Source organism: Pseudochaenichthys georgianus, chromosome 8 (assembly GCF_902827115.2).
Source record: "Pseudochaenichthys georgianus chromosome 8, fPseGeo1.2, whole genome shotgun sequence".
Classification (NCBI taxonomy): domain Eukaryota; kingdom Metazoa; phylum Chordata; class Actinopteri; order Perciformes; family Channichthyidae; genus Pseudochaenichthys; species Pseudochaenichthys georgianus.
Window position 1 is genome coordinate 25,519,609 of NC_047510.2, and position 54,558 is coordinate 25,574,166.

The 54,558-nt window shown below is 39.4% G+C and overlaps 3 protein-coding genes and 2 long non-coding RNA genes across 9 annotated transcripts; 2 read left to right on the forward strand and 3 right to left on the reverse strand.

Moving 5' to 3' along the window:
- Positions 1-3,895: 3,895 nt before the first annotated feature.
- On the reverse strand, positions 3,896-4,867 carry LOC139434336 (uncharacterized). Its single transcript, XR_011643692.1, has 3 exons — positions 4,588-4,867; positions 4,140-4,200; positions 3,896-4,027 (listed from the first exon to the last, which is right to left on the reverse strand). It is a non-coding gene; the product is annotated as an uncharacterized lncRNA (long non-coding RNA).
- Positions 4,868-5,255: 388 nt separating this feature from the next.
- LOC117451586 (uncharacterized) lies at positions 5,256-19,233 on the forward strand. Its single transcript, XR_011643634.1, has 6 exons — positions 5,256-5,477; positions 10,780-10,884; positions 10,963-11,021; positions 11,224-11,276; positions 11,368-11,405; positions 13,548-19,233. It is a non-coding gene; the product is annotated as an uncharacterized lncRNA (long non-coding RNA).
- Positions 19,234-22,464: 3,231 nt separating this feature from the next.
- c8h17orf75 (chromosome 8 C17orf75 homolog) lies at positions 22,465-28,693 on the forward strand. 2 transcript variants are annotated; one of them, XM_034089719.2, is made up of 10 exons: positions 22,465-22,797; positions 23,704-23,778; positions 24,201-24,326; positions 25,025-25,153; positions 25,313-25,373; positions 25,471-25,590; positions 25,926-25,990; positions 26,137-26,276; positions 26,393-26,496; positions 26,949-28,693. In XM_034089719.2, exons 1-10 carry the CDS (start codon positions 22,655-22,657, stop codon positions 27,162-27,164), a joined length of 1,179 nt encoding a protein of 392 aa, XP_033945610.1. In that variant the 5' UTR covers positions 22,465-22,654; the 3' UTR covers positions 27,165-28,693. The 2 variants fall into 2 exon arrangements, with proteins under 2 accessions (XP_033945610.1, XP_033945611.1); XM_034089720.2 differs by lacking the exon at positions 23,704-23,778.
- On the reverse strand, positions 28,358-34,680 carry LOC117451643 (uncharacterized). 2 transcript variants are annotated; one of them, XM_034090046.2, is made up of 10 exons: positions 34,567-34,680; positions 34,394-34,471; positions 34,152-34,184; positions 33,443-33,529; positions 33,207-33,304; positions 32,895-33,130; positions 31,414-31,497; positions 31,255-31,329; positions 31,100-31,165; positions 28,358-29,061 (listed from the first exon to the last, which is right to left on the reverse strand). In XM_034090046.2, exons 1-10 carry the CDS (start codon positions 34,627-34,629, stop codon positions 29,018-29,020), a joined length of 864 nt encoding a protein of 287 aa, XP_033945937.1. In that variant the 5' UTR covers positions 34,630-34,680; the 3' UTR covers positions 28,358-29,017. The 2 variants fall into 2 exon arrangements, with proteins under 2 accessions (XP_033945937.1, XP_033945938.1); XM_034090047.2 differs by having other exon boundaries at positions 32,895-33,064; positions 34,567-34,679.
- Positions 34,681-34,883: 203 nt separating this feature from the next.
- Positions 34,884-52,980, reverse strand: rhot1a (ras homolog family member T1a). Of its 3 annotated transcripts, XM_034089025.2 has the most exons (21): positions 52,595-52,980; positions 50,281-50,339; positions 49,981-50,062; positions 49,313-49,356; positions 49,179-49,232; positions 48,963-49,015; positions 48,255-48,363; positions 46,880-46,981; positions 46,320-46,418; positions 46,095-46,203; positions 45,822-45,942; positions 45,156-45,240; positions 44,891-45,036; positions 44,566-44,666; positions 44,320-44,450; positions 43,561-43,644; positions 43,305-43,427; positions 43,011-43,213; positions 41,854-41,976; positions 41,137-41,232; positions 37,943-40,327 (listed from the first exon to the last, which is right to left on the reverse strand). In XM_034089025.2, the coding sequence occupies exons 1-21, from the start codon at positions 52,629-52,631 to the stop codon at positions 40,264-40,266; spliced, it is 2,025 nt and encodes a 674-aa protein (XP_033944916.1). In that variant the 5' UTR covers positions 52,632-52,980; the 3' UTR covers positions 37,943-40,263. The 3 variants fall into 3 exon arrangements, with proteins under 3 accessions (XP_033944914.1, XP_033944916.1, XP_033944913.2); XM_034089023.2 differs by lacking the exons at positions 37,943-40,327; positions 41,137-41,232; positions 41,854-41,976 and adding an exon at positions 34,884-36,007 and having other exon boundaries at positions 52,595-52,979; XM_034089022.2 differs by lacking the exons at positions 37,943-40,327; positions 41,854-41,976 and having other exon boundaries at positions 40,458-41,232.
- Between the last annotated feature and the right edge of the window lie 1,578 nt (positions 52,981-54,558).

Consider the following 54,558-nt stretch of genomic DNA (forward strand, 5'->3'; position numbering starts at 1 on the left):
AGGGCGTTCCATAACAGGCTGTCTCTCTCACGAGCGAGCGCAGAGCCACTCGCGGGCGCAGAGCCGCTCGCGGGGGTTTAATCTGCGCGCGAGGGTCATTTTATGCGCGTGTAAAAGCACATTTTCCGCTCTTGAGTAGCTTGTTTTACGCGCTAGAATATTGACCCAAATCTAACTCCATAAGCATATTGCTGTGCAAATCGGCGGACGATTGCGAACAGGGGTCGGGGGATTACTTTTCACAAGTAAGATTCAACATTATAATTGGTTGTATTTTGTAAATAGAATATTATTGTACTGTATTGATGTCCGCCAGCGAAATCGTAGCCAGCAAACATTATGTTCATGGCCAACTGAGACTTTATAAATCGCTGCTGTAACAAGTGAATGTCCCCGTTGTGGGATGAATACAGTAAAATCTAATCTAATCTATCTAGGAAGAAGAAGGAAGAAAATAAGCTTGACCTCCTTCTTAAAATGTTTTTGTGTTGACTCTCAAATCTCCCGTTTTTATTTTGAAGGTTTCCCAAAGACAAAGATATGAGAAATAAGTGGGAAGTTGCTTTGAGGAGGGAAGGGTTCACTGCAAGCGAGTCATCCGTGATTTGCAGTGAGTATTGTAAGCAGGACGAGTTTGACAGGACAGGACAGATTGTCCGACTCAGAGATGGTGTTATTCCCTCCATCTTCAGCTTCCCGGTTCACCTCCAAAGAGTAGGTGTATCATCATACGGTTATTAGCATTCATAAATGTAAATATTCTATTATCAATAACAGGGCAGTAGACTACGTCTACTTCCAGAAAAGCTGAAGAGAGCCTGTCTGTGGCCCCTCAGGACGACCCAGAAGCTTCAACCTCACACTCACAACCTCAGCCTAATGATGTGAGTATTTCTATTTTCAACATCATATCATAATGGTCCTAGACAAAGTCAAATCTCTCTTGTTTGCTGCCACTCATATTAAACACACTCACAAATAAACACATACACACACAATTGAAGACATGTTGAACATGCATTCCTGGCACACTCACACACACACACACACACACACACACACACACACACACACACACACACACACACACACACACACGCATGATGCTGGCAGTGGCTTTGACAGGTGATGACTATAAGAAAGAATGTGGGCCATACTCTAGTTGTGTCAAAGTGTTGTGTGTGAAGTGAAACATCACTCAAACCATGTTCATCCCTCTTTCTACTGGGATCATAGCTATGTCTCGCCTGCTTCTCCTACTGCTCTTAAGGCCAGACTCAATGAAGCTTTAGCAAGAGTGGAGAGTCTCGAGCGAGAGAGGAAGAATGCCATGGCTAGAGAAAAGAGGGCAGAGACCACAGTGAGGACTCTTTTGGGGGATTTGAGGGAAAAGAACCTCATTAATGAAGAACTCAAAGAGGCTTGATTTCTACTCAGGGAAGATGAAAGTAGCACTTTGAGATTCATGTACATCTTACTCTTACACTCTTTATTAAACTCCTTTGTTATTATATGAAGGGGACTTATTAATTTTTTCTCATACAATTTCAGATCTTCAAATAGACTTGAAGGCAAAGCAGGGCCATGAGTACTCCAAGGACCACAGAGAATGTGCCCTCACACTCCATCTACATGGTCCAAAGGCATACAAATACCTCAGAGAGACTACAACAAAAAGGTAGTCTTAATGTTGTTCAATTTCATTTTTGGAAATTACGGTTGCAAGTACGTTAAATAGCTACTTCTCAATTTTTTTACAGGTGGCTGTGTTCGGTGGATGGCAAGCCTGGCCTGAACAAGATGATGCTGGATATGCTGGAGAGAAGATGCCAGGACGACCAGGCTAAATATGGATGTGTTTCACTCATGTTGGATGACATGGCCATCAGAAAACATGTGCAATATAATCCACATAACCAGTCAATGTCTGCTTTTGTAGACATGGGTGATGGAAACAATGAGACCGATGCTGCTACTGAGGCTCTTGTGTTCATGGTGGTTGGCCTACACGGACATTGGAAGGCTCCCATTGCATATTACCTGACGAAGTCTTTGTCACCTGAAACACAAAGGGTCCTAATCTAAATCTAAAATCTAATCTAATCTATCTAGGAAGAAGAAGGAAGAAAATAAGCTTGACCTCCTTCTTAAAATGTTTTTGTGTTGACTCTCAAATCTCCCGTTTTTATTTTGATGGTTTCCCAAAGACAAAGATATGAGAAAGAGGTTCTCAGTCATGCTTTGGAGGAGCCGCATGCACGGGGCATTCGGGTGTCATGAGCAACTTTGTGTAAATATGGTTTGGGCGGGGTGGTGTCATGTTCTTGTGTTTAACTTGAACATTTACATTTTTTATATAGATGTAGAAGTACATTTTCATTTTTTATGACATAGATATTCATTTTTACTGATATATAACTTCTGTCTATGTATAATGTATTAATGTTTCTTCATTTTTCAACTTATTAAAATAGCTGAGTATAGGCCTACACAATATGCTTCTCTATCATATATAGACCATTAGTGTTTTTTTATGTGTGTGTGTGTATATATTATATATCGTGTGTCTTTTGCAAAATACCTATCATACATAACATAGGCTATCAAATACCAGAATATTCTATTGCTGTTAAGCCTACTATGAATATTAAAATACGCCGAATCATGTGTCCGATATCATGCCTACATATATGACGTTTGCAGAAACCCCCCCCCCGTGAAAATCAGTTTTGAGGATCAATTCAGCGAGTTATGATTGATAAAATGCGCTGACACTTCATTGCGCCTGCCAGACAGATTACACTGAGTGGAGCGGGTGACCGGTCCAAGATGGCGGCCCCACGGCTCGTCAGCGCCAATAGGCAGCAGCGGTCGATGCGGCGTCTACTCTTTATATGTCTATGGTTGTGACCAGAGCTATTTAATAGAAGAGTTACGACACCGGAAGTCCAAAAACGGTTATCGTCACGTGGTTCATGTAGACGAGGGATCGTTCCCCGGAAGTTCATGGCGGGCAATGTGAATGCATTGATAACAGGAGATAGAACTACGATTTTTGTTAATTATTAGTGAATAAAGGTTTTGATTTGCAATATTTATACAACAAATCGATATGTGTATGTATTTACATCAATATGTTTTCAAAAATAAAATCGAATTTGCTAATATTAAGTGATAATACTAGGATTAGTGTGAACAACTAGTTTACATGTTACTAACAGTGCCTTGGTTAAAGAGCCTGTTGCTGTTTATTTATAGCTTTGAATTCTTTCAAACCAATATTATCTTCTTAAACTTGTATGGTAGTCAGGAGGATCACTTTCTAATGTTTATTGATACATTTAGAGGGAGGGGATCTAAAGTAATGCTTTAAAATTCAGATTAGATTAATTTCTACCATTTTCTTAAATTCATGGTAGTTTCAGTAATCCCCTGGTAATTGAGGACACAAGTTATCTAAATGACTAATGTCGTCTTTATGGCTTTCAGAAAGGACAGGAGACCGATATGATGATGATGATGTTAAATGTGTTGCTTTAGGAACTTCCATTGCAAATACATGGAATTCAATAAACATAGAAGAGCATATCATGCAGTTTGTCGGTGCCTTTTCCTCCGTGTTGTCCTGGTTTGCTGTGCTGCCTCCTAGTCGCCACCATGGTTTGCTGTGCTGCCTCCTAGTCGCCACCATGGTTTGATGTGCTGCCTGGGGATGCTCAAATCTCTCAGAGAAAGGAGTACGAATGTACGGCTTCCCCACTGACACAGAGCGGAGGAAAAAATGGCTGGCTCAAGTCAGCAGGAGCAATTTCACGACCAACAGCAACAAAATATGTGATTTATATACAAACACTGCATTTGCACTTTTTCACAAAACGAAAACCACACCATTGGGAAAGCTTAATGTTTTGTTTAATACAAAAAAACAGGGAAAGGCTTGAAAAACACAGAGTTGAGACTCAGGGTGCAGGGTGAGGGTCTCAGTGCAGGTATTCAGGCTCCATTGAACCCCCCTCTGGTTCTTGTGCTGAGAGAGGGAGCAACAGACAGGAGAAAGGGTTATACACACCTATATAGCACACCTATTGCCTTGGGGAGATAACGTGTTTACTTATATAAAACAGTAGTATTAAACGTACCTTGTGTTTTCACTCTCACTTAAGTCCCTCTCCCTTTGCCATCAATCCAGAATCAGCTGGGCTGCAACATTATACAGACAGGTAATAATCAACAGAATCACAAGGACACAATATGGCTCTGCTAAAAACACTCACTCTTACACGCACCAAAGTTATATTTATCTAATATTTAACTCCCTCCACCCCCGCATACAATCCCGTTTAGAAGCCCCTCTTCTCTAATTCAACATGTTGGACGAAATGACAGAGAGAACGGAATTTACAATTAAAAGGCTGTTCAACGTGTGTTGCTAACTTGCTTCGGTATGCTAGCTTAATCTGTTATCTGTAAACGTTCCCTAAATCTACTAATTTAGGGATAATCCACTGACATCCTTTAATACACATGTTCATTTGAATCAGATGTACTGATAATATCCGCAATATACATCTTTAAACTTCTTCTTACCTTTAAAAGTCCGTCACGGACGGTCTATTATGCTGAAACTCCACAGCTCTGCCAGCCTTGGCGCTAACTTCCGGGGAACGATTGACAGGATCCACGATCCGCCATTGCTGTAAAAAAGTGGTCCATTGGAGTGAACGGAGATGTCGTAACTCTTCTATTAAATGGCTCTGGTTGTGACTACCCGATCCGTCACCCTGCCCGATCGGTTCTGCGCATGTGCGAGAGGGTCCGCCATGTTGGACAACACCAGATGGACACTTGACACAGTGGCTTTTAGCAAAGCTCAAAAAGAAAAACCGAGAGAGATGAGTTATTGTTATTACAACGTGACTTCACTATTATTTAACAACTCTTTTTATTGGGTTCTTTTATTTGGGGTTAAGTACATTGTCAGAATAAGTGAGAAATAGATTTAACTTCTGTTAGACAGCTATCATACTGAATAAATATTTACTGTGAATGTATGCAAAAATGTATGGCATATGGCTGTCTAACAGAAGTTAAATTCATTCCTCACTTATTCTGCCAATGTACTTAACCCCAACTAAAAGAACCCAATAAAAAGAGTTGTTAAATAATAGTGAAGTCACGTTGTAATAACAATAACTCATCTCTCTCGGTTTTTCTTTTTGAGCTTTGCTAAAAGCCACTGTGTCAAGTGTCCATCTGGTGTTGCCGTCCGGAGTTGTCCAACATGGCGGACCCTCTCGCACATGCGCAGAACCGATCGGGCAGGGTGACGGATCGGGTAGTGACCATAGGTAGTGACACGTGTCTCAAACAAGCCTAGTAAGGTCCGATGGAGGTCCCCCGGAAAGGGAGGGACTTCGCCTTCTAGGGCTCTGTCAAATCCATGCTATCCCCTCACACTGAAGTGAGCACTGCTGAGGGTGAGTTGTGCTAGGAATTGTGTTGCAGTTTATTACAATTGTGTGTGGTAAACCGGCCTTTAATTTGATGAAAGTGATGTATGTTGTTTAGTGTCAATTTGGGTACATTATTAACCAGTTTTTCCTTACGTTTTCACCATAAGAAATAGCATTTTGGGTGATATTTATGGTGTGGTTTTTGCGCGAAATGTACGCGGTCTGCGCCACTTTGTTTGTTTACTTGGGTTCCGGTAAAATAGTTAATAAAAAAACAGCTGCTATGTCTATCGTCTATTCCTTGACCTCTGAGTGAAACGTCACGGGGTTAAAGAATAGTGGATAGGAGAATTTAAAAGGATTTAGGAGAAGAGACTGAGTGTGCGAAAAAGTACACCTCCCACCGTTCGGGACGTGTTATTTACAATATCGGACAAGTAGATCTTTCAATTGACTTGTCCGGCGGACAAGTGACGTTTTTCGCCTCGATTTATTGACAAATTATTGATACATTCAGTTTACAAAAGGCAGAAGTCATTCGCAAATTGTACGTGTCCGCCATTGTTCGTTTAGAAATGTTAGTTTCGATTCTGCTTGTCGATTCCTAAGGAAATGCATCTCGTCGCTTTCTGTACAGTTAGACGGGGGCGGGGCAATGTCAATCACAGAGAATAGTGCAGTATAATAGTGTAAAATCAGTAAAATGCTTTGGTAAAGAGAGGTTTTAAGCTGCCTTTTAAAAATGCCTAATGTATTGGCTTCCCTAATATTGTTGGGTAACGTGTTCCACAGTTTTGGGGCGTAGTTTACAAAGGCTGCATCACTGATCTTCTTATGACTCTTTCTGGTGACCTCTAATAGACCTGCATCTGATGATCGCAGTGTTCTGGGGGGGGTGTAGTTCATTAGAGTCAGCAATGTAGCTGAGTCTTTGTACATTCTCAAACTGCACCACTTAGAACTAACTAAACAATGCAGAGATTATTTTGTATTGTATTCAATAACCGTAAGAAATGCAACAGTATGAAGTGATTTGTAAATAGGAATACAGATTTGACTTAATGTTTTCATAAATATATTTTTCTCCCAGTTTGTCATGGGACTTATTTTTACCCTCTCAAAGAACCGGAATCGAGAACCAAAAATAACCGGAATCGAAAAGCAGAACCGGAAACGTTAAAATCCAAACGATACCCAACCCGATGTGTGATGCAGTAAAATCTTACCGCTCACTTACGTTAGCGGTGTTGTAAAAACCGTGGGAAAATGTAAAAAATACGATGATGAAGAAGAAGATTCCAGTGGCCCCAATTTTTGTCCATTCTGGACAAGTGAAAAATGTATTCGGACAAGTAAATTGCCAAACTCACTTGTCCATGGACAAGTACTCTCAAATCTTTTTCTCACACTTCGGCGACTGCACTTTCACTATTGTTTCACACACACATACAGGTATTGGGCCGAGGGCGACACCGTACTTCCGGTATCCGCCATTTCACGCGGAATATCATAGTCTATTGCCTTAATCAATATAGTCAACTCTAAAATACCACATATATGCATTGGCATGATAATATTATTGTGACAAGTGGGGTATTCACCTGGTGTTTCCAGAAGATAGACGTAGATGCTGCCAAAATCGACCAAAGGCCACTTTCGAGAGTCGTTTTTCCATACATCTGCAGGCAGTGTGTAAGGGCAATCCGACAACCCACATAGCTCTAGTTTACGCTGGTAACGACCTAGAGCACAGCACACCCCTCAAGTCCAGAGATGTAATCCGAAGACATGCAGCGATTTCTTCGGTCGTTAATTCAGAAAAAAAATCTAGTGCGCTCTGCCTGGCTACGTTAGCTAGCTGTTTGTATTAGCACCTCCAGGATATTTGCACCTCCAGGAAAATGGCGTATTTATATATATATATATATATATGGCGCGCGTTGCATTGTGGGTAGCTCGTGACGTCACTGTGTGAAAGAATCCGTATTATGATGTGCCAGCGGACGTCATAAATGTGCGTCTGCTGCTGTGGGGAAACTACAGTTTTATATACAGCGGACTACAACATGGATGTATAATAAGAACGAGAGACTACTGTAAACTCATCAAGAGACTCTGCACCGTGCTCTGATGCTGTTGTTTTATACGTTATGAACGTGGACAACAGAGAACCATATTCTTCATGACCGAAGTTCGAATTGAAATAAGAAAGGAAAGTTAAACTTATGCTCATCACCCTCTCCCTCCGGTCCACATTAATACAAATTTAATATTTTGCAACTGGCTTTAATGACTGATTTAGGATTTTATTTTTTACAGCAAACAATTATTAGTACATCACCAATTATTTGGCTGGTTGGTTTGACCTTAATTCTTCGTAAATAAATTCCTATAGACAACATTTATCATAATGTGTAAGTAATACTATTATGAAAACACTGATGCTGTGTGATAACACATCTTTTAAGGCAGTCAGAATTATATATTTAAAATATTGTATCACATTTAAATGACTGTGTGAATGTAAAACAGGCCTGCTCATCCTACAGAGAATAATTGCCTGAATCTGCTGCACTTCACAGCCCCAGTGTGGCTAAAACATTATTGCAGGCTTAAATATCATACTTAAGTTCTAAATCTGCAATACCTTGTCTATTAAAATATTCGCTGTCTTAACAGTCAAATAAGTACACTGTCAGGTAGGTGTTAAGGGTAAATGTGTATGGCTGGTGAGCATAAAATAGTCATTTGCAACCACAAAAGGGACACAAACCAACTGAATTAATATCTTAGCGGTAATAATATAACAACAACAAAAAGTCTTTGTTTAATTTGTTGCAAAAACAACCTGTGCTATGACATTTCCTACTGCTTACTTAAAAAAAGTAATATTATATAAGAAAAACACATAGAAACATAGAATTATGGAAAATAAAAGTAACTTTACACATATAAAATGAACCAAAATGCATACTACATTTGAATTACAATTGTTGGACACTTAACGGCCCGTCTACACTACAGGCATCGAAAAATGCTTTCAACGTTTCGCCCATTCATTTGAATGGGGTGACGTAGAAGATTTTTAAACTTCGCCAAACTGCATTGTGGGGAGCATGGCATGGCTTTGCAAGCATCACGAGCATCTATCGGCATCAAAAGTTGAACAATGTTCAACTTTTGAGGCTCGATGCTTGGCATCAGCCAATCAAATCCCGCGTATGCAAATCTGACGGTACAAGCGCTAGCCCAGGGGTGCCCAACCAGTCGATCGCGGGGAGATTCCCAGTCGATCGCGAGATGTGTCTAAAAATAGAACAACAATATTCTGTTTTATCGTTAATGTCCTATAACATAATCTTCCCGTGCCAGAATAATGCACTTGAACGCACCAAAGCTTTGTGATTGGCCGGCGTGACCCCATGTGTGGGGGCGTGGCTGGTGGGCAGTGGGCATCGCTGACGTTCTCCGTGTCAACAGGAGTGATAAGAGGCTTCTCAATACTCAAATTTCCCCTCCTCGACTCCCCTCCTCGATACTTAGACCCTCCCACAGGAGATGCGAGCGGAGGACCGAGGAGGGGAACCGAGGAGAGAGGAGGGGAAGCAGCAGACGTTTAAAGAAATGAGAACTCCTCTCCTCTGAGCGGTCATATTAAAGCGACGTCCGTTCATTATTACGTGGCAACAGCTGCATCATCTGTCGAGTGTTTTGTCATATTTTATAATCTCTGTTTGATCAGCTGAACATTGTTCCCCCACATATTTACTTTGAATTCATTGAGAGTGCGGTATAATGAGACAATAACAGGCTGCAGATGCGGACACACACACACAAATATATTTATATAAATATATGCAATTTAAAGTATGAGAGCACTCTCATAATAACGTAACACAATCAGAGACAATGAGAGCAGGTTCTAAAATAATATCCAGGGGATGCATGCAGAGCTGTCATTGGCTGAGATAAGTCCGGCCGTGCGTCACGCCTCCACCGTTCCCGGAAATGCATCCGCGGAGGAGCCGTGGAGGAACCATCAGTGTATCCTCGGTTATAGCTCCTCCAGAGAGCCTCCTCGACGCTCGATCCTCGGTCCTCGGTGTGCATTTAGAGAAATGAGATGTCCTTCAAAATGGCGCGCTGAAATTCATTTCCGGGTCACTACCAGAGGACCGAGGAGTCGAGGAGGGGAAATTTGAGTATTGAGAAGCCTCTATAGTCTGCACACAAACAAGACCGCAATTATGGCTGAAGCAAAAAAGCCCAAAATATATAATTTTCACTCCGAGTGGGAGGATGATCATTTTTGTATCTATTCCAATTCAAAGTCCATCTGTCTCATCTGCAATGCGAGCGTGGCTTTATCGAAGAAGGGTAATTTAGGAGCGGCATTTCAAAACGGTGCACAAACGCTAAGAGACGGAATTCCCTCCTAATTCTGCCCTACGCTCCCAAAAGGGGAGGGGCCTGAAAGGACAGCTAAATGCACAGCAGTCCATTTTCACCAGGCCCAACAACAAGAGCAAGGCTGCTACCAGAGCATCTTATCGTGTCAGTCACGTTCTTGCGAAACACATGAAGTCTTTCAAAGACGGCGAAGTTGTGAAAGAAGCATTGGAGGCTGCTGACGCGCTTTTTGGGGGACAGTAAAAATAACAGTAGCATTTCAACAGGTTTTTGATATAATAAAAACTCAAGTTAGATACCGTTATTAATCAGCTGTAAGTTTGAGTTTGTTTGAACTTATTCATTATAATTATTGTACAAAATGGTATAAGAATGCAAACTTAAATTGATTATAGTCTATTATCAATTCAGGTTAAGAAACTAGTGTTGCTTGCATCCTATTTTAAAAGGCATTTATTTTTATACTCGACTAAAATGCAACAAAAAAAGGGTTTGATTCTATTAATTTTGTCTTTTTATTGCACTTTGGCAGCAGATTCCTTTGTAGCTTCAGATCTGAGTTGTCTTATTAGTAAGCCTCATTTATACTTTTGTAGCAACACTATTTTTATATAATGGCAAAGAAAGGGTTCAGAGTCTTTTCTTTTTTCCCTGTGTCATATGTGGCAGCACTGTTCATTGTTTCTTGAAAACATTACCCACTGTAGTGTGACGTGTGCATAAACTCCAACTCTGTATCAACAACACTGTTGTGTAACTTCAGTTAAATACTTGTATGTGTGTAGATTAGAAAGAGGTAAAATAAAGGATCTGCAGTATTTTATGGAGTATTAAAGGTCAGTTTTATACAAGTAGTGTGTATTTACTTGGTAGTAGGCTGTCAGTAATGGCTACACCTCTCTATTTGGACTGGTAGATCTCGGCAGACTGGCAACTTTAAAAGTAGCTCTCGGTTCAAAAAAGGTTGGGCACCCCTGCGCTAGCCAATTAAACCGCGTGTGTGCTGGGAGAGACTACGCAGGTAATTTCCTCATATTCAAAAAAATGGAGCGGTAGTGAATGACCCGGTGCTGTATGATCAGTCTCTGTTCATCTACAGGGATACAAACCGGAGGAGCGAGGCATGGAGAGAGGTGGCAGAGACAGTGGATGAAACTGGTAGGTTTTCGCCTGTTTGGGGATTTTATATCCAGTTTACTTCGTTTTAACATTGCTATTGCTTTGTATGCCGGGGGCGGACGGGAGATTCCTGATTGGTTGTTGGTCGCGAGAAATCGCCAAGCCTCAGACACGCCCAGCTTCAAGATTTTTTTGATGCCTGTAGTGTAGACGGGCCGTAATGCTTCTTTGTCACCAACAGACTCACCCAAATAATGTTACATGATCTTCTACAATGAGTGCCCTCGTCTTGTGGTAAGAGTGTTCTTTGGTATAGTGTGCATGTCAATGATTCAATACACAAATTATGATATAACAATCTTAAACCTTCTTTCACTGTCTTTAGAAACAGCCCAAACATGGAAGGCAGTTCTTCAGAGATTGGTGAGTGTTAAATGTTGTATATTATTAGAGTTAAGCAAAATGGAGACCTTGATATTGGTAACAAGTGTAGACGTGAAGTCTTTCATCCAATAAGTCTAGTGCAATTATGAACCAGTGACTTTTCAAGGAGTAATAAGTCCAAGAGCTGTCAATTAATGGTCATTCAAAAACATTTACCCCTGCTATTGGGTCATTCCAGAATTTGAGGAACATTCAGACATCAAAGCTTTTGAATAAATGAACTCTTTCTTTTATAATTTTCTGTTATGGTTTTAAGGAAAACAGGTAATACAATTGTTCTATTACGTTTTATTAGTTTCTTTTCAGAAGCGCTCAATGGTGGGCTAGAACTGTAGAAATACATTTTTAGAAAGTGATATTAACCTTTTTTTAATCTTACTTTAATTCAAACACAGTTGTGTTCATTTTGTGATAATTGTTAAGAAACATTGTTAGTTGTTGCAACCTCAATATGCTTAGTCTACTTACCTGGTAGCAATACCAAAAAGGCAATTCATATTCTGGGAAAATACAGTAATAGATTTAAAACATGTAGATTATGCATAAACATTGAATTTAACTGAAGATAATACATTTATCCGCAGCAAATGCAACCCTGTAAGTGTAGTGCAACTATATTACTCCTATGATAGTAACAGGGTTGCAAATCAATGCTTGTTAGCGTTTACAATACAACTGAAAGAGCAACTTGCAGGTTTTTTTTTATAACTAGATTTATGCTTAACCTTACATGAAAATTACAATTAAAAAAAGTTAATGCAGGATTTGATATGTTTTACGAGACATAAGGGCAGGAATTCAGAGGGAAAGGAGCCGTTTTGAGCTCTGCTACTAAAAACTGCCTTTTTTAACGTCAAACGCGTCATATTGCATCACATGGGGGAGCAACTTTCTCGGACTCCTTCTCTGCCCAATCCGCGGTAGCAGTTTGTAGTTGGTTTGAGCGGTTACATTGCATTTCACCATTTTTAATCATGATGAGCTTGTGTTTGTGCAGGTTGCACAAACTCTAGCCTGTCAGGACATCGAGTCCACAGTTTCCCTAACAGGACAAGGACCGGAGCTAGCTTTCGTTTCTGGGTGCGTTGTGCGAGGTGCATCCACCTCCCTGCAGCACATACTCTCCACAGCTGAAGCCTATCAAACAAAACGTTTATCAGGAAACCGTATTACATCTCTCTCTCCCCCCCCCTTCGCTGCTCTCTCTCTCTCTCCCTTCGTTCCTTTCTCTCCCGGGGGGAACTGTGGTGTGAGGAGAATCAGTGGAGAACAGGGCAGATGTCTTCGTGAGTGACCGGCGTTAGCTACAGTTAATGTTAGCTAACGTCAGTCACATCACATCACTGTTGATACTGATCCATAACAGAAACGAATGTGTAGTATCAACAGTCCTGCCAGTAACGTTACTATATTATCAATACTACTTTAGTTATAGCCTGATATATGATTGCTAACTTTACAATGTTGTGATGTGACTGACGTTAGCTGTCTGTAGCTAACGCCGGTCACTCACCAAGACAGCTGCCCTGTTCTCCACTGATTCTCCTCACACCAAAGCTCCATTTGTCTCCGATGGCCGTTATTTCTTCTAATCCTTGGCTGCTCCTGGTCTCTTGGACGCATAGCAGGCTCATAATTATATGGTTGTGGTCCGTCATATGCATTCGAATATACATGTTCAACCTCTTCTGTGTCAAAACTAGCATTGTAATCCATGTTTATTAATACGTTAGACTGGCCGCTCTCCCCCATGTGACGTCACAGGCGGGAGGTCACATGGGGATTTTTTTTTTATGCGGAAGTAAAAATGTCTTACAAAAACGACGCCAGATGTCACTGTAGTGTATATTTATGTATATATATTTTTAAATCTAGTGTATACATCATTTTCCTGCACATTTATTCACTGGTGTCTCTAACCTGCAAGTTGCTCTTTAATACATCAGAATCCCGAAGACGTGTCACTCTATAAAAAACGCTTATGTGCACGGCCCCTCAAGTAGCTACTATAAGCCATGTAAATAAGCAGTTCTTCTTTTCAGTCTTTATTGGTACGCCAAGCTGGCTGAATATATTAAACGGTTTTTTTATGACACTATAAATGTACAATTTATTTTACAGGATGGCGCGATCTGTCCTGTGAAAAATGGACAGAATCTCAGATGAACTCCTGGTTGAAATGCATTGGAATAAAAGAAAATTACATAATTAAAATGCAAGAGGAGGAAGTAACAGGACCAGGTCTCGCAGCTCTACAGAGGGAGTTCCTCAGCACCACAATTGAAATGAAAAGTGGCCAAATTGAACTCCTACTGTACAAACGAGATGAACTTTTAAAATCTAAACCAAACAAATTCAAAAAAGGAACTGATTTAGGTGAAAAGGAGAGAGACATTGTAAAAGGAAAGCTAGTCAACCCTGGCCAACAACCAAACCCCCCTTCACAAAAACCTTGTGAAGGAGCAGAAGGGGACAGTAGCCCTACAGAGCTGGATGATAACTTAACTTCTACAGAAGTGTCATTCTGTGACTTTCGTAACTTTGACAAGAAGGACAAAAACTGCAGATATATCAAACACAATGTGCTACCTCCAGAAACAGGAATTGAAAGCATGATTGATCCATGTCATGAATATAAGTCCCTGGAGATTGCACACAAACTAGACTCAAAAAGACTACAATCAAAGGTAGCAAGTGAGGTGTTAAGATTTGCATGTGCGTGCATGAATATGCGAAGCAATGGGACCATTCATTTTGGGATTATGGATAAAATAAGAGGTAAACATCGGCATGGTGAAATCATTGGGGTTCCTGTCAGGAGTCAAGAGGATTTTTTCGATGCACTAGACTACATTGAAAGATGCTTTAGAGGGTCAGATCAACAATGCAACGCCAGGAGTTGCATAAGGAACCCCCAATTCATTGAGGTCCTTGACAAGGAAACTAGTGAGGAAACATGGGTCATTGAGTATGATGTTGTCCCAAAGGCAAGCATTGTGAAAGACAAGCTTTTCTATGTTGGTGTCCCAAAATTCTCTGAGAAGGACAACAAAATCAAACTTGAAGAGAAAGTTCCTTATCAGAGAGTCGGAGCTAACACACCACGCATACCAGATGATGACTTTGTTCTTTTCATTCAAAGACTCAGGGAGAAAGACCAAGAGAGAGAAGAGGCAGAATCTTCAAGCAATCAAACAACTGTTGAACGTGAAGAAGGTCAAGAGAGGAAACTCTCCATCCTCTTAACATGTGGGAACACTCATATGGACAACTCCGTGTTCTACATCATAGTGACCAACAAATGTCACACCGAGCATCTCAGCCACATTAGCTTCTTGCTAAACATGAATATCTTCTGTGTGTTTGATTTTGACCCTGATTCCAAAGAATCTGGTCTTTGTGGAAAATACAAGGAGCAGAAGGCGGTAAACCTTCACTTTCTTGATAACTACGCAAATAATGATCGATTAAAACCTGCAGACTTTGTTAATTCGTTGCAGCTTTTTGAGAGACCAAGCTGGATTTTTTGCAATGGAAGAAACAACTTTCCCAAAGGAGAGAAACCCTGTGATGAAAAGACGTGGATCAAAACAAGAAAGAAGAAACTGATAACGGCAGTATCTCTCATCTGCAATGACATCCTTCCCAGGCAGTCATTTGTAGTCCTCTTCCTGCTCATGTCTCATATTGAGCAGCCACTTGTTGAGACTTTCCATCAATTCTTTGCAGAGTTGAATGGAAAGGATAATTTGACAGTAATATCTGAGTCAAAGAAAAACTACGAAAAATGGGCAAGTCTTGCGCAGGTGTCTTGTGACATGTCTTCACTCAAAGAAATCAGCATTGTTGAAATGCCACTGAGTCATGTGGACGCCACAGTTCAAAGCATTCAGCTCTCAAAGAATCAACCCGAAAGGAAATTACCTGCCTCTAACGGAGCACTTTGCTTCTTAAAGTCAGTTGAAGAGGCTATGTTAGATTCTTTGGAAATCATCAGTGTTGACCAGTGTGATGATACAAATGTGGATATCATGATTGAGGAAGAAATCCAACAAATTGAGAGAAACTTCTATCATGGTGGAAAGATAAGGTGGATCAATTTCTGGCTGTCTGACAAACAAAAGTGTGGAAATATCATAAAGAGGGATGCCTATAATGAAACAAGCACAATACTGGACAGGATTAAACAGCGTCACAAGGCCGAACGTCCCATTGAGAGTGTGAACATATATCATCAACCTGGCAGTGGTGGAAGTACAGTGGCAAGACAGATCCTCTGGAGTTGGAAAAGGAAAGTGCGATGTGCAGTGGTTAAACAGAGTAAGGAAATCACAACTGTGTGTGAACATGCAGTGAGTCTGAGAGAACATGACGAGAGAGACAAAGACAACTGTTTGCCAGTGCTCTTGCTCTTGGAGGACCGCAATGCAGATTACATACATGATCTCAGGCGGGAACTTGGAAATGTCATTGCAACCCAAAAAATAAATCCTTCAGTGTTGTGCTTTATCCTCCTTATTTGCAACAGGTCAAACAGACCAGCAAACATGTGCAGAGAATCATCATCACAAACAGTGGCAGTCAGCCATCAGCTTACAAGTGAAGAGAAGCCTTTGTTCTCAGAAAAACTTAAGAAACTCAAGCTGGACTTTGAACCAAACTTCATCCTCACATTTGTGCTGTGGAACGAAGGGTTCAATAAAAGTTACATTGAAGATTTTGTAAAAAACCTTTTACTTAAAGTTGATCATTCATCACTCACCACTCGCCTCATCAGATTTGTGTCTCTCTTGAACTACTATGTTGAAGACTCTTACCTGACTGTATCTCACTGCGAGGCATCTCTTGGCATAGCTACCAATGTTGAGAGAACTAAGTATCATGAGAAAGTTAAGTACCGTGCCTTCGTGGATCAGCTCAGTGATGAAGCTCGGATGGTTTTCATCCACCTTAATGATGAATCATCAACACACATCTCATCAATAAGGATTATTCATCCAAAATTGGCGGAGGAACTTCTGACTCAGCTGTCTGCAATTGTTCCTCAGAGTGATATTGCCATGGATCTCATCACTGACAAAGTACTTATCAATCATAGGTTTGCCAGAGACGAGTTGCTGAAGTTCATCAGGGATCTTTTCATCAAACGCAGTAAAAAGAGCAGAGGTGATTCTGTAGACACAGCTTTTTCACCCCTTATTGAGCATATCAGCACCGAAAAAGGTGGTGTACAGAAAGCTGTTGATCTCATGAAAGCTGCTTACCTAGCTTTGGGTAACGATCCATACGTTGCACATCAGCTTGCCCGGCTGCTTTACACAGAGATCAGATTTGAAGAGGCCCTTGAATGGGCAGAGGAAGCAAAATCTCTTCTTCCACTTGATTCATTTGTCCTTGATACTTTAGGACAAGTTTACAAGAAGTGGTTTTACCACTTGGTTGATACTTGTAGGACACCATCCCCTGAAAGCGACATTAAAATCATAAGCACTGCCCTCAAAGGAATCTCTGCCTTCCGGGCCTCCGAGAAATCATTGACGAAAGAGGCTGTCAACTGTTGTTCGTACTACGGGGACGTAGACGTTTGCTGCAGGCTGCTAAAATTCCTGTCAGATGTCAATGTTTTTTCAAACAATACTGGAAAATCAGAGTTGATGCAGTACTTGTTAACAGACTACATACCAGAAGATGTAAAAAAAACCTGGCAGGGGTTTCATCCTCAGTTGAAAGGATTACAAAAGAGCTTATGCAACGCACTTGAGTGCATTTCAGAAGACCTCAGCTACTTTCAACCCGACATTAGCGAAGAAGATGAAAAGCTTGATGCGAGGGATCCAGAACAAGTGTACAATCCAAAAAAATGGCTGAGAAGGAAGAGTGCTGTATATGCTGAATTCTTTTGCATTTTAGCAGATGAGAGTGACCAAGAAGCTGAAAGCGACAGTACTGACATTGCCAGTCAGGCTGAAGGGCTTACTACATTCAAAAGACAGATTAGGACCTACAAGCTTGGTGGAGGAAATTTTACATCCATCCTCTCATTTCTTTTTGACAAGAACCCACAGAAGGCAGGAAAAAAACTTGAGACAATTATTGAAATGTACCCAGAAAACCTGAGCAGTAATAGCTTGGAACCAACAGAACTTGCAAACTATATTGTTTGCCAGATAGCTCTTAACTGTACTCTACCTGGGTCCTCGAAGCTACTGTCCCTTGACAAACTTCAATATCTCAGCAAGAGATTTATTACCAAAGGGAAAAACATGTCAGGTCCAAGTGCCCTCTTCCTTCTCTCCCTTCTGTTTTGGCCTGAATCTGGCAATGAACTCAGTTCTGCTCATGCTCATGCTCAGCTCCTTTTATCAGCCATTAATGCACTGCAGAGACTCTTTGAGCAAAAAAGCCTTAATACTCGTCGGAGGAAACTGTTGACCCACTTCTTTCTGGCAAAGCCAAAAGGTCTTAACAAGTTTGTACACAAAACGGCTATCGAAGCACTGGTCAAAGGCACTCTGAGTGAACGAAACCTGAAATGGCTTGGAGGAGAAGTGTGGAAAAACGAGGAAGTTATGAAGCTACTGCAACGTGTTGAAGGATGGACAGAAAATGGAAGGTTGTTTGTGAAAGGTGGAACCAGAGACGGCAAAATCAGGGTCCATCCTCGACATTCTGCTTCCTTGCCAAATGGAAATGAACAAGTTACCTTCTACTTGGGCTTTTCATTTGATGGAGTCGTTGCCTGTGACATCCAAGTAAAGGAATAATGCTCACAATGTTAATCTGTAAATATTGGTCAAGTCTTGTGACACATTGTTCTCTGGGGTATGATTCTCAAGAAAAAGAAGCTCTGAATACAGCGGTCAAAGGAAAAATGAAAATATAAAAGATTTTCTTTTTCCAATACGGAAAACAAGTGAAAGGTTGAGTCTTAAACCGATTTAATGGGAGTATTAAGTAGTATTTAGGATATTAGTATATCTTTTTTTTCATTAGTAATTATTTTGAACATTATGTTTTGATTTTGAATACGTTTTTTTCTTTTTATGATCTACAAAGGGAAAATGATTGTACCATAATGTCTGCCTTGTGTCTTTGTACAATAAAAAGCAGACAATCGCACGATAAGATGGCTTGCAAATGTGAGATTTTAAGATCAGGACAATACAGTTGTACATAACATGTAAACATATTTCATACTCAGAATTTATCAAGCATTTTTGTTCTCTAATACATTATTGTATTTTAGCACTTGCCCTATTTTAGCACTTGTCATAATGTTCATTATGTAATTTCATCTTGAAATATAAAAGTGCTTTTTACTTTTGTATGTCATGTTAAAGCATGAAAACACAGCCTTCTTATGTTCTCTGTATCTAATAATGGAAGGATTCAGGTTAAAAAGCAAATAAGAGATCAATGGGATGTATGATACATCTTTTCTTGACCTGCCTGAAGATGTGTAACACGAACCTAACCATAGCCTGTACTCATTGTTCTGCAAGTTGCTGGACACTGAGATCCAACAAGTAAGCTGTACACTCCCTTATGAATGAGAAGACTTCTTCAAGGCTGAAAAAGGGCTACAATATGAGTTATTTAACTTTTCACTGAAAATAACGTTTTTGTTTTTGCATTGACAATTGATAGATTGTTAATACTGTATGCACATACCTATAGGCAATGTTTCATATGCAATAATGCTTCCTGTGTCATGGCTAGGGTCTGATTGTCCAAATGTGACTTCAGACAATTATTGAGCTCATCAGTTGCTGCATGAAACAAGAAATAAAGTTGTTGTTCAAAACCATGATACTTCAGTCTTGATTTAAATTCTACTTCATCTATAGTTTTACAAACATTTCCTCGTTGAATAAATACCCTTATGATCAAAAGATTACATGCTTTACTACGGAAATATACATTCCACTAATATGCACCTTTATATTATTGCAAAAGTGATCTCTATCAGTCAAAATTCACAAAAATGCACTAAATTAACAACGGTAATTTACAGGAAGTTCCTATCAAGGAGTCCCATTAAGTGTTTTCACATACATAAAATAATATTAATAATAATAAAGGGGAGACAATAGAAAGACACATTATAGTTATGATGCTGTTTATTTAAAGAACAACAATTACTATTCAGACATTGGTGCAAATATAACAAATAATATGCAGTAGTGTTTTTTAAAGAGCATCCTAAAACAAATATTTCTGGGGAAGCTTCAGTTTTTGATTTAAAGAAAAACATCTGCTGCACTATTAATAATGTATTCAATATTTCCTTAAGAGTTTTTCATTGAGTAATGTTCAGTAGTACCTGGATTAGTATACGGTTTTTTGTCCAGACATGTTGGACTGGGTTGTCATTTATTTACTAATAGCATTTATTTACCATTTCTGTCTTCATGAATCACAACCATTTAAAATCCTAATACGGTAAATCTTAATATATGACATCAGTGGTACTTACAGCTTTAACTAACCTGGTACTGGTAGGGTTCTCCTTCATGTAAGTAGTTAAATTCAAATGATCAAGTGAGGACAGCTGATGAAACAAACAGGATTAAATGGAAAAGCCATTTTACAAGCATATTTTCATCATAAACTTCCCAACAAACATTCATTCATATATGGCTCTATGATTAGACATTTGACGAAGCCATACTTACTTACTAGTTCTTTAGCTTTTAAAAAATAAAACTGTTTTAATTGAATAACTCCTCACTTTCAGTATGAAGTTATTAAATGAAAACCAAGCTTACTGGTGCTCCCACCAATCAAGAATGGAGAATACAGATTCAATGACACATACTGTACAATCTATATTAGTATTCACATAAACTGACATGCCTGAATAAAATGATGCCTCAATGCAAAAACACAAACAAGGGCCTTCACCAAACTTGCTGCAAGTTTGGGGACCTTGAGATCCAACAGCGTTTAAGCTGTGAGGGCCCCTGGCAATGAATGAGAAGACAGAAAATGGTGGGACTTGCCTCCGGCTGAAACAGGGCTACACTGAGACTCGGCCTCAGCCGGTCCCCCATGGCACCGCTACAGGGAGAAGAGAAATCTGGGTTTAAGCATCGCAGCCACCCGAAGGTTATGCAACTGTCAAATGCACTCGGCAAGTACAGACTACCAATCATTTATTTATTTTGAACGGTAAATACTCAATTCAATGCATTAGGGACTCTATCAATGGTCTCTTTATGCACCTAAGATACAAGTGATACAGTGAGTGAAGTATATAAACAAAGGACTTTTTTGATTTTTCTATTATAAATGTCCTCACCTGCATACAGTGGATTGCAAGCCCAGGGCCAGTGTATAGCTTTTTGTGACAGATGTGACATTTGAAGTGTTTAGCCTTCTGATGCTGAATGAGAATCTTTTCATCATCAAAATCTCTGTTACAGTACCTGTCATTAACATTTAGGAAACCCCTAAATCATTGTAATGCTATGTTACATCATAAAGACGTTTGGTGCATTTGTTTACTCAAACCCCTAAGCAGACACAAATCACAGGGTATGAAAATCAGACATCTCACATTATATCCTGTGATATTTCATTCAACTAAAGCAACACGGACAACACGTAAACATGCATAATGTTAGTCTGCTAACTATGCTGCTAAAGCTACACAAGTGTTGTTGTGATCACAGATCAGTTGAGTTAGATGAGTAACATTACATGATAATAATGATATCTCTCTCAAACAGATACAGGTCTTTATAAGAGCAGGATAACGTAGTAACACTACATTTAAGCATTGGAAAAGGATACCAGCACCAAGGCTTCATTTGCTTTTTCTTCTTCCTTCCCATGGTTTCTGTACTGTCTGTAAAATAAAGCAGCTGACGGTAACACACGCACACACACAAACACACGCCTACCAAATGACAACAGGAAGTTCAATATGGCGACGTGTCTTCAGCTGTGGTCTACAGCGAGCTCTGCTGGTACAAACATGTTATTTGTTTAATAACAAATTAAAATAAATTGTTCTAGAAATACAATTTACATATGTAAACACTATTTAATGTACATCCACATCTCCCCGTTCAATTTAATATTGAAAATAGATTACATGTATTCTCAATTAATATAGGCCTAGAGTACATTCACAGAGCAGAGTTTTACGAATGTTATTTTTGTTATTTCCATTATTGTAAATGTTTTATTTATTTATTTATTATCATGACTTGCTTTTATCTGTAGCCTATTCAGTGATGTCATCTATTGTAAATGTGTACAATGGTATAACAATGTTGTGGTATTTTTATTATTGCTTTTAGGATGTCTATCACCATCTGGCAAAGGGACTATCGATGAAAACTAGCCTTTTGGCTAATTCGAGTACTTTTACATGTTTTTAATATGTTGATTAATGTACACTGTTTTAAATAAATCAATTCAATTCAACTGTAAGTGTATTCTTATTTAATTTGTAATTTGTACTTTTATCATTTTATTTGTATTCTACGAGGGGCTCCGTAGTATTCTTATTATACCTGTGTATATTATCATGTGTAGGCTACTATCTAGGTTTCTCTCTTATTCTGTTGCTGCTATAACACCTGACTTTTCACTTCGGGGATCACTAAAGGTCCATCTTATCTTATCTCAATTCATACCTCGAAGCAGGTTTCTAGATGTCTTTCATTAACAATTGTTTACTTCTCCAACCCATTTCGGACAGTTGTTATCAGTCTAATTTTTTTTAAAGAAAATAATTCCTTTTCCTCTTTCCATTTTTGAAGATGGAACCTATACTATGATCCATGAATCCAGATGATTTGGCCACACAATACATTCTATAATTGTACATGTAAAATGTTTTATTCACAAACAGAACATCTTTTTCCCATTTCAACAAGTTAAACCACTGTTATAAAACTGACATCATTAACAACATCATTTTTAAATGAACAGACGTTTATTTTGTAAATCCAGAGATGAAACAGGAACAGAGAAACATTTTTTAAATTCCAGTCGGACCTTATTGAGAACGTACCGAGATCACGCATGCGCACAAGCCACATTAACGATAACACAACAACCTTTAACACAGCTGTTTCATATGCGCTGTTACTATTTGTAATACAATTATCCCTCATCAATAATACTCGTCTATACACACATTGAATACTAGAAATACGTGCTTGTTTTCTGCAGTTTTATCCGGCTGATCGCTATCTCCCTGCAGCAGAGGGATCATGTTTACCTCCCAAACCTCGTCCTTCCAGGATTCAATTGACGTGGAAGAGAGGGATGATTTTGACAGCGAAGAAATTACTGGATACATCCAGAAAACTCAGCTGAACAGCTACTACACCATCTATCTCTATCAAGGCACAAGGTAAATGTCCGGGCTATTCCTCACATGTTATGACAGCTGTTCTCATTTTCTCTCACTTAACTATTGGGAATCTGCAGGAATCTTTACGTCTGTAATTTAACGCGTTAGGAACAATGATATTGTGTACAAAAAAAATCATATTATTTATTAATTTATATTGTTGGATTGTTATTATTGTGCACAGCAGTGGTTGAAAAAAGTGCCACACTGTAAACATTTCAATTAAATGGAATTCAAGTAAAAGTATCTAAGTACGATTAGGAAAATGTCCTTAAAGTATTGGAGTAAAAGTCCTCATTGCAGAAAAAATATTTTAAGGCAAAAGCAGCAAATCTTCACATTTCCGAAGGTGGAACTGGGAAATATGTTTACTCATGGTTTTAGTGACTTAAATATAATTTTGGACAGTTTAATTTATACGAAATTATCATATTATAAAAGTTTTTCCTAAATATTGAGTGTCAAAATCAGAAATGAAAAGTTACTATTAAATAAATGTCAAATAAATGTTGTACAAAATTGGCTTTCAAAATGTAGTAGAGTAGAAGTATTAAGTAGTATAAATATAAGTACCTCAAATGTGTTTAAGTATAGTACTTGAGTAAATGTACCTAGTTACTTTCCTCCACTGGTGCTCAGTAACTACCTTAATATTAATATTTTGAATCCTACAAGACGTAATTTAATTACTGTCCTTTTTTCCCTGAATACAACCAGCTCCCTGGTGTGTATTGAGTGTGACTGGCTGTATCACTGTGTTTATCATACAGTCAATGATTCTTACCTCCTCTAAAGCACTCTTATGTTTCTGTTGTCCTTTGTTACTGAAACTGCTGACACTGACACTTACAGGTCAAACCAGATTAAACACTAACAGGGTGATGAGTAAACTGTCAATTGTCTTAGATCTGAGGCTGCTGCGGAAAATGCGGCATGGAACCAGAGACGAGCAGACTCCACAACCAGTCTAGATGACTTTAGGTAACAAAGGAGACACCCACCCATCTTCTCGTTGCTTTCAGTGGTCGTTTCTCTCTTTGACCTTCACTGTTTCATTGGTGTATCCACGGGCTGCCACGGGACATCCAATCAACATGGAGTCAATGCTGCTTTCATTCGTGACTTTGTTCTGAATGGTCATTGCTATGTTGCTGAGTTACATATCTTAACTTCAATGTGTCAAGTGGAGTGTGCAAAATGTGAATGACTTTCATTTAAATATTGGTACAATGTCCACGGCACAGTTCTAGCCATGTGACTCAGTTGTGTGTTGTGTTGGTTTGTGTGGCTGATGCTCATCAGCTTTCTCCATCCGTCGTCCATTTGACTTGAGTGGCTTCCAAATTCTTCATTACCTTCCTCTTGTTGCTCGTATCCATGCTGACTCTCTGTCCTGCCTACAGCCTCACACTGATTGACAGCAGCCTGCCATCAGAGGCGGAGCCTGAGCTGCGGACTTACATTTCAAGGAGGCTGAGCAAAGGGGCCCTGCTGGGAGGCATGGGCAACATCGCCACTGTGGAACTCAGGTAACAATAAACATGTTTCAACACAACTGTTTTGCTTCGGTAATGCTACAACAAAAATAAAAATATCATGTTCACTCCTCTTTGAATGTTTCTTGGATGCATCACGTTCTATAACATTATATTATACATAGCCATTGTGGAAGAAGTCTGTTTGATACCGTCGTGGCTTCCTTCCTTGTTTTTGTATTAAAAGACTTAAACAGACATTTTTAACTAGTTTTCTTTCCTTTATATTACTTACAGTTGAAGAGTTGCTTGGTCTCCGATGGTTTGGATGATATTATGCGATGGGTTTGCTCAAAATAAAATAACAAACTTTTACACACGCAACAAAGAAAAGAGGCCTTTACAATATTCAAAACAAATAGGCAAAACTCAAATAAAATAACAAACTTAAGTATTCTTTCTTTCTTGATAATACTTATATCACTTCATAACTTAAAGGGTAATTGGACGGTTAAAAACTGTTCCTCGAGGCGTCTTTCTAGCAGGTTGCCCATCACAGTCACTTTAGCGCAGGCGCTGTGGGAATTGTAGTCTTTTATAGTGTGTTGACTACAGACGTCACAATTAGGTGGCCTTTCTTATAAAAAGAAAATACTGGCTCTAACAGATACCATCACATAAATAAAATACATTCACTTGGAAATGAAGGTTCAGAGGTGGACAGAATATGTTGATTATTTACCCTCCCCCAGTATCCCAGAGCAGGCGGTGGGCTGCTACTGCTGTCTCGTGGAGCAGGAGAGGTCTCCGGAACAGCCCGATGCGGATGGAAACGGATATGTCATCTGCTTTATGGGCGGCTCTGAAAAATGGCTGAATTTATATCCTTTGCACACAGTCATCATGAAATCAACCTTAATCATATGCATCCTCCAGCTTGAATAATATTTGTGCTTTCCTGCATTGTTGTATGTCTTCCACATTGTTGTAACTTTTTACAGAGAAACTACCAATAGTTCCTCTTCCTTAACCCAATACACATTTAGATTAGAGCTTGATAAATACGTCCAAGGCCTGCATAGCAGCCTGCAAACCCCAGAGGTATGAGAATATGATAATAGCGTAAGGAAGTCATATATTTGCCGGTGCATTATTAATGAACTGCTGACTTATCGCTATGTGTTTATGTCTGTGTCAGCTGCTGAACCTTGAGTCGGAGGTGCGCCCCTATCTGAGCCGGTGGTACGAGGAGTCTGTGATGCACATCCATCGGGTGGTGCAGCTCGTTCAGAACAACATCAGCTTCCTGCTGCATGCTGTGAGTCATTTTTACCTCTAGAGAACGTCCAATAGAGTGAGCAGTTTCTCTCTTTTAAGGAAACAATAGAATGCCTACAAACTTAACAATGAGGTCTGATGAGTACTGGTCTAAGCCTCAGTAAAAAGCACCACAATTATCTGGATACATAGAGGAACAAGTAAGAGTGTGTAGTGTGTTACCGGGCAGATGTTCCTTGAAATACATATTTACTATAGACTGTGTAAATATAAAGGTATTTACCCGGTGCTATATGAATCAAATATGATTGATTGTTTAAAGACGTACATTTCCTTTACAACAATTGTTCTCACTCATTATTGTTCTGTTTACAGGCTCTGAGTCACACACTTGTGGAGGTCAATAATTCAGATGAGAGGACAAAGACTGATGTGTCCAGGTGAGTTAGGCTACAGTTCTTGTTTCACATATATAAGTGATTAATGTATGCTAAAAATCAGCAGGCCTTTTGTTGATTTCCATGTAGTACAGATTAATAGCCGTCTATATCCATGTCTGTTAAAAATCTGCTGTATTCTGTACCAGGTTCATCAAAGCAGCCAGTTTGCAGGGTCTGTCTCAACAAGACACCACAACAGCTTCTCTGTGTAAGGCTATCTCAGAGGACGCACAATCTGACCTGATCATCGACTGCTCCACCAGCCCCCCCACTCTCTCTAACGCTGGTAAGTCATGACACAAACCTCATGAGGAAACTATTATTATTATTTTTATATATATATATAATTATTGTTTTATCTTTATACTGTCTAAGAGTTGTATTCTATGTTTTCTCCCCCAGTGAGCAATCGTTTCTGTGACGACTGGAGTCAGGCATTTCTAAATGCTGCAGAGCGTTGTAATCCTTTCCTGCTCAGACAGATTCTGGAGAACTTCAAACTTAAGGTGAGAAAACATTCAAAAAGACAGACCTTAATAGTGTGTTTTGCTTCTGGATCCTGGTTTCAGTTTCCTAAAACTCATTACCCTAGCATTAAGTTCTCACGTGAACACATTTTGTATTTTGTGTGTACATTTTGGGACTAAAGCTCTTTTCAAATACTGATGGAACTGTCTTTTGTTGATATAAAAAATAAAAAGTCCGGATGATAATAAGTAAAGTGTAAAATACTTCTATATGCTTCAAGTTATTTTATTTATTTTGTATTACAAACTTATCAATAAAATAAACATAACATCTCCCATGTCAACAAGATTGAGAAACAGCTCTCAGTTCCTCTTGGCAGATACTTAGTTTAATATCTCATTTACATGGCTGCCAGTTTTTCATCCAGATTGCTTCCCTTTTCATTCAACTTGTTTCCTCCTCTCTATTAACCACAACTCGCACATCGCAGGCCATCCAGGACATGAACAGCCTGAAGCGTTTAGTGCGACAAGCAGAGATGAGTCACTACGCCCTGTTTCGTAGCTGCCGGTTCCTACAGGGCTGCGGAAATGGGGATGTGTTGCTGCAGAACGCCAGGGCGGAGCACAGCGACATGCCTGAAGCCTGCAGCATCATCACCGTCCTGGAGGAGTTCCTCAGGGATCAATCCCAGGCCCACGCATGATTACATCACTACATTTAACTTCAAGTGGTTGGGCCTGTTGCTGGCGAGACAATACAATAACCTGTTCAGTTCTAAACCTAGAACTACATCAAATGTCAAACATCGGTTTGCTAGGTAAATATGTTCCACAGCTAGAAAAGTAGTGGTGAGATCCATACCATGTACTGACAAGCGACACCCAGCTTCCCTCTTTCTTTGGGGCTAATTATGGTTTATCAAGTGTGTAACTTTGGTGCAAAAAAGGTTCATTCATGGAGATGATAGTAAAAAATAAATGACAATGACCTCAGGGTGCAGCGAAGTTTAGTTGTAAGCGTAGAGTGGCACTTTCCCAATCTTTATCCTTTTTGCAATTATTAGTGTGTGTAACAATACTTTGAACCAAATATTAATACTACTCTGTTTTGCTAACTGACAATGATCACAACAGCACTGATCCAAACTAAAGCTTCTACTTATTCAAGTGGAATTATATATATATGTATTACTTACAAATATCATTTTGTATTTTTGTTGATTGTACCCGTTTCCTTTGGAGAAGAAACACATTGAGAATGCACAAATCACTTTTATGCATTGCTTGTTACAAAGGCTTTATTTGTGCTTACATTCAAACCTAATACCTGCACTACAATATTGTTCTTGTTGGATAAGTACTGCTATGTGTATGTGTGTCTATCAAGTGATATTAGATGTTTAATCATACGCTAAGAAAATAAGTGTTGTTGATACAGTGTACATTTTCACTTTCTTTTGAGATAAATCTTAAAGTTTGTGTAAGTTATATTGGAGAAGCCAGCAAGAGTAAGCCAGATTTGTATACATTTAAAACAATTATCATTATGAATATAAACATATCTTTATGAATATAAATAGCAATCATGGCTAATGTTAGTCCTCACAGCTGTCAAGCTTATTAACTTACATTTAATTATTATAGTCCTGCCACAGATAGCAGATATTTCTTCTTTTTTTGTCAGAGCAGTAGATTTATAACAAAGATAATAAATGTTTCCTAAATACATTACCCACTGTAGCTGTTATAGTATTCACCAGCTGTAGAATTAATGAGATTAAACTGGTACTATATGACCAGTCAATCTCTTCATTTCAAAGCTTCTCCAATATTACCCGTAAAAGAAAATCAGAACACATACATTAAAATGTAGAATAAAAGAAGACAATACAATTGCTTGCAGTAAATGTTGGCATGTTTAAGTTGTATTGTTCACTTCCTCATGTACCTCCAACATGTGTTTTTTTGTATATTGCATTAAACCCATAAAGGGGTTTTGGAACCATTCCCATTCAAACCAGTCCAAAGTGTGTAAAACAGCAATACAGCTGGTGGTGTATACTTTAAAACTGTGAAAGTGGTGACATGTAAATGAGTAACTTCACTATTGTGAACCATGGTGTGGCTGACCCACCGTGTGTGTTGACATTGCTGGACAGTGTGTTAATTATAGTTATAGATGATCTCTGTCTTGTATAGAAAGAGATGAAATAAATACCACAGCTGAACCCGACTTGTGGATTTTGTCGTGTGTGTGTGTGTGTGTGTGTGTGTGTGTGTGTGTGTGTGTGTGTGTGTGTGTGTGTGTGTGTGTGTGTGTGTGTGTGTGTGTGTGTGTGTGTGTGTGTGTGTGTGTGTGTGTGTGTGTGTGTGTGTGTGTGCGTGTGTGTGTGTGTGTGTGTGTGTGTGTGTGTGTGTGTGTGTGTGTGTGTGTGTGTGTGTGTGTGTGTGTGTGTGTGTGAGTGAATCGCTACAGATATTAGGCAGCTTGGTGTTCTGTGTCTGGTCCACAGGTTTGGAGAGAGTGCTCCAGACTATCGTGTCCTCCAGCTGGATCTCATATCCTCCAGTAGTCTCCGTCCTCCGGCTGCACCTCTGCAACTACAACAACAACAAAAAACTGAACTTTGAAACAGAGAGGACATTTTTGTTGCACCTGTTGTTCTGTTACATACATACAGTGGGGCAAAAAAGTATTTAGTCAGCCACCAATTGTGCAAGTTCTCCCACTTAAAAAGATGAGAGGCCTGTAATTTTCATCCTAGGTACACTTCAACTATGAGAGACAGAATGGGGGGAAAGAATCCAGGAAATCACATTGTAGGATTTTTAATGAATTAATTGGTCAATTCCTCGGTAAAATAAGTATTTGGTCACCTACAAACAAACAAGATTTCTGGCTCTCACAGACCTGTAACTTCTTCTTTAAGAGCCTCCTCTGTCCTCCACTCGTTAAGTGTATTAATGGCACCTGTTTGAACTCGTTATCAGTATAAAAGACACCTGTCCACAACCTCAATCAGTCACACTCCAAACTCCAATATGGCCAAGACCAAAGAGCTGTCAAAGGACACCAGAAACAAAATTGTAGACCTGCACCAGGATGGGAAGACTGAATCTGCAATAGGTAAGCAGCTTGGTGTGAAGAGATCAACTGTGGGAGCAATTATTAGAAAATGGAAGACATACAAGACCACTGATAATCTCCCTCGATCTGGGGCTCCACGCAAGATCTCACCCCGTGGGGTCAAAAATGATCACAAGAACGGTGAGCAAAAATCCCAGAACCACACGGGGGGACCGAGTCAATGACCTGCAGAGAGCTGGGACCAAAGTAACAAAGGCTACCATCAGTAACACACTACGCCGCCAGGGACTCAAATCCTGCAGTGCCAGACGTGTCCCCCTGCTTAAGCCAGTACATGTCCAGGCCCGTCTGAAGTTTGCTAGAGAGCATTTAGATGATCCAGAAGAGGATTGGGAGAATGTCATATGGTCAGATGAAACCAAAATAGAACTTTTTGGTAAAAACTCAACTAGACGTGTTTGGAGGAGAAAGAATGCTGAGTTCCATCCAAAGAACACCATACTGTGAAACATGGGGGTGGAAACATCATGCTTTGGGGCTGTTTTTCTGCAAAGGGACCAGGTCGACTGATCCGTGAAAAGGAAAGAATGAATGAGGCCATGTATAGTGAGATTTTGAGTGACAACCTCCTTCCATCAGCAAGGGCATTGAAGATGAAACGTGGCTGGGTCTTTCAGCATGACAATGATCCCAAACACACTTCCCGTGCAACGAAGGACTGGCTTCGTAAGAAGCATTTCAAGGTCCTGGAGTGGCCTAGCCAGTCTCCAGATCTCAACCCCATAGAAAATCTTTGGAGGGAGTTGAAAGTCCGTGTTGCCCAGCGACAGCCCCAAAACATCACTGCTCTAGAGGAGATCTGCATGGAGGAATGGGCCAAAATACCAGCAACAGTGTGTTAAAACCTTGTGAAGACTTACAGAAAACGTTTGACCTCTGTCATTGCCAACAAAGGGTATATAACAAAGTATTGAGTTGAACTTTTGTTATTGACCAAATACTTATTTTCCACCATAATTTGCAAATAAATTCTTTAAAAATCAGACAATGTGATTTTCTGGATTTTTTTTCTCATTTTGTCTCTCATAGTTGAGGTATACCTATGATGAAAATTACAGGCCTCTCTCATCTTTTTAAGTGGGATAACTTGCACAATTGGTGGCTGACTAAATACTTTTTTGCCCCACTGTATTTATGTGTATATCTTGGAAGCTGGTTTATTTTTATATAATAATAATAATAATATAATAATAAACTTTATTTGTATAGCACCTTTCATGCACAAAGCAGCCCAAAGTGCTTTACAGAAAACACAACAACAATATTAAAATAATATTAAAATTAATACAGAACAAGATAAAACATCTACAGTGATATGTTAAAATCAACAATTTTAAAAAGAAAATTAAAAATGTAAAATAAAAGCAAAACAGAAAAAGAATACAGTAAAACATGGACAATGATACTAGTGACAATTGAAAGTGAACCCAAATTAAAAGCCATATTAAAAAAAATATATGATACGTGAGAGAACAAAACATGCTGATTTACCTAAAGTGTGATCAGGCCTCCTCCTCAACAGAGAGCTGGGTACGTCATAGATGCTCTCTGCGGGGTCTGAAATGGACAAACAAATATATAATTATGGTGTATCTTAGCTAGCCGCTGGGGGGAAGAAACAGACATTGAAAAATAAATGTACTCACTCGGATTTTCAGCAGCCCTCCTGTAAGACATAGGAAAGTCATACACACCCTCTTCCATCGCGTTCCCACACGGTCCTAGGAAGACACATGATAAGGTCTGTCGTTTAAACATCAGCATACTGTATATCATTTTATAATAAATAAAGTATAAGAACCTACTGTGTCTCAGCGGTAAAATATCATAGTCTCCTTCTTGTCTTCCCTCTGTGTGGCTCACTCCACTGGGCCATACTGAACTGGTAACTGAAAACAGACAAGAGGAGTTCGAATCACATGGTTGAAAGCACAACTCATTTGGAAGCGACAGTAGGCACCTTTTTTTTAACGTAATTTGAAAAAATCCATTATAACCTTTCAGCATGTTGTAATGTTTGTAATGTTTTCAGGCTATAGAAAGTCTAGCCTTTTATGGGAATCTGAGGCCAATCACAGGCCATTTCAGAGGGAGGGCATTGTTATTGGCTCTTCTACAAATACCAAAGGCAGCTTGATGTGCTGGACAAGTTTCTACTCCTTACTGTTAGGGAAATAATTGTCCTAGACTCCTAGATATGACGTTTATGACCAACCCTGACGTCTGTTATCTCCTTTAAGGAGATAGGCTGCTTCAGCCATAATGTTGTTGTTCCCATTCTGTGACCGGGCAACCCTAGGTCACAGATGGTTTATTGTTGTGGGTACACTGGGACACTTCCTTCTCTGTGTTTGTGGACTCCAAGGTGTGAAATCTTCGAGGCCATAAGTGTCAGACGCAAGTGACTCAGTGTTCCCAACTGTTTAGGCTATCTTCTCAAATATGTTGATTACTCTCTGTGAAACCATGCAGTTAAATGGGCTAACGAGAGAGAGGCGCTCCAGAATTGACGTGGCAACTCTCCCGTGCAGTCAGACCGTGGCTGCTGTGACTTGCGATGTGAATCCTCCGGCCGAACCTCCTAAATAAACCATCAGTGTTTGACATCAAAGCTCCTGCTCTTCCCATGTCTCTTTCCTGAGTCGGTGACTCTCACTGCATTGCTGCTACACAGAAGTTTCCCTTACACTTACAACATTGGCAACAACTTCCTACACTGCAAAACAACCAAAAAAGGGAAGACAGGCTTAAAAATGTGTGACAATATAAGCAATATATATAAGAGGAGAGAAAATGTTGCAACAAGAGCAAGGTTTTTTCTCCATATCTGAAATGCTTTTCCAAAAGTGTAGCTAGCTAGAGAATCAGATCATAGTAAGTCATCCCAAAGGGCTTTACAGGCCTACATGTCTACAGAGAAAACATGATGGTAATTCCCATAGAGTTGCGGCTACATAACATCCTCAGGATGAATGACAGGGAGGAAAATAAATGACTAGCAATCTTCAAGGGTATTGTGCTAAGCCTGTACTCCTCTGGTGGGAGGGGTCAAGGACAGAGGATGAAGCTTCAGGATGAAGGCTATAATTCAAATACCTGACCTGGGATACATTACATTACATTGCATTTAGCTGACGCTTTTATCCAAAGCGACTTACAATAAGTGCATTCGATACCACTTGTTAAAAGGTTATTATGGAATTCATGCCAAGTGAAGCAAAGAAAAGCCTGGCTTTAAGACTAGAACTGATAAAGGACTTCTTGGAAGGTGCAAATGAAAGTTAACCATTGTGTTGCTGGTAGCCACAGGCTGGAGGTGTGTTTTGTTGTGTGGCCTCCTCATGGTTCAGCTCCTCTGATGGGCAGATGGGGGGGGCGATGCTCCAGATGTCATGGTGGATGTGGCCCGTCGGGGGGGGGGCAGAGAAGGGCCGAGCAGGCAGCGACTCCATCACACTGTCAATGTTTGAGTTGATAGGTTTGCTGGTGTTTAATCTTTCTCGCTGCTCACACACTTCCAGGCTGAGGAGAGGTGAGAAGGCCAGTAGTTGGAACATTTATTACTTTGGTTCAAGTGTAGAAAGGACTTCTGACTTACTTTGTGCTTCTGGAGTCTGAGAGACCAGAGGTAGAAAGATGCATGGCCTGCCAGAGGCATCTCACCCACTCCTTTCTGAGGGCTGTTGTCTCTGCTGCCTACACACACACACACCCACACACCCACACCCCACACACACACACACACACACACACACACACAAACATCCTGAAACATCCTACCACTTCTGGTCTGCAAATGTATGAGATTGTGTTCAAACCACAGTGGTGACTCACCAACACTTTCCTCTTGCCATTGGTCATGATGATCTCAAAAATGAAGCGATTACCGGCAACTCTCGGGACTTCTCGCACCGACTGCACCTGACAGAGATGTGGACAGAGAGAGACTTAGGCAAGTCAAATTCACCTATATGCATATTTCAGCAACAAGGCAATTCAAAACACATTGGGGAAAAGAATTAAAGCATCAAGATAAAATGCAAAATAAGCTAATTATAAAGGACATTTAAATCAAAATCATCACAGACATTAAATAAATAAATACCTCTGGACAATTCAATACAAATAAAGCAACAGCGGTGGTTGAAGAATTGTAAATCTTTGAAAACACTTGAAATTATCTCCATATCCTTGCAACAATCGATGAATCAAATATTCTGACTAAGAGTTAGGGTATATTATAAGTAACATTTTTCTCAAGTTAAAAAAAACCCATAAATATGAGCAGCAACATCTACTCAAAGCACTACAACTGTTTTTGGAATAATATACATTTTTGGATTATTATTAAGTACCTAACGACTAAAGTTGTCAAGTATATCAAATGGATCTATAGCATAAAGTAGCTTTAAATTATACGACTCAAATTCAAGTAACTTAAATTGTTCAGTTCTTGACTAAACACATTAGGTTAGAGATTAAAGTGGTTACTTAAATTATAATCGTATCATATTATTACAGTGGTAAGATGTAGAAGACTTACTGTGTAAATGTAGTAATAGCCTCTCAAATGGGACTGTGAAGAGAGCAATGCAAAAATTACTTTTAAAACAGGGTGATCGTTTACAGAAAAGATAGAACAACTACTGGTGCTGTAACTATCCTTCACTTGAGTATGTTTTGGCATTATGAATAGAAGGTGCTCATCAGGAAATGTATAAGAAATGTAATAGTGTGAATATTATTCACCAGTGTGATATTTACAGCAGGTAAATGTGTACTTACAGCGCTGCCATTCTTCTGTGTATAGAAGAACAGGGTTGTGTTTTGAAGCCTGAACCAATATGTCACCCATCTTAATTTCTAGAGAAAAAAGTTAAGCAATTTTCAAGCAATTTTGTTACACCTTTAAAATAAACATATAATCATATTTAATTACAAGATAGTTTTTAACTTACCATAGTATCTTTTCTTTTCTGCAGGAAGCCTTCTAACAATAATTGAGTCTGATCTACTGACATGTTAACCCTCGGTAGATTGACTTTAAACTACTTTAGCCAGTGAAATGACTGTCTACCTGCGTGTGTGTGGTGTGTGTGACTTCCTCCATGCTGAGAGCAGTATTGTTCACAGCGCCATCACATACTCACTTCTCTATTCTGCTTCATAAAAGTCATATCTGTCTTCAAAAAACAGCTGATCTGATTCATTTCACAAATCTAGTTTGGAAATAACCACTTATTCTCTCAGGAAGAACACACAAGCACAACATGGCTTCAGTGGGTGTAAATGTCATTTATTACAGATATTTAAAACCAATTTATTGTCCTCATTGCTCTTAAATGTTGCTGTCATTCAACCCTTACAACACGCCTACATGGCTGGGCCAGATCATACCATTTTTTATTGTAAATGCTGGAAAAGAGAAGAATAAGAATGAACACTTTTTAATAGTTTAAAGGTGGGAGAGGTGCACTGAGTTGATATATGGTTGATATATGGTGCTTCTAACTTCATAAAAATATACCATGAGGGACGAAGCTCTATTTGAAAACCAGAAAAATAAAATCAGAAAAAACAATACATAAGGACTGCTTTGATAAAACTAAATACAAAAATACAAGGAAAATGTAAATCCTTCTGTTTCATGCGGTGCACTCAAAACAGACAAGAAAAACAAAGAAACAGGTTAATAAATAAACACACAAAATAAACAAGTGCATGCCAATCATGACCTCTCGTGTTAGATGCATCGCTAACACCTGTAGGAGCTTGTTGTGCGGTCTATGGGTCCAATTCTAAAAGTCCTACATGCATAAAATGCTGCATATACACTATATTTATTAACAGGTTCGAGTCCCTTTGTGGTGTTGCTGTATATGGCTGCCTCTCTCTGGTCTCCAACCATCTAACTAATGAATAATACTGACCTGAGAAATAAAAAGAGGACTGGACCAGCTGAAAACATCCAGTGTTTAGTAGAGTTGGACTATACTAGACAACATGTCAGCATTTACAGATTGAATGATTTCAAAAGTATGCCTGCTCCTTTTCCCACAATTTTAAAACAGAAAAACTACACCACACTTCATTTTTTTAATGCATATAAAATGTAACTATGATTTCGCTCATTTGTTTCTTGCTTGTGTTGCATTGTGGGAAGGGGATGAGGCGAAGTTGAGGGTGGGTTAGTCAGCCAGTGTTTTTGAGTCTTTCAGGTAGGAGGGGAGGGGGCAGAGTCACCAGAAGGGGCCGGGGGGAGGAAGTGTCACGCTGTCCCATCACCGCTGTTTGAGCAGTGCTCTGTACATGGCGAAGCCCAGCACCGCGAACACCGTGGCCCCCACGCTCGCTCTCAGCCAGAAGGTGGAGTTCTTCAGATCGGCCTGGGCCATGTGCCTGTGAGAGAGAGAGGGACAGGTCATGTGAGGGGGGGAAGCAACAAGGAAAAGAGGGAGCAGCATCTAAAACAGGAGTGTCCAAACTACGTCCATTTTGAATCGGCCCTCAGCTAATTCAAAAAGTATAATGAAATATGGCCCACAAATGAACTTGTGCTTGTCATATATTGTACTTCTTAAATACAAATGTAAAAATATATTACATAGCGCACTTTTCATATAAATTCTGTCAATTAAAGTTGGAAAAAATGTCACGCAAATCGTAGTAGCCCAATAACTTAATTACATAACAAGCTTGAAATCTACCCTTCATATTTCCTCTTTTTATAAGCAATCTGAAGCTTTTGTTTTAAGGAATGAGCTGCCAACACAATAAATGAAACCCTATGGAGAGCTGTGATGTAGGCTGTTGTGTTTCTTAATGCATTTTCAAGTATCAAGAATAGTTTACCTACATTTGATTGATTTTGCTGACTTATAACTTACCTTATGAGGCCATGAACTTCTAGTGAGTGGCCCAGCCTTTCGTATATTTTTCTGTATGTGGCCCTCAGTGAAAAAAGTTTATAGTTTGGACACCCCTGATCTAAAACAATACGACGCCACTGTTAAAACAGCAGAGGGAAAGTTGCCAACTGACTAGAGAAAGTCATGTGCCCTCTTCCCGTCTCTACAGTGGGGATTTTCTTAAATCGGGTAACTGAGGACTATCAGCGCCATGTGATACCAGCTTGAAACAGGAACACATGCTTTCTCTTGACAGTTGGTTTAGTTTTAGGGAAGAAGACAAAGGAAAGGTGTTGCTCTATGAGAAGCAGCTCTGGTTCACACTGAGGAAGAACACCAGAAAATAATATATATCACTTAACACCAGCTGATCTGGCAAGAAACACAAGCACTGGAGAACTAGAGTATACAAGATAAAAAGCAAGCACAACTATCAGGCAATGGAGACAGCAACAAAGTACCACTGGTCTACAGCTACTGCACACTCAGGAGATAAGCCAGCATAAAACATGTCACCTGTGCTCCCTCTGTTGTGAAGGGAAACAAACTTCAACTTAGCCCAGCCTTAACTAAAGGGATAGTTGGACATTCAGAAAATAATTCTTCTGGCACAAAGTTGGAAAATAGTTTACCTCTAATATCTATGAAACCCCAGAGACGCAAGTCGGATCTAAACTTATTTCTGTTCTTTGTTTACAACAGGATTTATACCATTTTTGCCACGGTCATTTTACGAAAAAAGAATTGTTTCGGGAGGTAAAACAAAGCGGCTGGGCAGATTAATTTGTCAGGATCATTTTTCTTTGTGTTTGTTGTTGTAATGCTCATGTCAGCCACAAGAGGCTGAACCACTTCATGCAACAGGAAGGTTTTAAATCCTATTTGGAAAATTAGGTCTAAATGTCACAACTAAGAAATATAAAAACTTTTATTTTCTCACTTGTCTCCCAGGGCTTCAGTACGTATCTTCCAGTAAAAATATTATTTATGCTAAGCTAACAGCTTAGCCTGTTAACATATGCCTGTTAGCTTAAAATAGCCTCCAGGAAATGAGTAGACTAACCAGCCGCTGAAGTAGCTTCATATTCAACACAGAAATACAAGTGATATTGATCGTCACTGGAACTGCTCCTCTGAAGTCAATAAGATACTTCCCAAGATGTAAAACTATTCATATAAAGACTCCAGCAGCCTATATGTCTCTTTTTGTTACAGGACATGAACATTGGGAATAATGTTAAAATTATTGTTGATAAATAGTGAAAAGTTAAACCTATCCAGGACATACTCCCCAGTCCGGTATACAAATCTAACTCTGTGGAAGTGTGTTCTGCTTTTACCTTTCTGGGGGATTTAGTTGTTCAGCAGAGGCCTCCATAAAGATGGACCCTCCATGTTGGAGAGGGCTGAAACCTGCTGCATCTCAATTAAATCCTCATCTGAAAGCAGGAAGCCCCCGCAGCCTCCACCCAGCCCAGCAGCCACCCACACACACAAAGTCACACCATGGCCGGGGTCGTGCACACGCACACACACACACACACACGCTCAAACGCAGTGGGTAGAGTGGGGCGACAATTCAAAAATAATATTGACTTGGGCTGAAACTAACAAATATTTCATTAGCAATAATAACGCCGTTTACTTTTGTGATCAATTCATTATTCATTTAGTCTATAAAATGTAATAAATGGTGTTAAAAATAAAGCTTAAATTCACATGTAAACTGGAACCAGAGAACCCATTGCGTCTAAAATACTAAAACCATTGTCGATTATTTTCTAACATTTAATGATTAAATGAGCTTGAATAGACACAATACTGCCATGTGATACTTGATGTCATGTGGGATTTACTTATCATATAAGTAAGCCGAAAAGTTGGTCAAGCCTTTTCACATTGAAATGATCTGACATTTATTAGGCCTATTTACATTTTCTGTATTGTTAAAATAGAGAACAAATCAAATTAACACATCTAAAGTGATATCCGATCCATATCACCCAGCCTGAAAATAAAGGAAGTACGATCCCCGCCCACAAGCTCAACTATGTCACCGCGGCGCACACCACACACACAAAGGCACAAAAAAAGATAACACATCACATTTATAAACTGTACACACCACATGGCGGCCATTAATCTAATTGTCATCGGGTAAGATAAATAACATTTAAAAAAGTAAATTATTATTATTTTAAATAAAGTGGATTGGTGTTTTTTCTGACTCTTTTGCTCGCCCCTAAATATTTGACAAACACTGTATGCCACTTTAGCAAAGCAAAATTAAGTTGTATTTTAAATACAAAATGACCTTTCTTAAAAGGTCCCATGTCATGGCCATTTCCACTGATCATAATTCCATTGTTGAGGTCTACTAGAATAGATTTATAGTGTAATTTTCCAAACTCACATTGGTTTCTCATACAGCATCTCTGTAAACTACGTATATTCACTGAATTTCACTCTGCCTTTAACGGCTCGTTGTAGCTCTAGCCCCCACCCTCCCTGTGAGCACAGTGTGCTCTGATTGGTCGGGACGTTGTGAATCGCGCTGAGCTCCGTGGAGGTGTGGTTTCCTTGTTTACCCTGAGCACACACAAAGTCACAGCCGAAGTAAAAATAGTAAGTGTGGCTTGATATTGAGTAAGAAAAAGGTTGATAAACGCTGTGAGAATGGGTCTGAAGAGAGAATTTCCCCGAGATCCCAACTGTCTGTTATCAGCCTGCAGCGTGTGTGTATGTGTGTGTGTGTGTATGTGTATGTGTATGTGTATGTGTATGTGTATGTGTATGTGTATGTGTATGTGTATGTGTATGTGTATGTGTGTGTGTGTGTGTGTGTGTGTGTGAGAAAGTCCGTGGATTGGTCAATTTGGACCAATCAGCGGGGGCTTAACGTAACGGCTCCGCGGACGTAACGTAACGGCTCGGTACATTTGGTTCCGGGTAATGCATGATCATATCGCGTCATAGCTCTGGGCGCGGTTACTGGCCATTCCTACGTCACAGTAGCCAGGAAGTAAACAATGGACAATGACGTATCTCCAACGAGGCGTTTGGGGAGGTATTTTCTGTGTTAGAGTGTACTCGCTACAGGGTGTACTTTGAGGGTTTTAACTCTGCACACCGTTTACATGCATACAAACCTTCATAACACACAAGGGGACAGGTAATAACCGGAAAAGCATGACATGGGACCTTTAAGATGCCTGACATTGCTTGTTATTTTGGAGACCTTAGAATTTATTTATTTTTAAAAATCGAGATTACAATGTCAGGAAATGTAAAATCAAAGCATAATTTATCCCAGTCGACCGATGCACTTTTTAGAAAACACCTCAGGCATTCAATGTGCTAGTGGCACTGTGCACTGCCAGGCCCATTAAGTGTCATGCTATTAATAGTTTAACAACCCCCAGAGATTAAAAAGACAAAGGTTAGTGGCTGGGTGCAACGTTACAGTATACAGCTCCATGAACGCCCAAACACAAGCTCTGCATTCTATGCCATAATTGGCTGGAAAAACTACCGATTCCCCCAAAAATCTGCAAACACACAACACACCTCTGCTGTAAACAAACATACAAAGTCTGCAGTGCACCCCCCCCCTTTCTTATAGTAAACACCAAGCTCTCTGATGTAGAGATTGATAGATGTGAGACATATTGCCAAGGACCGAGGCATGCCTTTGATTATCCACAGAGGTAGAGAACAGGTGAGCCATGCAACTTAGCAGCAGACTGATTAGCAGAGGGTGAACACATGCAAGAGGAAGAGGAAGAAGGGCAGCCAAAAACATGTTTGTGAACTCCTATAGAGGGGAAGGACAAACACACAGACAGAAGACAAGACAGGAAAAAACAGGATGAAATGACACGGTGGTGATTGGTACAACATAATCTATTTAAACATCAAAGGAACACATTTTGAAGTCTAAACCCACAGGAAACAAGTACAGCTGTTTATATTTTAAGTATATGTCCGATTGATATTGTGCTTTTTAAAATAAAATGTCTCCTGTTGGAGTAGACTTCAGTGTTAATGATGGAAATATAGACAAAGGGAGACTGAATACATACTAGGTAACTAATCAAGCACTTAATGGTTAATGATAAGGGTTGGTGCCAAAGAGAAATGAATACACAGGAAGAACTGTATGTGATTGAAAATGAATCACATATAATCATGCAGACATTAATGAGGTTTTTAGTTTGAATGAAGCACAAAGTGAATGGCTGGTTTTTCTTCATCCTTTGTGCAAAAATATGCTTGTTGGTCAAGATTCACAGATTGCATATCCACTGCAGGAGGAAGTAGTATAACGATTAAAAAAATGTGGCTTCATATATCAGTTGTTAACCCTTCAATGTTAAGAGTTGATATTTTGTAGGAATGATTGGCTGAACAACATAGATATATGATGTATTGCAGTTGTTTGTAGCATTATATATACACTCAGAACTATCCAGAGATATGAAAACATTGAAATGGTTTATTCCTCTGAATGAAATAAAAATGATTTTATCTGTAAATATATTAGTGTCATGTATGTGGGTTAGTAAGAGGGGTTGAGCATGCACTGCACTTCATGCATTTTCCACACGGATTCCAACACACGTCACCTCCCTGGCTAGCAGCCCGTGTGTTAGCCGGCACAGCGCGGTCACACTTCGCTTTGTCAAACTGTACAGAGGGGGGGGGCGCTGGCTGGAGCTGCAGCAGAGACCAAAACATGACCATCGGGTTTTAAGAATATGACCAAGAAGTAAATAAAAAAACGTAGCTCACTTTTGATTTGTCTGAAAAGCATCTAATATACAACTCCTGTAGGAAGAGGAGTCCTACTTGATTTAGAAGGTTGAACATACATATACAACTTTTTTAATTGATATTAAATTAATGAATCAATACATTGATTAAAAACTTTGTTCACATTTATTTTGCTCATCAGTTTGTAAAAAGAGCAGACTAATGCAAACGAGCGGCAGCTTTTTGGCAACCCAGCGTGAAGCAACAGGGGTAATTCCCAAAAAGAAATCACCACAGTATCAAATTAATCACAAAAGGAAAGGAAGAGTATACATTTATCTAAACCACATGTTTTTGGTATCAGTAACATCACATTCAATCCCATTTAATATTCCCTTGTCCCTGAAGTGGATATGCAGTGTAAACCTGACCGCAGAGGATCTGTCCCCATCACCATTGTTAGAGAGCTTGGGTGGAAAAGGAGCCTCCCTGTGATAGACCCGGGGGGTCAGACTCGAGGGTGGGGCACACAGAGAGGAGGAATGAGGCTATGCTAGAACACAAAAGCTTATCCCATGTATGAACCTGTTGAACACGACCCTGCAGAGCTGGGCCTTTATACTGCGCAGCAGCTCCAACTTGAGGAGGTTCTGACACAGGCAATAGGAGCACCTGTTGCAGGCACACATGCAGCGCAGACGGGCGTGGCTGTGGAGAGACACACAAAGATGCGTGTATTCACCACCACAGAAAGACAACACGTACCAGACAACATACACAGAGGAGGGGGAGGCCAAGGTAGATGACCACCAGTATTTAACCACTTAACTAAATTAAAGAACCAGATTTAAGAGAATACTTACTTCTGGGCTGCAGCCTGCACTGCTGCCATTTAACTTCTATTGCTCAACTCAGAAACAAATATCAGAAACAAATATGAACCAAAACATAGAATAATGCACTACGTTGTTGTTTCACTGCAGGTTGTGGATCATCTCCTCCTTGGCAATAAGACGCAGTAGACAGACGTATTGACAGGAAAACATTTATAATGAACTTGCCATGTCTAAACTTAGAGGAAAATAAACTCAAGAGACACAAGGAGAGGAAATCATTGTGGCAAACCATTGAATCATTGCATAATACAATGAAATGTAAGATGTACTATTTAGTAAGCACCTTAGCCTGGGCTGGGTTGACATTTTAAGTAGTTTCTGAACAATCTGTTCACTGTCTGACCCAGAATTTACCCTCCATCATTAGATCGCATTAGTACTCAAACTCTTTCATTCAAGTGTAGACAATAGGATTAATGGCTTGATCAAATGAGACTAAGTAGCCAGGTCTCATTATGTTCCAATTATCTCCTCTGAAATCTCTTCTGATCAGGAAGCTTTAAGGTTTAGATACTGGTTCTGTAAAGTCAAAGGATTGACTTCAAAGAGTTTCAGGCAGGGACTTACAGGCCTTCACACACACATGCAGCCATCTCACAAGGCAGCATGAGAGGCCCAGAATATGCATATAATTTGTGTTTAGCAACTTTACACGTAACACATCAAATACATGTCAACTTTCAATAATATTCCCATGATGTAACCTTTGAATATCTCAGGCACTTTCTGATCCAAACAAGCAGGAGAGAGGTCAAAGTGGACAGGCACACAGAGGAAAAGTAATAGCCATGGTGGATAAGGCTTGAATAGTTAACTAAGTGAGATCACAAAGGGTTTAATACTCACGGGTACATGGCCATGGTGGTGAGTCTGGTGTAGATGTCTTTGCTGGGGGCCTCGATGGTGCTGCATGTGAACGGCTGGGGGGGGTGGAGCTTGTGCTTGCGGCAGAACTCGTGCGGTGAGAGGCTGTAGTGCTGCCGTACTTCGTGCAGGTCAGACTTGGCGGCGAGCATCACGCAGGGCGTCTTGCTATCTATGAAGTATTGCTGCCAAACAGAATAGTTCAATGTTACTCGCTGGACCGTGTGCAGCCGGCCTTACGAGCCTCAGTGCATCATTTCATCTTCTAGAACATACCTTGTACACTTTGGCGCAGTATTCAAAAGAGCCTGGGTTGTTGACGTCATACACCAAGCAGACTACATCACAAGCAAGGTCCGCCTCTGACAGGAAGTCAAAGTCTGGCATCACCTCATGGAGCTAGTAGAGCAGACAGAGAGAGACTGAGTGTGCAGGTAGAGGTATTAACGTGCTAACACTAACGCACAGTCAGGTGCGATACAGATTATATCACAGTAATCCAAACAGCAGATGATGAGTCGGTAGTTCTTACCAGCAGGTATTTTTCCTGACCATAAACGTAGGTCGTGCTGATGGCGTAGAAGGATTTGTGGTCTTCTCTAATCCGCCTCTGTGTCTGTGGTGGGTAACAAACACATTAATAGCAGGAACCCATCAACACTGTTTATAAGAGGGTTCCCTGCAATCTGGCCCGTTTGCTCCAACTCTGTGATTTGAAAACTTAAAATGTACCATAATACTATTTTAGCATTCTCTTCATTTTTTATAATAAATCAATTCTACCCGTTTTGGAATGTTCTATGAATTATGTAATATGAGTAAATAATACTGTAACATTGGCTCACATTTCACTTTACTGACACTTTACCTCAGCCACAACGCAGACTCTATGCATTACATTAATGCACAACAATATTTTTTATTACTGACGATTTTTCTTCCTTCTTATTCCATTGCAATATAAATACTGTTATATTTGATTCTATTTTTAAATATTTTTCTGGTTCTCTACCTGTGTTTTTAATTCTTGTTTTACTTTTATGTAACCACCACGACACCAAGTCAAATTCCTCGTACGTGTAAACCTACCTGGTAATAAACCTGTTTCAGATTAACAATTCGTCTTCTTTCATCTTCTACAAGCTTGATCAAGTTTCATATATTGCACATTGTTTGTTTTACCGAGGACGGACACGATTATACTCAGTGTGCTTCCAGCAAGACACACTGGGAAAAATATCCCTTTAAAAAAGAGAGTTTGAAATCATGTGAAGCTGTGATTTCCCCTCACCTGCAGGTTCTTGCCCAGGAACGCTTGCAGGAAGCCGCTCTTCCCGCTGCCTCGGGCGCCCAAGACGTTGCACCGGAAGACGCTGCGCTGAGTCTGTTTCTTCTGCAGATCGATGCGCTTGTTACGTGTTACTGAAAGAACAGGAAATGCACATTTTTCACAAGTGAGAACATGCATGATCAGTGGCAACATACATTAAAAGTAATGCATTTATTTTGTAGGCATAAACGCAAACATATCTGTTACCTGTGATGGCAGCAGCTTGAGAGTCCTGTTCATAGATGATAGAGTAGCCAAGGTACCCTAAGTACTCCAAACTACGCTGTACATCGAGATATGTTGTCAACCTAACACAGAAACACAAAGAGCATGATGGGTCTGAAGGCATGAGAGATTTATACATGCATTGTGTTGTACTTTTATCTTCTTCATAATTAAGGATATCATGCCATACTGTGAATGCCATCGGGTTTATAACACTAAAATAGGCGTGTGTGTGTGTGTGTGTGTGTGTGTGTGTGTGTGTGTGTGTGTGTGTGTGTGTGCGTTAATATCCATGTTCCACACTCACGTCCACTGGGAGAGGTATCCCTGGTATGTGATCCATCCCTGTTCGTTAGTGCCCACCGTGTGGTTGACATCCGGGCCCCAGGGCATGTAGGGAAACACTTTGAACAAGTCCTTCACCTCCTCTGGTGACAGCGCACAATCTCTGTCCTGGGTCGTACCAAGCGCACATAGTTACAGTCACACATTTGAACATAACAGAATAAGCGGTATCATGCATTTTAAATAACAGTATGTAACAGTATGTAGATTCATTGCTAATCACTCACTTTGTCATGTTTGTCGAAGACACTCTGGAGGAAGAGGTAAGCGTTGTGATTGAGCTCTGTGGTGCAGTCCGGGGGGATCTTTACCCTGCGATACAGGGACACACAGAAACAATCACTTTCAAAAAGGGACAAAGGAAGAAAGAATCTCACTAAATCACTTCAAATACCAGGCACTCAACCAGAACAAATCTGTTAACAAGATGAAACGACTGATAGAAATTACGTCATTTCAACAGAGGAACACGACATCCATAAGATGATGACGATGAATGATACATAAAAACACTTTTATGCATCTATCATTTTGTAAAGTTATAAATGAAACAGGGCTGAAATAATGTGACTGATGAATCTGGATCCATTAGGCATGAAACATTTTTGTAAAAATATATTTTTTTGCAGCATCTTTCGAGCTGCAACCATTATTATTATTCTGTAACTATTTTGATTTGTATTAACTGTTTGCAAGTCGAATTTCAAGGAAAAATTACCAATATTCTTTGGTTCAAAATGTTTGATTATTTTCTTTGATGTTGGTCACTAAATATATTTAGACTGTGAACGTTTTAAAGATACAAATAAACCACACTTGGTCTGTGGGGGGATGATCCCAAACGAAGACTACCAAGCTACCAATAACCCTTGTGTCTTTAAATGTGCCCTTACATGGGGAACAGGTATTCCTGTGTGAGCTCCAGGTCGTCGTCATATCCAAACCTCCTCAGCACCGTCCAGGTGGTCTCGTGTCGGCCTCGCTGGATGAAGAGGGTGTGGAGGAACAGGAAGCCTGATATAGAAGACAGAAAAAAGTAATAAGCAAATGTCTACAAATATAATCAGAAAAGGAGAAGGGATTTTGAGGGGATATAAGGAGAATAGGTAATACATTGGACGATGGAGGAAATAGGAGGAAACAAAAACCATAAAGGTGTCTCTGACCTTTGAGTGTAAGTCCGTCGTCGTTGACTCCATCCGTCATGTTTCTCCTGACCACATTCTTCACATCCTCTAAAGCCTGAGGCGCCAGCGGTGTATTGAAACACGTTCTCTGAACAAACAATGGTTTGGTGTTTTTATGTTTGGTTCATTTTTAAATCTGCCCCATTTTGTATCTAGTCAAGAACAATTGGTCGACAGTGACACTATTAAAGTGGAGACCCTTACCTGGAAAAAGTTGAGCTCATTGTCATTGAGGATGCCGTCGTTGTCCAGGTCAGACACTTTAAAGATTCTAGTTAAAGACTTGATGCAGGAAGGCTTCAACTGTAATAAAGAAGAAATATAATTATGAAGGTGGTTATATGTACTCATACAGAAATGCTTAATTCAACAGTAAGCATAGTGGCAGCTAACGCTAGGGAATGCACCAATACAACTTTTTGTCATCTCAGGGTATCTGCCATACTGTAGACACATCACATATTAAAGGCTCTTTTGACCCCTAGTTTAAAATCTAAATACAGCTCATCGACTGGCATTATTGTTATGTAATGTAAGGACAAGTTTTCCGTGAGTCAAGTCACACATTTCCATTTTCCTTCATTCTTTTGGCTTGCTGGGGGTTTATAGATTTACTCAGAAACGTTCGTGTATTATGGGATTAATGTTGAGCACATTGAGTGTGGACCATGTTGAGCTACTATTGGACTGAAAGACAGTCTCAACCTATTTGCATGTTTGTCCTTAGCTGGATGTTAAACTCAGAAAGTCTTTAAGGCTCTCACCTCCTTCTCCTCCGGGCAGTACAGGGGTCCCGTCGGGTGGAGCACAGCCTTCTGGGCGTAGTAGAACAGCTCGGAAATGTTCTTCAGGTTTTTAGCTGAGCACTGAGGGGAAAGAGGGCAGATGTGTGGGAATGGAGGACAATTATCAGGCAATGCATCTCCATAGAATTGAAAAGTTCACTTAGAAAAAAAGGTCTATTAGTATAACCTCCACAACAATCAAAGTAAATTGAGTTAGTTGAATACACACTTCAACGATGTCAATAGAGGCTTCAAGGTCAGAAATAAGAGTTAGTCTAAATGTATGTTGGAAAGTAACAAAGTACATTTACTCAAGTTGAGTTATTTTTCTTTGCTACTTTATATTTCTACTCCACTATATTTCAGATAAGAATATTTGATATACTAACATTACTTCATTTATTTGGCAGGTGTAGTCAACATATAAATATTGAGAGCATATCAAATACAAAAATATTTTTAAAAATCTGTAAAATGGTAGGCCTATATACCAGAAATAAGTGCAGCTTACACGCATTCAAGAAAATAATCTAACAGGGGAATAAATCATAACACTGACAAACAAATGTGGGCTTAAGAATGAGTACAGACATTTTTTTCCATTGGTTGTGTAGTTCAACTTAAGAAACATTTTGAAGGCAAGGCAAGTTTATTTATAAAGCACTTTTCAACACAAGGTAATTCAAAGTGCTTGAAGGCAGAACTTTCCACTTGTAACTACAGTACTGCAATTTTACCTAAATAAAACATTCTAAAATTGTTGACACTGACAAAGAAACACAGAGATATAAATAACTTGGAGAAGCAGGAGTTACAGCCAATCGGGGGCCTGGCTGAACACTGAGCCAGCAGTAAAACATTAGTGCGTGTGTTTCCCAGGTGAGTGTCCCCTAACTGAATCACTGTGCATGTGCCTTCTCTCACGTCCTCCCTCCTCTCCCTTGTTACTGATCCAGCTGAGACGGGCATGACTGAGCTGCCTCGTGCGACGGAGGGAAATCTGAATTAAAGGGTAACGCAGACAGAGGCCAGCTTCCTTTCAACACACTCACAGTCCATCAGTCAGCAGACGATGGCCTTAGAGGGCGGGGTTCAGAGAAATAAATCTATCAACCACTCAGTCAGAGTGTAAGAGGAGTCAGGAGCTGGAGCGCAGCGGGGGGGGGCGATCTGTCCTGCACAGAGCCAGCCTCTCTGACAGTCACTGCTTATATTGGATTTCATTGGATGCCAATTAATTGCTCTTAAGTGCTTCATCAAAGTACTTTCTTTGATATTTAACTGAGTTGGACATCCACACAGCTCTGCCTCAATGGACCCAAAAGGTTTTTATCTGTGTGTATTGATGTCTTACCTCTACACATGTCTCGATGTCCTGGTATTGATTCATGATTGGCAGGATGGTCTCCATGCTGCTGTGTTCCACCAGGTCCGACTTGTTCCCCACTAGGATCAGTGGTACTCTGCAGAGAAAGTATTTATAACTACATTATAGAGCCAGCACCATAGGTCGATTAAACAATTAGTTAATTGACAGAATAAATTATAGGCAGCTTTTTTAATGCCAAGAATTGTCTGGTTCGCCTCTCCAGAGTGAGGATTTGCTGATTTCCCCTTTTTTATATGAATGAGAATGGTTTTTGGGGGATTTTGAACCGTTGGTTTGACAAAATGTACTTATGGAATTGTATAGAAAAATCATTAATCAATTGAGAAAATGGTTAATAATTCATATTAAAAATAATCATTAGTAGCCCTACTAGAATATGTTGTCATAATATTATCGGATATTAGCTTTAATGACCTTGAAATCATCTATAAAAAACCACCACATCAAATTAATCCGTATTCATTCAATTAATTCACAATAATTAGCATTGGCAAAACAGAACTAATGATTCTATATTTTAAAGTGTCGCATGCAGTTAAATCAGTATTAGCTCAACAATGATAAGCCCTCTTTTGGACAATAATCTCAAAATCCTTAGCTGATTTCAAGTCTGCAATGAAGTGAATCACAAGGAAGACAAACACACATCTATTAAAATGGCTGAACACACACCTGCTATCCTTGTCTGTTCTGTCATTTATGAGAGGGATCCAGTGGCTTGTCACCTAGAGGAGTAAAGCACAACATCAAAGACTGCAGCGGCACAAACACATATTTATTTTGTCAGACTAAGATGATTAGAAAAAGCTTGTCTTGTTTAAAATTCCAGAAATACTTCAGTTATGTATTTGATTAACTCTACAGAGTACAGAAAGACGCCATGCTCACCTTTTCGATGGACTTCTTGTTGTTGACTGCGTAAACTATGCAGATAACATTGGCCTGTAAAGACAAATATCAATATCAACAATGTGTTCAGGCATTACTAAACCAGATGAAAGTGAGAATTAGGTCAAACATACCTTTGATATTTCTTGGAACAGCTGCTCTTCTGTCTGTTCTGCCTCTATACGATGTTAAAAAGGAAACATCAGTACAGTAAATAATATGTAAATGTAACGGAGGTGATCTCTGGGCCCATAGATCTCGGACTCCGTTACGGGTAATATAGCACTAAAAACATTGCACAGGAAGCAGGGGAATATATGTAATTATGTAACTAATTTGTCTGTCTCTGTTTCCTGGTTTAATTCTGAAAAGTGTTCCCCTTTCCCCATGTCTGTTGCTGGATTGTGTGCACCTGGTGCCCTGTGTTGTCTCCTCCCCCCCACCTGTGTCTAATTGCTCCCCCCTCACCTGTGTCTTGTTAGTCTGTGTGTGTATTTAGGTGCTGTTTTCTTGTTGAGCTGGTAGTGTGTGTGAGATCCTTGTGGTGGCTGGTGACTGTGTTCACGTGGGCAGCAGATTGAGGCTCTGTCATATATATTTATGATTTAATAAATGCCCACACCGGGTTGTATTTTGGACGTTCTGCCTCTGCCTCCTTGCTTGGTCGGGCCGCTCAACGGTCAGCTTCACAGTAATCAAGCTGTGCAGTTACCAAATTAATCTATTACTCAGATTATATTCGGTAGGGATTATTAAAAATATCAGACATGCAGCCCATGTGTGTGGTAGGTGGGAGATGTACCTGAATAGTCCACAATGTGTGTGGGCACCCTCTCTGGGGTGACATCAGCTGGGATGGTGATCTCCTCAGCTCGAAGAGGAACCTGGGAGATAGAAAAAGACGATTAATTCTTCTGACAACAAACACACATCTAAAAATATAACATGTGTTTTTCTCCTTTTTAACCTCATGGTTCTGACATCATCAAATAACATTCAGTCAAATGTACAGTAGTAACCGCCCAGCCCATAGTAATTTGATCAGGATGTTGCATAAATGATTTCAACGGTATCCATCCCCTGATTTCCTGTTGTTACAAACCTCATCAGGAAACTCCTCACTGACCAGAGACATGATCAGCGATGTCTTCCCCACCTTGGCTGTACAGACGAAGGACAAAGAAATGTGTCGTTACAATCTGGAATTACATACGTCTTTGACTGACAATGGGTCATTAACGTGTGACCTCTCCTCCATTTGTATTGAGTGCTCTGGGTAATGTGTAGCGCAGACCAGAGCAGCTGAAGCAGGGTCAGAGCTGAAGCCGAGTGCAACGGTTCCCAAAGAGCATTCACTGAGCAAAGGAAACAACACATGGTGGAGAAATACAGTCTGAGAGTAAGCCTATGGTAGAAAGATTAGACTAAGAGTTGCACGTGTATTCTAAGTAACTCATTTGAATTGGATTTTTTACGTGAATTCTCCACATTTACTCTTAATTTTCATCATCACTTCACAACATTCTCTTTTAAATGACCTTGAATAAGCTTCTTTCTACACCAGAACAAATGCTAGTAAAAGAAAAGAAAAAAAGAGCAATCAAAACAACAACAAATCATCCAACTCTTTTACAATGTAATCACTATATAGATATATTAAAACATACATATTCTAACAGACATATTAACATTCATAAGTTGGCATGTCTTGTATTGAATGATTGGATTTAAACTATTCATTGATTATCCAATTGGTCCATCACTCTAATTATCTTGATGCATGGTTTTTTCGGTTTTCTAATGTTATTGGAAATGTAATGTTTTGGAGTTAGATTTTTGGACTGCTGGTTAGACAATAAACATCAGTTTGAAAACGTCTTGGTGCCTGGGAACTGAAAGGGTATTTTTATGATTGGATAACACAATAGAGAGCAAACAATCAATTGAACAAATGGTCGTCAGATTGATCAATTAGGAAACGGATCCCTTTAAGCCCCAGGTTGCAGCCCCTCTGGTCCCTCAGCGTCTTCACAGATCTGTGACCCCACAGACTCGGATGAACTTTACAACTCTGGCGAAGGCACATTATTTAGCGTTCCTTTTTTCAGGAACAGTCACTACCAACTCGCCTTATGTGACAAAGTAGGGCATCGGGCATAGCCTTAACTGAAATAGAAATAATACTGACAACACACGCTTTCAAGAGAACAAACAGTTTCAACGATGAGGGTATTGCCTTTATGGTTTTACTCTGCCCTCACACCGAGGTACTGGGGAAAGTTAAGATCTTGTAATAACAAAAACCTAATATTGTGCATCCAGTACAATTTGGATGTTTGGACTAGTGGATATAAAAATCATAATATGTTTAAAACATCACTTTAGGCTTCAGGAAATACAAATTGTGAAAACACTATGATTCTTAGTACTTTTCGGACATTTTAAAGACTGAAAACGGGATTAAATGTTAGCCCTGGTTCCAGTATTACTTTAATTTAATACTGCAGAAATTAACTTATTCTGATATCATATCTTATTCTCACTTGCCTTTCACTATATTTATGTTCTTGTTTATACAATCTAAATCAATTACACAGCATGCAAGAAATAAATACCGCCTTCATACAACTTATCATATTAAGTGCCTTTGTAAAGCATTTACACCTGGGATAATTGTTATTTCCCAATATTAATAACACATCTTGTGGCAGCCTGGTCATGAGATAATGTCTGCTCATGAGAAGTAGCTTATTGAGATATGGCAGCACATGGAAACACTCGTGATAAGGTATGATGCACTGTGAGATACTAAACTGGAAACAGCAGACAGAAACCAAAGCTCAGGATATGTATTCTTATCAAAGTCTTTGGAAAGGTTACAGTCACTAAATGGGTGATTTGCCACTCACTGCTATACACTCACATGTTTTAGTATATTGTACACAGTGTGTTTTCATGTATCAGGCATATTAGCGAGTATTCTCATTTATTCTGTATATTTTTATAATGTTTAGATACTCCTCTGACTATAGGTATGTTTGACTGATAATGTGTATATATTGCTTTTACATTTTTAGTGTCTATCCGTAAGATTTTTTTCTGAATTCCTGAAGATTTGCTGTCAAAATGCTGCTGTGACAAAATAATAACCCAACTTGGGATAAACAAAGTATCTATCTAACCAGGACTAAAACAAATTCTAATTTAGATTTTTTAATTCTCTTATTTTCTAAATCCCCCTTTCAGTCTTTAAAATGTCAGAGATGCATTACAAATCATAGTGTTTTCACCATGTGTATTTCCTAAATATCTATCTATCTATTCACTGGTGCATCTGCTAGCTGTAGCCTCTAGCTACCTCACTAGCATGTTAGCTAATAAAGCGTTCACCAGCTTGTGGATTAAAGACTACTTACGTTCCCCCACAAGCAGTATCCTCACGTCCTTCCTCATGTTTTCTCTTGCTTCCCTCAACAGAAAGGACAGTGTTTATTGTCTCATGAAGTCCTCTGGATAGCGTCCTCCTCTAGTAGCAGGCCCGCGCACTGAAGTCCTGTCAAACTCTCCTTTGTAGGACAAAACGGACGGACAGTTTTTGGAGGTCCTCCGTGTTTTCTACGCACTTCTTATTAACGAACGACTGTTCAGCTCGGGAGTAAATGTCATTCAGAGACCAGTGTGTGCCACATGTCTCTGTAATTTCACGTTAATCACACTCTTTTCGGCGCTTGTATAGCATTTCGCAGTGGATATTACATGGGTATGTCCGACCTCCAACACCGGGCAACTACAGCAAGCCGGACAGGACAAACTTCAGCTGTATGAAAATCGCGTTATGCTGCTCTCTTGTGCCAAATAGAGGAGCTGCATCTGTTCGTGATTTCTTACAGAGGTGCAAAGGCAAAGATATCTCAATCAAAAATCCCATACCTTACACTCCTGTTATTGAGTTTCAGGTAATAGCAAAACCTTTAATAGCAACACAATTTTTTTACAACATGTATAACTGGCTCTGAAGATAAATTAAATAGTATAGCAACTCAAAGATATTGTTAAAGATACGTGCACTTTCAGAGCATTGAAAGTACATTTGTAATAAATGTTGTCGTATCCACAGAATACAAGGCTACCAAGCAAAATAACAGAAATTAAGATATAAATGTAAGTGAACATAAATGTAGAAATACATTAAAGATATATAATAATGTGTGTCCTGTTTGTTCTCAATCTATATTTATTTATTTACATCATCAAGTATTTATTTATTTATTACTGTATTATTTGTATTTCTTTATCTATTTCCACAGTTATTTATATTAGTGTTCCAGTATTTATTCATGTATTTATTCAAACATGTATTTATTTATTCTTACCTATGTCATGTTCTGTCCTCCATAAGTCTACAGAAGACTCAACATGGATATTCTCATCAGGGAGATTAGTTGAGGGAATCCTTTTTTTATATATATTAATGTTAGTATAATGAGTAATGTGCTAATTTTATAAACACACTTGTCTTTTTGCATCTGGTTAAAACGGATTAAATATTTTTGTTATTGTCTTGTTTTTCTCCATTTGTTGCGTATTATTGGACATTGGTATTAATGGACATGTGTGTTGTGTTTATGGATGCATCTAATCTAATTTAACTCTGAACATTTACTAAACATCAGAATAAATAGCAAATGTAAACAGATTCACTGAGCAGCTAACATTTATGTCAATAATAATATTTCAATCATCATTGCACTAAAGTTCAAGACAAAGTATCGTAACATTATCATGATTTAATAAGTTCCATTTGCAATATTATTATATAATATATTATTATATATTATTATAATATTATATTATAATATTATATAATATATTATAATAATATAAAAAAAGTGTTGCTCAACTCATGGATGTAATCAGGGAATTAGGTAATTTAATATGTTTAATATGTAATGTTATATTACAGTATATGCTTATTTGTAAGAAAATAAGAAACATAAAAAGATCACATGGTAAAAATAGCATGATACAATACATATGTGTTCATCTCATGTCAACGGTTTTTGATCATAAGTAATAATAATAATAATAATAATAATAATACATTTGATTTAGGGTGAGTTGCCCTAATGTGGGACACGCCCTAATGTGGGACACCCAAGCTCAAATGGGTGTAGCTCTTCCTCAAACAAATGAAAGTCAATGAAACTACGGGATAACACAAGCTGTGATGTCATGCGGTCAAAATCACATGACTTCTCAAATGTCCAATCACAGATGAGGGTGGAAAAACCTTCAAACAGGAAGTACCCTGTGTGAAGACCACCCAAAGATCAGTGACATAGTGTTTTAAATTTCGTAGAAATAAAACAATCTTGCAAGT

What these genes read in the sequence shown, in the direction of transcription:
- rhot1a (XM_034089025.2), bottom strand. Translation starts at nt 52,631, where the DNA reads ATGAGGAAGGACGTGAGGATACTGCTTGTGGGGGAAC. An exon ending in TGTTCCAAGAAATATCAAAG is followed by an intron (nt 49,233 to 49,312) that starts GTATGTTTGACC and finishes TTGTCTTTACAG; the next exon opens with GCCAATGTTATCTGCATAGT. An exon ending in CAGGAATACCTGTTCCCCAT is followed by an intron (nt 45,241 to 45,821) that starts GTAAGGGCACAT and finishes CCTGTATCGCAG; the next exon opens with GGTAAAGATCCCCCCGGACT.
- c8h17orf75 (XM_034089719.2), top strand. Translation starts at nt 22,655, where the DNA reads ATGTTTACCTCCCAAACCTCGTCCTTCCAGGATTCAATTGACGTGGAA. An exon ending in ACAAAGACTGATGTGTCCAG is followed by an intron (nt 25,991 to 26,136) that starts GTGAGTTAGGCT and finishes ATTCTGTACCAG; the next exon opens with GTTCATCAAAGCAGCCAGTT. An exon ending in TGGAGAACTTCAAACTTAAG is followed by an intron (nt 26,497 to 26,948) that starts GTGAGAAAACAT and finishes CGCACATCGCAG; the next exon opens with GCCATCCAGGACATGAACAG.
- LOC117451643 (XM_034090046.2), bottom strand. Translation starts at nt 34,629, where the DNA reads ATGTCAGTAGATCAGACTCAATTATTGTTAGAAGGCTTCCTGCAGAAA. An exon ending in GCTATTACTACATTTACACA is followed by an intron (nt 33,530 to 34,151) that starts GTAAGTCTTCTA and finishes CATCTCTGTCAG; the next exon opens with GTGCAGTCGGTGCGAGAAGT. An exon ending in ATGGCAAGAGGAAAGTGTTG is followed by an intron (nt 33,305 to 33,442) that starts GTGAGTCACCAC and finishes GTGTGTGTGTAG; the next exon opens with GCAGCAGAGACAACAGCCCT.